Source organism: Panthera pardus, unplaced genomic scaffold, assembly GCF_024362965.1.
Source record: "Panthera pardus isolate Hobbes unplaced genomic scaffold, ASM2436296v1 HiC_scaffold_8, whole genome shotgun sequence".
Taxonomy (NCBI): Eukaryota; Metazoa; Chordata; class Mammalia; order Carnivora; family Felidae; genus Panthera; species Panthera pardus.
Genome location: NW_026527013.1, coordinates 118407938 through 118474017, shown reverse-complemented (window position 1 = coordinate 118474017; position 66080 = coordinate 118407938). Strand labels below are relative to the sequence as shown.

General features: G+C 54.9%; 7 protein-coding genes and 3 long non-coding RNA genes across 13 annotated transcripts; 7 read left to right on the top strand and 3 right to left on the bottom strand.

The window, feature by feature from the left end:
• The first annotated feature begins 5849 nt into the window (after positions 1–5849).
• HOXA13 (homeobox A13) lies at positions 5850–10234 on the top strand. Its single transcript, XM_019443153.2, has 2 exons — positions 5850–6821; positions 7541–10234. The coding sequence occupies exons 1-2, from the start codon at positions 5897–5899 to the stop codon at positions 7783–7785; spliced, it is 1170 nt and encodes a 389-aa protein (XP_019298698.2). The 5' UTR covers positions 5850–5896; the 3' UTR covers positions 7786–10234.
• A 7173-nt stretch (positions 10235–17407) lies between these two features.
• On the bottom strand, positions 17408–20925 carry LOC109263882 (uncharacterized). Of its 2 annotated transcripts, XR_002078440.2 has the most exons (3): positions 19625–20925; positions 19335–19526; positions 17408–17639 (listed from the first exon to the last, which is right to left on the bottom strand). It is a non-coding gene; the product is annotated as an uncharacterized LOC109263882 (long non-coding RNA). The 2 variants fall into 2 exon arrangements; XR_002078439.2 differs by having other exon boundaries at positions 19335–20925.
• A 111-nt stretch (positions 20926–21036) lies between these two features.
• HOXA11 (homeobox A11) lies at positions 21037–24745 on the top strand. Its single transcript, XM_019443674.2, has 2 exons — positions 21037–21784; positions 23243–24745. Exons 1-2 carry the CDS (start codon positions 21037–21039, stop codon positions 23473–23475), a joined length of 981 nt encoding a protein of 326 aa, XP_019299219.1. The 3' UTR covers positions 23476–24745.
• A 6737-nt stretch (positions 24746–31482) lies between these two features.
• HOXA10 (homeobox A10) lies at positions 31483–35929 on the top strand. Its single transcript, XM_019443672.2, has 2 exons — positions 31483–33141; positions 34344–35929. The coding sequence occupies exons 1-2, from the start codon at positions 32178–32180 to the stop codon at positions 34616–34618; spliced, it is 1239 nt and encodes a 412-aa protein (XP_019299217.2). The 5' UTR covers positions 31483–32177; the 3' UTR covers positions 34619–35929.
• On the bottom strand, positions 34584–36771 carry LOC109263880 (uncharacterized). Its single transcript, XR_008420279.1, has 2 exons — positions 36059–36771; positions 34584–35696 (listed from the first exon to the last, which is right to left on the bottom strand). It is a non-coding gene; the product is annotated as an uncharacterized LOC109263880 (long non-coding RNA).
• A 2098-nt stretch (positions 36772–38869) lies between these two features.
• HOXA9 (homeobox A9) lies at positions 38870–44293 on the top strand. Its single transcript, XM_053897250.1, has 2 exons — positions 38870–41754; positions 42873–44293. The coding sequence occupies exons 1-2, from the start codon at positions 41175–41177 to the stop codon at positions 43109–43111; spliced, it is 819 nt and encodes a 272-aa protein (XP_053753225.1). The 5' UTR covers positions 38870–41174; the 3' UTR covers positions 43112–44293.
• A 5780-nt stretch (positions 44294–50073) lies between these two features.
• Positions 50074–53150, top strand: HOXA7 (homeobox A7). The gene is made up of 2 exons (XM_019443671.2): positions 50074–50636; positions 51609–53150. Exons 1-2 carry the CDS (start codon positions 50258–50260, stop codon positions 51941–51943), a joined length of 714 nt encoding a protein of 237 aa, XP_019299216.1. The 5' UTR covers positions 50074–50257; the 3' UTR covers positions 51944–53150.
• Positions 53151–54108: 958 nt separating this feature from the next.
• On the bottom strand, positions 54109–55232 carry LOC128775640 (uncharacterized). The gene is made up of 2 exons (XR_008420513.1): positions 55129–55232; positions 54109–54542 (listed from the first exon to the last, which is right to left on the bottom strand). It is a non-coding gene; the product is annotated as an uncharacterized LOC128775640 (long non-coding RNA).
• A 765-nt stretch (positions 55233–55997) lies between these two features.
• Positions 55998–61241, top strand: HOXA6 (homeobox A6). Of its 3 annotated transcripts, none has more exons than XM_019443669.2 (3): positions 55998–56509; positions 59454–59568; positions 60982–61241. In XM_019443669.2, the coding sequence occupies exons 1-3, from the start codon at positions 56270–56272 to the stop codon at positions 61239–61241; spliced, it is 615 nt and encodes a 204-aa protein (XP_019299214.1). In that variant the 5' UTR covers positions 55998–56269. The 3 variants fall into 3 exon arrangements, with proteins under 3 accessions (XP_019299214.1, XP_019299211.1, XP_019299213.1); XM_019443666.2 differs by having other exon boundaries at positions 59307–59568; XM_019443668.2 differs by lacking the exon at positions 55998–56509 and having other exon boundaries at positions 56516–59568.
• A 3-nt stretch (positions 61242–61244) lies between these two features.
• Positions 61245–65855, top strand: HOXA5 (homeobox A5). The gene is made up of 2 exons (XM_019443660.2): positions 61245–63832; positions 64822–65855. The coding sequence occupies exons 1-2, from the start codon at positions 62938–62940 to the stop codon at positions 65070–65072; spliced, it is 1146 nt and encodes a 381-aa protein (XP_019299205.1). The 5' UTR covers positions 61245–62937; the 3' UTR covers positions 65073–65855.
• Positions 65856–66080: the final 225 nt, after the last annotated feature.

Sequence of the window (66080 nt, the reverse complement as noted above, 5' to 3'; positions counted from 1 at the left end):
ACGACGTTGGATGTCCTCCTTTACTGCGTGTGTGTGCGCATTTCGTGTGCGAATCTGCGTGCCTATGGAGGCGCACGCATCGTTATGATGATTGCGGCAGACAACGTGCCGTAAAAGTCTGCTCACACCTCGCATCCTCTGCTCTGTCCCCCCTGCTCGTGGCTGCGCTGGTGAGTTTCCTTCCCTCGCTTGCTCTGTGCGTTAAGAATGCGCAGCCCGGGTCGGGGACGCGGGAGTCTTCAGGGTTCTGAGCAGCGACGGACTCCCGCGGGCCCAGGCCGCGTGGCTGCCTGGCTGCCTGCACCGGTTTCTCCGCGAGAAAGCCGGCGCTGCGCGGGGCCTGGCTTACATCCCAAACCCCTGCTTCCTTCGACCGCACGAACGTCTTCACTGTATTTGTTGACCTAATGAATCCGCAGCCCCGCGCTGGTTTCCTGCTTTGTTGCGGGGCCCTGAGCATCCAGCTACGGTGGGGGTGGAGGTCGGCGGGTGGGACTGCTTTCGGGGGCAGTAGCAGGGGCAGACCGCGGCGGGGCCAGAGACCTCTCGCCCTTTTCACGTCGCAGCCGCCCAGAAGCCCTGGGGCTGCCCTGCGCTCCCCGAGTGACGGGGAGCTCACTCTCTGGGTGGCATGGGCCCCACAGTCCAGCGGGCCCGTACCCCCGCCGCCAGCTGAGGACTGCGAGAAGGCGTTTCCTCCTTCCGGCTGAACGCTTCTCTGAGTTCTCCCTGCTTCTAACGCGTGCTACCTCTTTTCAGCGAATGCTGAGCAGGTCCGGCCAAGGGCAGAGCCTCGGCACCCGCACCGTAGGGCCAGACTGCGTCCCCTTCACCACCACCACCACCACCGCTGGCGGAATCACCCCGACCTCCCCCAGGGCCAGGGCGGCACCGCGCCCTTCACTCCAAGTTTGCGCCAACCTGGGGAGTCTGGGCTCCCATGACAGGCACTGTGCGGAAGAAATTGCTCTTTCAGGGATCCTGGGACCTGGGGCTGGTGGTTCTGAAGGGGGAGGGAGGCCGTCCCCGCTCAGGGACTTTCTGGGGAAAACACTACAGGGCAGCGCTGGAACTGGGATGCTCCCTGGGCGTCCGCTCTTCCCAGGCGCTGTGCACCGGTGACCTTGAAGGCCTGGTACTGGAAGGAACCCACCAGGCAGCGGGAGAGCCGCTCCTCCAAGTTCCGTGGAGTGAGATCTTAAAGGCAAGGTGGGGTCTACGTAGCTTTTTCTGGAACTTGCTCTTCCTCCCATTTTCACCGTGTTAGCATTTGGTCAGCACAGTGCCAAGTGGCTTCCCACAGTCCAGAACTATCCCTACAGCCTTTTGCTGTAGGGTCTTTTGCTGCCTCATTAACGCTTCAAAATGCACAAAAATCTAGAGTGAGAGCTTGACCAAAAGTGACTCAGGATGCGCTATTTCTTTGCCTATTGGCCAGCTTCGGCCCAAGTTTCTTCAGAAGCTTCTTCTGCCCTGGTTGGGATGAGGGTAGGGAAGCCTCAAAGCCCGCGGTGAATAGAGCAGTGCCTCACTTCTCTCTTCCTAAATGGTCTGGTTGAGTGCAGACTCTGAGATGTTATCTGGGTGTTTTTCCTTTTCTTTCTCTTTCTCTCTTAGCTAGCCTCAGCTCCTCAGCCATCCCCCCCCCCCCACCCCCGCCTCTGGATCTTTCTTCCTTTGCCATTATCTCTGTGCCCCCCTACCCCTCCTGCGGTGGGAGAGAGAGGGTTAAGATGTTCTGCAAAGGCAGCTCGTAAAGCTGCTTGGATACATTAGAAACACATGAATATCCTGAAATACAAAGTGTCTTTAAACCAACTGAGGAATGTTTATCCTAATGCTGGATAGATGCAGAGAAACAGTGCCAAGGAGCAGTGCTGACAGCCTCCTCAAGTTAAAGTGAGAGCAGGTAAATTTCATTTGCTAGTGAAAATCAAACCCGATTAGAACCTGGTTTCCTTTTGTCCTTTTTTCTTCCAACCCTGAAATCCCAGGGCCCCGTGACCCAGGCTGGCAACAAATACCCCGCCTGCCCCCTCCCCCCAAAAAAACCCCAGCCAAGGTCTCTTTCTTCAGCAGGAGGTTCCAGGGCAGCCAAAGCCCCGCAGGGCACCTTGGCCTGCACTAGGAGGTAAGAAGCCATGCCTGCCAAGAATCTGGCAAGAGAAAGGGTCTGGCAGCCTCTGGAACAAAGGCCACGCCACTAAGCTGCCGCCTTCTAATCTTGCCCATGCTGCCCACTCAGGGCTCCTCCAGGGGGAAATCAAGGAGCACCAGACAGAGCCCACCTCGACCCCTGCTGCCCTCTTGCTAAAGGGCCACCGCTGCCTGCAGATCCCATTGGGTCCTCTGACTTCCCCAGCCTAGCCCACAAAGGGCCTGAGGGTAAAACTGTCATCTCCAGGATTCATGTTGATGGTGCCTCCCTGCAATCCCATAGGAATTCCTGAGCCTGGTAGACAAAAAAAAGCAAAGCAATGGCTCAGGGTCAGATGCAACTAGCTGGGCAGGCAAGTGAATCTTGATCTTGCCTTTAGGGAAAGAGGAAGAGTACTGGGAGAGCCTTTGCTTGCTTCCTAAGGCATCCTCCAGTTCTTCACTGTTCTCAATCCTTTCTTTTCCCACAAAAAGTCAGTTTGGTAGCTGCCTGGAGGGGTAAGAGGCTAAGAAATAGTACTAGGAACCATTAAAGAATCTCTTATGTCTTGGGGAAAAAAAAAAAAGAAGAAGAAGGTGGAGAGACCTTCCTGCTTCAAAGTTGAGTCGAAATTCTAGAAACTGAGACCCAAAATTATTCACAGAGCTCATTCAAATTCTAGAAACTATCCTCACTGGTTGGAGGTTGCAATTCAATATCTAATAGGACCTGCAGACTTAAAAAAAAAAATAAAAAACAGTGAAGGCACACCAGGATGCCACTGAGTTGCCTGGTTAAAAAAAAAAAAATCATTTCATATATATCGAGATCCAAGACAAAAAAAAAAAAAAAAGGGAACAAGCAGCCTGCCTCTTTCTAAGTAATGATGTCTTGAGAGTATTTAAAAGTTGATAGAAAGATATGGGGAACTCAGAAAATATCCAGATTACTTGATCACTAAAGATCCACCACAAAGCTCAATAAATAATTCAGGCTTGAAGCCCTTCCTTGGAGGAGCCGCCAAGTTTAGGAAGCAAAACCTAATCCGAGAGATGCAACCCAAGGTCTTCCCCCAGCGCCTTCCCTCCCAGACAAACCTGCTTGTGGCTTCTCTGCAGACAAGATGAAATCTTGTCTCACCATTTTTGGTGAGGAGGGACCCAGTCGACCTTGGCAGTCCGTGGAGCTGGGGCCCTTCCTCTGCATGCAGGGCTCGTTCTCCGGTGAAGTGGGGAGAGGGAGGGAGGAATGTGGAGCCGGCCTTGGCCGCTGTGTGCACCAGCAGCTGCGCCATGGCCAGAGGTGAGCTGGCACAGGCCCCGGCTGGTGGGGGCTCCCCGAGCTGTGTTTTCGTTTTTCTGGGTCTGGCTGGAAAACAGAAGAGGCTGGAAGCCCGGGCCAAGAGAGCAGGGTGGAGGCAGAGAAGAAGAGTCTGTAAACACCGCCCCAAAATCTCCACGAAGGCAGCAAAAAAAAAAAAAAAAAAGAAAGAAAGAAAAGAAAAGAAAAAGAAAAAGAAAAAAGAAAAAAAAATGCCGAGGAACCAAACAGAGCGAGAAAGAATCATTCCGAAGGAAAAAAAGAGTCAAGAGCGAGACAAGGGAGGTGAGCAGTGGGCTTATCGGCAGCTGCCTGGGTCTCCAGGCTTGCATAGCAGTTCTCACGCTGGCTAGACTGCAACTTTCAACTTGACCTTGGCCTCTAGCCGTGTCTGACCTGTATGTAAAACAGCCCTCAACCTCTCAGGAACTGGGGCCTCGAACCCTACCCTGTTTCTTTGTCACTGTGAGTTTTACAATGCCACTTGGAGGAAGAAAGGGGGGCGAACGGGCCGGAAAGTAACACAAAAATCGAGTCGCTCCAGAGGCTAGTTCCTCAGTCTGCAAACGGCCATTCAGGGAGGAGGTAAACTGGAGGCAAATCAATATTTACCCGGAGCTACTAAAAAGGCAGGAGGGAAAGGGCACACTGGGTATGTCTATGTTGGGAGGAGGGTGTCATAGAAGGTGTTATTGAACAACACTTACATTGGTCTGAGCAAACCTGGGGATCAAGGCAGATAAAAGTCAGAGCCCAGGGTCATTGGTCCGGACTCTGCAGGAAGACCAGGAGCTTTAAAGAGCAGATCAGAGCAGGGAACAGGGACTGGGGATATTTGCAGTGCCCTGAGCTGCTGGCTGAGTCTGCAAGCTAGGACCGGAGGACAGGTCCATGCTTGGATGCTCACCAATCCACCTGGTGTCAAAGGGAGTCCAACGCTCTCTCCAAACCTGATGTTCCCATAGAATACACCCACTTTCATTTTGAACGCATATTCCCCTTCTGGGCATCTGACACGCTCACAGCCTCCACAATTGGAAATGGAAGTATGTAACCCAAAAGCAACAGGACCTCCAGGATCCCTCACCAAAAAAAATGGCTGCTTGGCTCTTCCAGCACCGACACCCCACCTTGCTCTCAGGAAAGGGTCTGCATTTCCGACACAGAGGGAAGGTTTCTCCGGCTGGTTCTTGGACAGAGGAGGACTGGACACCCTCTGCAGGCTGGCGACAACGCTCTCCCCAATTCTACTTGAAGTGGCCCTACAGAGTCCCTTTCTTTCTCCTGTCGAAAAATGGAGTGAAACGGGGAGTGCCCAGGTGCCTGAAGAATGAGCTCCTGTCCAAGAGCTACGAAGTCTGAAGCCTCCTTGGGCGCCAGAAAGGGAGCGCCCAGCCAGCACTTGGGGCTGTTCCTTTTAAATTCCCAAGACAGGCCAGCCTGGCTGGAGAGGTGGGAGCACCAGAGAATAGTGCACACAGATTGCTCCAAAGTCTCTGGAGGAGGGAGAGTTGTCACTGGGGCAGACTGAGGAGCAGTCTCTATACCTAAATGTGAGGATGTGGACAGGGTACACTTGAGTGTGTGTGCCTGTGTCAGTGTGGGTGTGAGGGGGTCGTTCTGACCCTATGGGCCTAAGTGCGAGTGTATGAAATTGCCCACCAACACTGTGGACAGCAAAGGGGAGGGATCCCCTAAACACAGTCCGAACTTTCCAAAGTGGAACGTCCTGGGGGCCCATGAGCCAGGCGCATCCGCAAATGCCCCCGCCACTGTTCCTCTGGAAAGAGCCAAATCGTGACGCTGTCGGAGCCGAAAACGCTAGTGTCCACGCTGGGGTCCCACGGCAGGAAGACTTGCGGATACCTGGAAAGAAAACAGCGTCGGAGGCCCCAGGAAACACCCAGCCTGGGCTACGCCCCGTTTTCGCTACTATCCCATCCCCAACCTTCCGCAGATTTACCTGATCTATTCCCACCGCTTCAGGTCTCAACCCAACGGCGCGCCTCTGTCCCCTCCCCTCTTTACGCTACTCTGGGCCCCACTGGGTTAGGGGAAGAGAAGGGGAGCTGGAGGAGGCCGTCCTTCCTTCCCTACCCCACCCGCCCGGTCCTCCGCCCCCACCCGCCCGGGTCCCCCGCCTCTCTTCTGGGTGAATGGTGCGTGGCCGCGCGGCGGGCGCTGGCTCTGGCGCTGGGGACGGCGCGGGCGGCGGCGGGGACCGCGGGTGCACAGCGCAGAGCCCGGGTTGGAGCCGCCCGCTTTGCATACGCCGTGGGCGGAGCGGGGGGGGCGGGCCAATGGGCGGCCGCCTGGCGCGACCCCGCGGGGCGCGATCCGCCCCCCTCGCTCGGGCCCCGGCCCCGCGCCGCGCGCTCTTCACTTCTTGGGGGCTTTTTAAAACAGCGCCACTGGGGTCTTCTCCATGCGGCTCGGGCTATGACAGCCTCCGTGCTCCTCCACCCCCGCTGGATCGAGCCCACCGTCATGTTTCTCTACGACAACGGCGGTGGCTTGGTGGCCGACGAACTCAACAAGAACATGGAAGGGGCGGCGGCGGCGGCGGCGGCGGCGGCAGCGGCGGCGGCGGCCGGGGCCGGGGGCGGGGGCTTCCCCCACCCGGCCGCCGCGGCCGCGGGGGGCAACTTCTCGGTGGCGGCGGCGGCCGCAGCGGCCGCCGCGGCCGCAGCCAACCAGTGCCGCAACCTGATGGCGCATCCGGCGCCCCTGGCGCCCGGCGCCGCCGCTGCCTACAACAGCGCGCCCGGGGAGGCGCCCCCGTCGGCCGCCGCTGCCGCCGCCGCCGCCGCCGCCGCCGCCGCCGCGGCCGCGGCTGCGTCGTCCTCTGGAGGGCCCGGCCCGGCGGGCCCGGCGGGCGCCGAGGCCGCCAAGCAGTGCAGTCCCTGCTCGGCGGCGGCGCAGAGCTCGTCGGGGCCCGCGGCGCTGCCCTACGGCTATTTCGGCAGCGGCTACTACCCGTGTGCCCGCATGGGCCCGCACCCCAACGCCATCAAGTCGTGCGCGCAGCCAGCCTCGGCCGCCGCGGCTGCCGCCGCCTTCGCGGACAAGTACATGGATACGGCCGGCCCGGCGGCCGAGGAGTTCAGCTCCCGCGCCAAGGAGTTCGCCTTCTACCACCAGGGCTACGCGCCCGGGCCTTACCACCACCATCAGCCCGTGCCTGGCTACCTGGATATGCCGGTGGTGCCCGGCCTCGGGGGCCCCGGCGAGTCGCGCCACGAGCCCCTGGGTCTCCCCATGGAAAGCTACCAGCCCTGGGCGCTGCCCAACGGCTGGAACGGCCAAATGTACTGCCCCAAAGAGCAGGCGCAGCCTCCCCACCTCTGGAAGTCCACTCTGCCCGGTAAATGGCGCCCCCTTCTCAACCCCGGTCCTCCGGCTCTGCTCCAGCTTCTCTGCCGCTCGCTCCCGGGTCACCCTCCTGCCCCTCTGCTCTCTCCCTGGCCTGCACCTCTGGGAGCCCGACCCCGGCTAGCTGGCGCGGCCCGCGCTGCCCTTGAGTTGGGCCCACTCCTGGCTCTCTCTGGGTGAGGAGGGATGGCTGGGAAGAAGCTTGTGCGGACCCTGGCTGGCTCCCTTTCTCCCTCTGTGCCCCGCCCTCCTTAGCCCTTGACATCGACTTAAGGATGGAAAGTTGACCTGGAAACGGTTTACAAAATTACCCCTATTCGTTCTCTCAAAAAAGGGCTTCAGTGTAGAAGCATCAAGTGTTGGGGATTGGGGTATACAGAGAGGAGCCAGGCATAGAAGTGTTATCCCCTGCGTCTGGGGCTAAGGTGTGGGCCGCTGGGCCAGGCGGTCAAGCGAACCCAGCCTGCTGTGTGGACTGGATGGCTCGGCTGTGTGGCCAATGGAGCCATAGGCTATTTCATTTCAGTGCAGGGCTAATCACCCCCCACCCCCCACCCCACCGACCCTTCAGGTCTTAGCGGAAGGCTGGATTGTACCCACGCATGGCAAAAGGCAGCTGGGCGATGCAAGGCGGGTGGCTCAGATCGAGCTGTCGCCTGTCCTGGTCTGGGTCTGCTCCCTGTGTAACTTGCCTTCTTCCCTATCTTCCAGACGTGGTTTCTCATCCCTCAGACGCCAGCTCCTACAGGCGAGGGAGAAAGAAGCGGGTCCCTTACACCAAGGTGCAATTAAAAGAACTCGAACGGGAATATGCTACAAACAAATTCATTACCAAGGACAAACGGAGGAGGATATCAGCCACGACAAATCTCTCCGAGCGGCAGGTTACAATCTGGTTCCAGAACAGGAGGGTCAAAGAGAAAAAAGTCATCAACAAACTGAAGACCACTAGTTAATGGATTAAAAGTGGAGCGAGAGAGCAACTTGAAGAAATGCTTCAGAACTCGTTGCTTTGCCCAGATATAATGAACATAATGCTTAATAATAATAACTGAAGAATGGGAAAGAGAAAGAGAAAGACACTGGCATTTTGCTTTCCTAAGGGAGATCTCTTTCTCCTTGGTGGAATCTACAACTCTTTTAAAACTTTAAGAAAAAGGTAAAGACTTCCAGTTCTCCCGCCAACCCCACCAGACCGTTAAATGACAAACTCTAGAGTTGAACGTCAACCCCCAAATATGCAATTTCAGATAAGTTACGCATTTACTGAAATCTTGTAAGTATTTATGTGACCATAATATTTCAGGATACTGTGTTATATGGTAATAATCCAAAACTTGGTTACAAAAGTAAGAGGCTGTTGTAAACATCTGCTTGTCTTTGGGTCGCCATTGACATCTCCTTTGCATGTTAAGTGACTGCTCAGGTAAATCTCAGTGAAATGCCTACCATTGTTGTATATTCTGCAAAACATGTATAGATTGAGAAGGGGAGAGAGGAGAAGGTACTGAAATAATGATCTTGGGCTATTTACAATGAAGGAAGAAAGGGAGAGAAAGCTTTTCTGAGGATCATTTGTCTTGGTAGTAAATACAACCAGCTGAGCCTTTGAGGCTACAAGGGAACCCCAGGTTGGGAACGTCTTTCTGACAATAATTTTAAATTGCTCATAACAAGCATATTTTGTGGCATTTGGATTATATGCTCTGCCTGATACCATTTACTTTCCAAAGGATTTGATAACTTTTCAAAAAAAAAAAATTTCAAGCATCAGATGTTTCATAGAATTCACTTTATCAGCTATCCTGAGAGGTCCATCGGGACATAGTGGACTTTGGATTGAACAGGGTTCATGTTTCATTTAAACTGGTATTTCCCCCAGAATTTACTAAACATTTGCTGGAGAATAATTTTGCTTTTTAATTTTTTTAGAAAACTCAGAACGGAAATCCATTCCCCTGAAACATTTAGATGTTTACAATTCTATACTTTGATCTAGTAAGGGATTAGTATTTTTTCCTTGTTTATTGTGTTATAAGACTGCATTAGGAAGTTTAAGGATTCATTTTTACAGCACATTTTTAATCAAGCAGTTATTTCGACCAGCACATTCATTTTGTTCACATTCACTATAAAATGCTATCTTGTAAATAAAGACATTCAGCACACTGTGAAAATGTATTTGTGCACCTGCTTTTCAAACATTTCTACTAAAAATAAGAATTTAAAAACCTTAGACCTGTAGATAATGATATAGTGGTATTAATTATGGTAATAAAATAGTCATTGCCATTAAAATCTAAAGGAAATACTCGTTATTTTCCTATACTAAATGTGCACTGCACAGAAAGAAAAAAATGGAGCGGGTTTGTCCTATACAAACCAAGGACCATTCTTTTCTATTATTAATTCAGTCTTTTTTTTTTTTCACTACAAATTTTTTAAGCAAAAGGAGAACTCCCTCATAACTAAAATCCTGAAAATTTAGATAAGTGCTTCAAGAAAGTTAAAGCATTAGACATTCTGAGAAGGAGAAAAAAGAAAGGAGGAAGAGATAGTATAAATTCCCAGGCTCACTGTGGAAAATGAAAACCAGTTGTTTAGTATCAGTGATGCCCAGGCTATATCGTATTTTCAAATATACTGTTGGGTCTGCATGTGTCTGAAAGGGCAGGTTTTGATATTTGTTGAAATGACAGGACTAGGAAAGGCCTTAAACCTTGACCTTGACGAAAAAAGACAATTTGTGACCTTGACTTTTGACAGCTCATGAATTGGCCTCGGCTGGATTAGTAGATCAAGGGCGCCACCTCGCGTTGACAAGCTTCCTTGTAATTCTTCAGCTTCAAGGGAATCAAAAGGTCTTACCTCCTTGACTCCTTGTTTTAGAGATTTAGTACTCATTTCTTTGGCTCCAGATGGAACAAATTTGAATATATGTAAGTTATACATGTGCCTGTATATATGTGAATATATATTATTTGTGTGTATACATGTATACATTTGCATATCAGTGCTTGTGTGTGCTTGTATATATATATATATATATATATATATATATATATATATATTTGTAGAGTCTGTACAGATACAATATCACTAATTACTGATGACCCAAGATGTTGTAACTTAAGGTGATTTCTAGAGTTGAGGTACAAAATGTACTTTACATGATGAAGTTTTGCTCCTTTTCTTTAATGGCCAAGTTTGATTTGTCTTCCCAGTGCCCGCTCTGCCTCAGATTTCTGCAGATCTGCTTCAAAGCTGTACGTTTTTGTTACAGTCTAAAAGGTGTTCTTAAATAACCATTCTTTCCTGCCCTCACCCTCCAAGGTGGCCTACCATCCTAATTAGAACTATAGAGGAGTCTATATGGCAAATAAAAAGTTTCAGATGCCTCGCTAACTCTAGAGTTCTAGAGTTACATTTCAGAAATTCAAAGAAACCTCTTAGGAGGTCAGTATGGAGAGCTGAAAGATCTCATATCTACAAAATGACCATATTATGGATGCAGACGGAGAGTTATCCTGGATCTCTCAGAGCCGATTACTGCTCGTGGGTGGTGTGCAATCTTATACTGCTGTTTGCAAAAACTGCCATTTGATTTGTGGAAGAAATATACACAATTAATATTAACGATCACCATCAAAACAATAACAATAATACCAAGTATATCTACTACTTGTTGACCCCCCAACAACACATCAGGTGCTGTGTTTAGAGTCATAAATAACACGTATGTATGTTTTCTATTTAATATACACACAAGATAATGTGTTTTTGTCAAATCCGTGCCATATATATATATATATATATATTGAAATGTTGGTGGAACCAGGAGCCTTAGGATGTAGAATTTTGAGATGAGGTTAATTTTATCTTTATGTTAGAGGAAAGTCATTGCGAATTAAAAAACCATATTCATCGATTTATGGAAAACAACATTGGTTGCTGAGAAACCTGGCTGACGGAAACCTCTCCAACCTGGACTTAGAGCTTCTTTATAGACGGAGAATTCTAGAATCTTTCAAGCGGTCTCAGAAACAGCATGGTCTTGAAGCATACGTGTGGGCTGGTCTTGAGACGTGCAATCCAGTTTTGCTGCCCTGAACATGGATTTTAACTCCACTGGTGGAAACAAATGAAAATGATGGTCCAGTTCAAGCGCCCCACATTGTGTTCCACAGCTCTCCCTTTCTAAACAAGCTGCCATCAAGCCAAAGGAACAACTTTCTCCCCAAAATGTTTAAAGTGGTGGAAAATCCCTTCGAAGCTGGATCATACTGTGTGTTTACGAACAGCTCCAAAGGGGAGTCTTCTGTTGACGGGGGATATTTTTCTTTAGATGTGAGAAATATTCTGAGCCTCAGGCCTAGGAAGGAGGCCAACAGCCGCTCTGAAGCCCGAATACCGCCCCTTTCACAACCCATCGCAGGAACTCTGGGTAAAGTAGTAGTTTTCTTTCCCCCCACCCCCTTCAATTTTTGAAACTAATGACGGAAGATATTTCAGGTTTTTTCCCCCGTTCTAAATGGTTGGTGATAGTCAACCCTATCTAGCTCCCCTCTTATTTAAAATTCTTATGGATCTACCAGATAACCTAAAGCAAGCATGGATTATGATCCCTAATACCCAAATAGCAATTAGTCTAAACCTTTAGAAAAAAGACATCCAGAAGGACTCCAGCCACCATATAGCAATAATAACACCAGACACCAGGATAGTACAGCTGGATAGCTGATTCAAATGTGTTTTATTTTTCCCTAAAAGGGAAGCCTCTTCTGAACAAGAAATTGTAAATATGAAAACAGCTAGACAGTGTTTTCATCTATTAGCAAAGATTTTGAATCCTGTAATGGCCTGCCCTTTAAAAAACTGTAAATATGGGACTTTAAAAAAAAAAAACAAAACACTTTTTCCATATGCTCTTAATACTGTCAAATTTATTAAGGTATTTTAAGTGGATGATTGTAAAATGTCACTTTGCATTTAACTACTATTTATGCCTGATGCAGAACTGAAGCCATCCGTTTAAATTGTTAAGAGACACAGAGAGAGAGAGAAGCAATAATTTTTAAAGAAAGGGGAAAAGAAAATGATTCTTTTTTAAAACTCAACCTAATGGAAGTGCTTTCTGAAAAATTCACGAGTCAGTGAAATTCAGCGGAGGGTGATACGTATGCGTGCGGGTAATGACACAGATTTCACCGCGTAATGTCTGTGCAGATTACACCCTGCTGCGTGTGTTTGGAGGGTTTGGTGAAGATGCGGCTTCTCGCTTCCTCTCTACGGATTCCGGAGTTTCGGAGGGGAGACCGAGGCTGTCCAGCGCTGCTAAGCCCCCCGCCCGGGTGGGTTCAGAGGCGCCCTTCCGGATTTGCGGACCTCTACGGAGGAGACGCTAGGGGCTTCCTGATTTATGCGCGTTCCTTTAAAGTTGATCGAATGCGTGTCAGCAGCCCAAGACCTGGTGAATCAGAGAAATGTGCAGCGAGTAGCTCACATCCCAGTTTTCATAAACAACGATGTGGCGTTATCCGAGCGGCCCCGGGGAGATTTATGCGTAGGTTTTAGGAACCGCACACAACAATTAAGTTTTCATCGGCTAGGCCGCCGGGTAAATAGCAGCCGGCCTCATTCTTGACGAAAACACCCACTTTCTGATCGGCTGCTTCAATCCTCCAACCTCTACCTAGCGCCGCCGAATGCCTGAGAGGTGTCTGCTATTTTTAATTTGATTTCAAAAGGAAGGGGGGAAAAAAGAAAGGAAGGAAGGAAGACGCCGGCACGGAAAAATCCCTCCATGAAAGCAGCTACGGCCTTGTCACAGTTGATTCCATTTCTGCCCGGCTCCGTCGCGCAGCTGAAGAGCCGGGACCCCGGCAGAAAGCATGAGCACGGCCCCTTAGAGTCGCTGGAACGTTGGCGGGCGGCGGCGCGGCGGCGCGGGGCTCGGCCCAGGTGCGGGCGTGTGGACGAGCCGCAGAAGCGCCAGCCGCGGACTCAGAGCGCCGCCTGATGTCGCGCCCCCGGGGCAGAGGCGACGCTCCCAATCCTCCCTGCTTCCAAGCGAACCCTCTGCTCAAAATGGAGGCTCCGACCCTGCCAGAGCCGGCCTTGCCTGCAAGGCTTGTGTGTCGCAGGAGGCATGCAGCAGCACGTTTGGCCGAGGTCAGGGCGCTGGACCCCTGAGGCCCGCGCCTGGCGGGCTCCTCCGAGGGCCGGGCACCCGCGCCGGGGAGTCGCCCCGCAGCTGCAGGCTGACGTCACGGTCGCCCGAGAGCGGGGCCTTGGCGGGCCTCTCCAGGCGTGATTTGATGAGGACAAGCCGATTGAAACGAATGTTTTGTGCGGGTGCCCGCTTCTCCGCCCCGCCCCGCCCTCCCCAAGAGAATAATCGGGTATTTAATCTCTCCCGGTCTTAATTCTTGGCAGCGTGGAAGGTGGTTTGCACGGGAAATAAAACTTGACAGGAGCATTTTCTCTAAAAGGGGTTCTGAGGACGGACTGAAAAGAAACCGTGTTTTTTCTCTACCAAATACTTCCGCTTTCTGAGCCCCGGGCCGAGGGGTGGGGTGACATCCGAGGGAGCGGAGAGCGAGCTGGGCACGCGGGAGCACGCTGTGGACCCGAATCCGGGCCCTCCGGGCAGCCCCGGGTCTCCGCCTGGGCCTGGGCCTGGGCCTGGGCCGGGAAGCGGCCTCCGGCCTCGCTGCGCCCAGCGCCTCTGTGGCTCTGCTCGGCGGTAGGCCCGGCGCCGCCCGCAGCCCGAGGCCAGGACCCCTCTCCCGGGAAGATGGCACCGGCAGGGGCCCGGCAGGTTGGCACCCTCAGTAGTACCCTGGCATTGGCTGCGGGCGGCTGGGGTCCAGCGAGAGAAGAGGACGCTGGGGAGGGCCTTGGACCGCTTGGCTTTAGCTCTGAACCTTTTAGCCAAGGGGAGTTGGGGACAAGAGCTCGCAAAGGAGGTGGTGAGAGCACTGCTGGGGGCTTTGTTTCGGCCGCGGGTCTGCGGACACTGCACAAAATGGAGGGAGGATGGAGGTGAGCGGCGCTGCATGCGTGGGTTGTCCAGGCTGCTATTGGGTGGGAGAAGCTGGAGAAAGCAGAATCCCCCTCCCGGCAGCTCAGAGAGCGCCCTCCCCTCGCCGAGCCGCAAAGGTCAAGTCCTCCGCAGGATGGCCGCCTCCACGGTCAGGGCCGCGGCGGACTCAGGAAGGCCCGGGACCCACACTTGGCCGGCTGCAAGCGGGTTCTGATGGCCTGGACTCGCGGACTGGAGGCCAGGGTTCTTTCCTGGCTTCCCTACTGAAAAGGAGTTCCCGCAGCCAGAGGTGGCCCAGGCTATGTCCCCGTCGAGTCCTGGAAAAGCTGGTCCAGGACACTTCGGAGCCCGCGGAGGCCTAGCCCCGGCGAGAGGCAGCGCCTGCAAGCTCCGGAGAGCGAATGTGGCTGGATCAGAGGTCTGGGCTCCGGCAGAAACAGGGGACCCGCAGGGCCTGTGGGCCAGCAGAGCCAGGAATAGGATAGGGGAGCAAGGACCCTGCTGGGAACCTCTCTTAAGGTCCTCTAGTCCAGGTCTGCTCCTTGAAGTGCATGCTGATGCTTTGTGCACTTTGATGCTCTTCTTCTCCTGCCTAAAATCTGTGCCAAGAAGTGAGGTGCACTCTGCCAAAGGTAAAAATCCCTGACTCCCGGGGCCCCCAAACCCACTCACTGTGCTCTGGAGGGGTGGGAGCCTTGCCCTCTGCCCCGTAGCCTGCCTGCACAGGGTCACCCATCAGGCCCAGTGGTAAACAAATAGCTTAGGCAGAGTCAGCCCTGAGCTTAGGCTCCAGGTGAATCAAAGAGGCCCTGTAAAGGATTTCATCCCCCCCCCCCCCCCGCCCACCTCCACAGAGGACAGAATAGCTGGGCTTTATACCTAAAGCTGCATGGGTGAAGTAGGGCCTTTGAAGGGACACTAGCTGGAGGAATTGTCCATGAATAGGTATGGTCGCAGAACTGCCTGGAAGGGCATGTGGGAGAGACTCCTAGGGTAGCCATGGGCTGGGCATGGGCTTGCTCTTTTTAAGTCTGCAATGTGAACCACAGATTGCTGCCGGAGTAGACGTGAAGGAGCCTGGGGAATTGACCTAGGAGGCAGCTGGAGCTGGGGGCCTTGGAGGCTTCCTGTGAACCACAGCTGTAGGGACAAGACCCTGAGGGCCAGGGCTAGCCTTCTGGTTGGGCCGCCCTCTTTTGTCCACTTTATTGCAGATACCCTCTGCTGGAGAAACCCGTTTGGGCCGAAGTTTCAGGGAGAATAGAAAGCAGATGCTGAGAACCAGGGCTTTGTCCTTGAAAGTTTCCCCTACTCCATTTGTTCCCACTTGATAAGATGAGGGGGGTGATTTTTTTAAATAATGAATCCACAACAATAAAAGTAAAAATAGTTATTCTCAAAGGAAGTAACTCTCTCCCATCCATTTGGGACCCACTAAACTAAATATAACCAGATTGCTTGAGTGTCTGGGACCCTCAGCTGAGCCCTATGCCCCACTCTTTAGCAACCAGAGGAAGGATGTGGACTTCTTCAGATGTTTAGGGACCTTGGAAGATTGAACCTGTGAGTCAGATGAGAACCAACTGTAAGGTCAAGTTCAAGGCATTACCTGTTCTTGTGCTATAGGCAAGGGTAGAAGAGCTTGTGGACAGGCGGGTGCCTTGCCAAGGCAAGGAGAGAAGTTAACTGCTGCCTCCACCTACTAGTGATAGAGAGGGTCTCCAGATATTTCATGGCAGCCTCAGTGCCACCTCTGGACAACGCCTCGAAATGTGATATAGATTGGCCAAAATCTGCCGATAAACTGTTTCCTGAGAACAAATCCTGGGAGATCCCCTGGGCTTCCCCAGACAACCCATTATCCAGAATCACCATGGAGGACAACGCACCTCCAGACACCTCCCATTTAGAAGGAGACGGCCCTCAAATAAAAGCCTGGCCTCCAAACCCAGGAAGGGCTCAGTGGCTGTTTCTACACCGGGCCATCAGTTGGCTTTTGCACCTGTATGCAGTGTGGTCACTGGGGTTGAAATAGTCTTCTGTGTAGCTTTTCTAGAAATAAGTGTGACGTTTTAGGGACCGAGGTAGCTAGGGGCTCAGTACAACAAGAAAAGGCAAAAAATGTTGGTGCCCTAAGTGATCCATAGGTAAATGACTGTAGATCTTTGCGAGTGAGGTTTGGTCTGTCAAGTGGGCCGGACCCCTCCCAGGCTAGCTGCCATCCTGGAGCTAGGTCCCAAGAAGAGAAGGAAATATTGATGAGAGAAGGAAAGAAAAATAACACGGTAGAGCCTTGGAATGGAGTGTTCGGAAGAATGAGGTAAGAGATCTAGTTCAGATCCCTGGTGAAGTCCTAAACTTGGGTGGGGGGTGGTCAGGAACCTAACAGCCCCCTTTTCTGTGCTTGAGTGTTGGGTGCCCTCCCATGGCACCTCAGTTCTTGCTTAGCCTAGGAGGGGCATCAGAAAAGGCCGGAGGCTGGAGAAGGGGAGACTCCGCTGGAAAGAGGATGGGGAGACAGGCAAACAGGAGCTGCAGGGAGACAGGACCAGCTAGGGAGGGAATATGGTGAGCGAGCAGCCTGGTATTGGCATTCCCACTATTAGCTACTTGCCGAGGGGCTTGACTTGCCTGAAGGGGTTGCAAGTGCAGGCACTGGGGACTTCAGATCCTCAGATTTGGAGGTCAGTGAGCTGGCCTCAGTGCCCAAGCTAGCACTAAGGGGAAAAGAGGGCACCCTAGCAGCAGCGGCACTTGGGGTTGGGAACCCCAGTCTAGAGTTGCTCCCTGCCCACTGTTCTATTCTCCCTTTGAGTGAACAGGTGTTAAGCTGACTATCAAGTGACAGTCCTTTCGGCTCATGCCCCTCAAAGGGCTGTGCTGCAGACATCCCCAGCATGACAACCCCCCCCCCCCCCCAGTGAAAGAGCCTCACGTTGCCCTGGTGCGCACCGACTGCACCAAAGCTACCTGGCCCGGGCGCTGCCAGCAGGCACCCTTCGGCTGCAAAAAGAAGTGGAGGGAGGCGGCAGTGCTGGGCAGAGGCACCTGGACACAATTTATTCCAGTATCCTGCCTGGGGAGGTGGGTGGAGTGTAGGACGCAGGAATCATCCCCACCAAGATGCACTCAGCCCCAGCAGGAGGATCCGAGAGGTGCTGCAGAACCCCTCAACCCCCACCCCCCACCCCCCCATTTAAGGCCAAATCACACGGAGCCTTGCAAAGGCTCGGTCTGCTTTGCTGAGCAAATCGCCTCGTTAGCCGTTTCCGCCTGACCACGCTGACGCGGGGGCGCCAGCCTTCTCCTCTCCGGGTGGCCATCTCCAAACGCGGCTTGGGGAACGAAAGGGCCCGGCCCTGCGAGGGCTGCCTAGACCTTGAAGTTTGGAAAAACAACAAGAAGAGATTGAAACGGCTCCCTCCCTTCTCCGCAGACACACACGCACCGTCAGGCCGCCGCCACTTCCTGCCTTTGTTTTTCTTCCTCCAAAACATTTTTGGCCTTTTGCATTAGCTGCCGTGGGGCTCTGGGTTGAGGATAAAAGGAAATACATGCTGAAGATTGCTTTCTGGAGATGGCTCCGCTTTGTGGAGCTCCTGAGAAAGAACAGCTCGTGGGAAACCAGTCGGCAGGGGCCAATGTCACAGCCTCATCCACTCGATCTCTTTAAGAAATACAACTCGGACTTGGCATTCCAGGTGGCCTTAGCACCCGGCAGGTCTTCCCCTGAGCAGGGTGGGCTCAGTTCGGGTGTAGGGCCTCCTGCAAAGCGGAAGAGTCAGTTAGGCTCAAAGCAAAGTCAAAACCAAGTACCTGCAGCTGTGCCTCCCCTGCTTGCCCAGATTTGGTCTGATGCTCCAATCTTCGCCCACCCCCAACTATTCCCTCCCACCCCCGCAAACATTCACACTGCCAGTATATTCTGGGCAAGAGGGGCAGGAGCGGGCAAAGCTGGGAAAAGTCCGAAGCCTTGGGGATCTGAGCACCCCCTCCTGTCGCTGCTGGGGAAGTAAAAACATTCGCCACTCCAGGCATTTTCTCTTCTCCTGGCATCAAAAGCCTTTCCCCTCATCCATCTTTGCTGCAGCACCCCAACATATCCTCTTCCGGTCTGTGTGTCCCTCCCGGCACCCCGCATCGGTACAGCCTTCTTGAATTACCCTGCCAGCTGCTTTGGGAGAGCCTTCCTCCATCCCAGCCTCTTCTCGGAAATTTGCCTTTGTCTCCTACAGATACCCATGGGATCCAGACCTGCTGGCACCCTCTCGGCTTGGCTCTCAGGGGCACGGGAGGCGTTGATTACGCAGAACAGTGTATATCCCCATACTGACCTTTCTGCCGGTACCCCCTCTCCCTGGCACTAAGGGGAAAGCCGATCTAATTAGGAGAGGGGCTGCGTGCAGCTTGGGGGAGGTAGCCTGGCGTCCCCGGCTGGCGGGCCACCGCAGCCGGTCTGCTCAGGCACAAGCTGAAGTTGACTGCCAAAACTGCTATAAAACCCCAGGTCTGTCTAGAACTGTTTTCGGTTCTCCTAGACGCCCCCGGGTTCAATTATAGTCTTAAAAGCCCTAATACAAGTGCAAGAATTTGTTTGCCTTCACCCAGGGGCGGGGCAAGCCCTGAAATGGTGGCGCCTTTGTTACAGCAAAGTCACTGAAACCCCTCAAGCATTCCTTTTGTTCGAGGGTCGGGGTGGCGGGGGACTGGGTGGGCTACTGGGAGATAGTTTCAGAGAGCCAAAATCAAGTCCGGGAACGGCTCAAACACTACTGTTCGCAAACCTCTCCTTCTCCCTTTTATATTCTGTCTCCAAGAAAGAGATGCTGTGGAGAAATAAATATTTTGCCTTGTTGGTCACTGCTGGAAATCGAAGTTTTTTCGCTGCAGGGCAATCCCGTAACTGCGATTCCCAGCTTTAGGAGGTCTCAAGCTGCCTTTCCCCAATAACCTTCCTTCCCACCAGACCTCACTCACACCACTGCTGCCCTCTGCACAGTGGACAAGCCACAGTGGACAAATATGTCAAGCTGAAGATGCACAAATAATTTCAAGTTCAACTCTTAGGGATTCAAGGGGTATGAAAGTTCTTGCAGCAAATCCTGAATAAAGAGTTCATTAAACCAATGTGTCCGACTAGTTTGATTTGTGATAAGCAACCCTTGTAAAGGAAGGGGGTAGGAGCCACATAAACATTAATGCCAATAAATTAGTTTACTCCACTGCAGAGTAATTACTCGATATTATTGATATTTACAGCAGGTATTCAAATGCAACGGTGGGCCATCATTTGGAGAAAACACATAATGAGAATAGTTCTTTTCCAGTGCAATACATGATTAGATTTGTTATTGAGTCAGTTACAGTCAGCTCAGCAATAAATAAATAAATCGATGTTGACACTTAAATACCAAAGATCTTAGAGTTTATACTCTAAATCTCCCCGAGATATATAAATACCTTCAGCTATTTCCTGGATGGGGAAAGGGAAAAGGTTATCCTTTTTCATTTTTCAACTTTGCTTCAGCGACATCCAGCTCCTTCCAAGAAGATAGGTGTGGGGAGGCCCCAGGGCTGGGCCCCTCCCAGCTGCGGTCCTGCCTGGCAGCCCTGTGCCCTCTTTCACTTCTCCCAAACGTTGATAATTCAATCCTGCAGGATGGCAAGCATTTTTCACCATCTTAATATTTTTCTTTCTTTTTCCCAAGAAAGCTAAGACTCCTACTAGCAGCTATGGCCCCTGTCTCTACCTTGGGCTCAAATCTAGCCTTTCTGAGGCGTTCTTGTCACCCCCGGTCCCGCGAGTTTGGGAAGCAGCGCTCTTTCCTCTGGTATTGTGTTTCTTCTGTGGGATGAGTAGCAGAAAAGGCGCCGAGCCTTCTGAGTTTCTCCCTGCACATCACTGGCTCTCACGCTTCGCCAGGAAGGAGAGGAAGCATGTTACCCTTTTCTCAGCCACGGCTCCCTGTCCCTAGCCGTCTCCTCACTGCCCCCACTCAGCTCTGAAGCTCCGCTGGCAGCCTGCTGAGCCCGCGGAAGGTGCAGCATACCCAGGAAAACGCTCCTCGGCTGTCAGCGCCCCTAAAGCAGCCCAAGGCTCGCCTCAACCGCACGGCTTCCCGGGTCCTCAGCTCCATGAGACCAGGCAGGCGGGCGGACCCATGCACCGTGGCGCAGCCCCCACAGCCCCCGGCTCTGCCGGGCGACTCCGAACCCCGGCAGGCAGCGGGGGGGGGGGGGGGGGGGGGTTCTTCAAGGGCAGGGGGTGGAGTGAGGAGGCCGGCGGGGAGAATGAAGTGGAGGTGGATCCCGGGTAAGACGAAGGCCCTTCCGGGACCTGCAGATGCCTGACAAACCGCGGGGGAAGCCGCCCTGGTTGTTGGCGGTTTAGGGACGGAAGGCACTAAAGCGCTTCGGAAGTGACCATGAATGCGAGCGTGTAATCAAGTCACCGTGCAAATCGGGCAAGCCACGAGGCAGGCACATCCACGGCTGCGAACCCTGGCCCCGAAGGGGGTCCGGCCAGAGTCGGAGGCAGAGGTGGTTTCCAGAGCAAGCCTGTGGGAGGGGGATAGCGAAGAAGGAGGTGCGAACGCGAGCCTCCAGGAGAATAGATTCCAGGACCGCGCACGGGCCACGCAGCGACGAGCTCCCACCCGGCCACCCCCAGCCTGGGGCATCCCTCACCCGGGGAGTGATGGGTGGCAGGAGTTGAGCTCTCTCGCCGCCCTCGGCGCACTTGAGGGCCAGGACCGTGCAGCTGAGCACAAGCGAGTGGCATGGGACGCACCCCAGCCTCGCCGCGCGCCGGGAGGCCCCCCAGCCAACATGAGTTACACCGGCGATTACGTGCTTTCGGTGAGAACACCGAGTGACGATCTGTTGCTTCCCCTGAGGTGGCTACAAAGAAAGGAAGCCGGGGAGGGAGGGGAGGGGGGGAAAGGAAAGGGGAGAAAAAAAAAAAAAAAAGGCCCGGACCAGCTCGCAGCTTGTCAATTTCAACATCGGGTCACATGACCAGCACCTCCCTGCTAAGGATGGGGATAGATTTCCACGTCAGCTTACGTCTCCAAATTTCTACTTCACGGATCCGCTTCAAAGAGGCAGCTGCAGTGGAGAATCATGTTAAGCTCGGCTACTGCGGAGAGCCCAAGGTAGCCCAATGATGGATTTTGATGAGCGTGGTCCCTGCTCCTCTAACATGTATTTGCCAAGTTGTACTTACTACGTCTCGGGTCCAGATTTCTCCAGCCTCCCTTCTTTTCTGCCCCAGACCCCGTCTTCGCGCCCAATGACATACTCCTACTCTTCCAACCTGCCCCAGGTCCAACCCGTACGCGAAGTGACCTTCAGAGAGTACGCCATTGAGCCCGCCACTAAATGGCACCCCCGCGGCAATCTGGCTCACTGCTACTCCGCGGAGGAGCTCGTGCACAGAGACTGCCTGCAGGCGCCCAGCGCGGCCGGCGTGCCTGGCGACGTGCTGGCCAAGAGCTCGGCCAACGTCTACCACCACCCCACCCCCGCCGTCTCGTCCAATTTCTATAGCACCGTGGGCAGGAACGGCGTTCTGCCACAGGCTTTCGACCAGTTTTTCGAGACGGCCTACGGCACCCCGGAAAACCTCGCCTCCTCCGACTACCCCGGGGACAAGAGCGCCGAGAAAGGGCCCCCGGCGGCCGCAGCGACCTCCGCGGCGGCGGCGGCGGCGGCGGCGGCGGCGGCAGCGGCAGCGGCCACGGGCACCGGCACGCCGACAACTTCAAGTTCGGACGGCGGCGGCGGCGGCGGCGGCTGCCGGGAGGCGGCGGCGGCAGCGGCGGAGGAGAAGGAGCGGCGACGGCGCCCTGACAGCAGCAGCAGCCCCGAGTCGTCTTCCGGCCACACTGAGGACAAGGCCAGCGGCTCCAGTACGTATAAAGGCAAGCGCCCTGCGCTTTATGAAAGGGGAGTTGGAAATCTAGCGCAGCACCGCTGTTAAATTTTTATATGCTGTTTTATAAGCATATAAGGTTTATGAAGGGCCTTTAGGTTTCCCCCAACAAAACTTTGTTATAAAAGGCGGGATCACGTGGCGAGTGCTGAAATTGGCCGTGAAATACCCACCGGCCAAGGCATGCCTGCAAAAAAAAAAAAAAAAAAAAAAAAAAAACACAACACACACACACACACACACACACACACACACACACACACACAACTCCCTTTTCCCCTTTTTTCCCTTCTCAGTCCCAAGCCCGGCAGCTCGACCCCGCTCAGGGCCAGATCGGGCTGGGGAGCCGGAGGTGGGCGCCTGTAAATTCCCCCTGCAAAGGCTCCGGGAGCCTTTGATAGCGAGGTAATCCGGAGATTTTTATAAAAGCCATGTGTTGCGCCGGGACTCCAGTCCCAGCCGGGATTCAAAGGCATCCCTGTTTAACGACGGCGCTAGGAGCGTGTTTTACAGATAAAATAGCCCGCTGTAGCTCGAGCAACACATTAAAAGGAACAAATTAAGCCAAAGTTGGCCTTTTTATCCAAAAGGAAGCCATTTTCCTCTGGCGCGGTGGCAATTACGTGCCGCCTTCTGTCCAACTGCATGTTACTAACAATTGTTATTCAATCTGTCAAAAGCGGGTTTTTCCTTTCCTCTTGTGAAGTTTTATTGAAAAGGGGAGCAAGTGAAGCCTGCCGGCAGCTTTTGGGAAGCCCCTGTTCCCTCCACCCTATCTAAATCAGCACCCCTGCCCTGCTGGGGACCTGGGTGGCTCTGTGGCCTTGGTGCTCAGGGAAGGCCCAGGGTAGGGGGCTTCCGCTGCCACCCCCTCACCTCGTGGAAGCCAGGAGGCTGGTCCAGGAGGCAGGAGTTGGTGGCCAGAACGCAGGCTGACAAAGACCCGGCAGCTGACTCAGATGCTAACAAGGGCCGAGTCAGGGCCGCAGCCGGGAAAGACTGGGGCTGGGGCCGACTTTACTGCCTCAGGAACCAGCAGCCCAGGTGCTTGAAGGTGAAATGTCCGCGGGCGGCTGTTTGTTTAGTCTGGCGGGGCTGGAGGCAGCCGGCAACCCCCACTCGGCGGCTTTGAAAGCCGCCTCTGCGGCACAAACTAGCCTGTTGCTGTAAGGAACCCTCCTTTCTGCTCTGGGGGCAGCGTGAGCAGCTTCCCTGGGGGCCTATCTAGGAAGCTGGCTTTTATCTGGGGCTGAGTCTCCGCCTGCAGCCTGTCCCCAGCTGGCAGTAGGAGTCTGAAGGCAGGGGACTGAGGAGACCTTGATGGGGTTTGCACAGGGCCAGTCCCTTGGGCCAGCCCTTTTCCTCCACTCGGGGCTCAAGGACGGACTGCAGCCCCCACACCTGACTCACTCCCTGCTTCTTTCTCCCTCCACAGGTGGCCAACGCACCAGAAAAAAGCGCTGCCCCTATACCAAGTACCAGATCCGGGAGCTGGAGCGGGAATTCTTCTTCAGTGTGTACATCAACAAAGAGAAGCGCCTGCAGCTGTCTCGCATGCTCAACCTCACTGACCGTCAAGTCAAAATCTGGTTTCAGAACAGGAGAATGAAGGAAAAAAAAATTAACAGAGACCGTTTACAGTACTACTCGGCCAACCCGCTCCTCTAAGGCTCCAGCCTGCTGGAATTGGGTGGGGGGTTTCATACACGTGAGATTATATGCAGATTTTGCCCTTGACAAGGTCAAGGCACGTGGTGACTTTCGAAGAAAAGAGATGTGCAAAAGAGAGGAGGCCACACGGAGACAGCCTCTAAGGAGGCGGCCCGGGACTCTCTTGGGCATCTGTGGTTAAGATTCCTAACAAAAATTGGATTTGGAGAGTTGTGCATCAACTAGAATAAATGGTTTGGGACCCCTGGTGGTTCATTCTTGGAGACTGTGGAGCTTTGGGCTGGGTGTGGTCTCCATCAGGACTGGGCCCCCTGCCAAGCGCCCTGGAGAACGACCTGGGCCCAGGACCCTCCACATGGAGCCTGCCCACCCCCCAGGACCCCTGCGTCAAGAAGCTATTCTGTCTTTAAACCCAGTTCAGCTTGGGGACAGGAACAGGAGGAAGGGGGGAGGATTCCTAGATGTTCCGAGTGGGGCTGCTTTCCAAAGCCAATGTGAAAGACGGCGGCTGGACTAAAAGGTGACTGTGAGGTGGGAGAGGGCTGCTGATCCTGGAGGGGAAAAAAAAATCTATTCCAGGTGGCATTAGCAGCTCTCCACCCCTCCTAGCCACTCAATGCACTGTCTGAGGCCTGGGCTTCCAGCAGTTGTCTCCTGCAGCCCACCTAGTTTTTCCTACCGGTGAGGGTTTTCTTCCTGGCCTGCCACTCAGGCCTAAAGCCTGGTCACAGAGCAGACCTTTCCCGAGGTGGAAAACATCAAAAAGCTAAGAGGCTGCATCCAGGCCGCTGGCCCCAAGATCTCTGCAGGAAATGCCTGTGGAGTGCGGCAGCCTGGCAAAGTTTCCACCACACTTAATTGAGGCTTGGATTTGCTCAGCGACACAGTGGGCCGGGCCAGCGGTCCCCAGCTATGAGGGGCTTGAGTCCCCAAAATACCCAGTTCTGGCACCGCACTCTGCCCTTCGCCGCCCCAGAACTGAGCTTGGAAGCTTCCGGCGACCTTCCAAGAGCTCAAGGGAGTTTGGAATTATTTTAAAAAATAAATATTATATTATATATATATATATATATTTCCCTGCAGGAACCAAAGCGAATTTTAAAAGATGCAATGTAGAGGGGGAAAAAGATGATGAAGAGAATATTTAAAGGCTCTATCTGTTTACAGTGTTCCACAATTAAACTCACTCACTGCTAAAAATATTTGAATGTACGCTTCATACAGGGATGGTGTTCAAAAGACTTGTAAATAAAAGAACCATAACCTATTTTGTTTGAATACTTTTTAAATTTTGCCATTCGTTGACTTCCTTGGGGGATTGGAGGGGCGGGAAGGGTATTGGGAATGATCTTTTTGATTTCTTGGAATGTTCGGAAAGCATAGGGGTAAGCTCTAAGGTAGTCTGGCCCTACAGGCTCTGGGGACCTCAGCTGAGAAAGCCAGGTACCCTCCCATGGAATCTCCTCTGCCTCCCTGTTTTAAGAAGTGTCTGATGGCTCTGTTTGTAATGGGAGTGTTGGCCTGTCCTCCGTTCTCACCCACCACGTATGTCGCAGCATGTACACAGGCGACAGGGCACAAGGAAAATAAAGACTGTGGAAACTTGAGTATTGGGTCCTGGTGTGACAGTCCTCTTCCTGTTTGCCTTTTACTGCCAAATGTTTGCCCCCCCAACCCTCCCCCCCCCCAAAAAGGGGCAAGTTATCAGGCCCCTGCAGGGGTGGGGAGGTGACTTAGTCGGGATTTAACTCCACTGGAAGCCAGGCTTGGGAAGCCAAGGTGGCTGGCCAGGTCCTTTTGGGAAGGGTGGGGGGCGGGGTCCCAGGAATGGAGTATCTCAGGACCTGGAATTGGGGGTTTCATCCTTTCAGACTGGAGAGAGGCTTGGGAGAAAGCCCTGGGCTTTGAAGTGGCTGATTAGTTTGATCCCAAGCTGGGTTTGCTCACCTCAGGACTAGGAGGCCTGAAGTAGAAGCACTGTAGGGTGCCCTGGGGATCTCCTTAGGAAGACAGAGACTGGTCTGGGCACAAAGAGTAGACTCTCAGGAGCCTCTATGGGCACTTTGTCCCAAGCTCCCAGCTGAGGCTGCCTTTTCCCTTTGGGGAAAGAAAGATGCCGGTTTCCTCTTTGTTTCCTGCCTTTGAACTTCTGCCTTAAATTTGGACATCACCCATAACCTTGAGGGGCAGAGCGGAAAGGCCAGAGCCTTTTGTTGCCCACCCCCCCCCCACCTCTACCCCCACCCTCTCCCTAGCCACCCAGGCAGGGCCAGAACTGCAGAGAAGGTGGAATTTGGAGAGAGGCCACAGACCCCAGACCGCGCTTTGTTTATGTGTTTGTGTGTTTGTCTAACTGGCGCGGCTGGGGAAATCGAGCTCAAAAGGGAATGGGACAGACCCCCTAGATGAATGTCTAGGTTGATGAACAGACACACGGAGGTGAACAACGACTCTCTTGGGGGGCAGTGAGGGGTGGGCAGGGAAACCCAGGGTTTAAGGAAAGACTTCCTTTGGGACGGTTAAAGATTAACCAAAGTCTTGCAAGTTGCTAGAGAGAGTCTAGCCAGGAGGACTGTTCGCGGGCGGGCGGCGAGCGGGCGCGGGTTTGATTTCTGAGCCCTATAAAAGCCCATCCTCCGATGGCTGTGACAATGTGGTCGTAAACCCGTCCGGGGCCGGCCAATTTGCATATTTGGAATGCGCCGCTATAAACCCGGCTGGGGTTTTGCAGCAATTTCTTAGATGTAAAAATGAGATCTCTTTAGCAGCGGGCTGGGCACATTCTTTCCCTCAGTCTATGCCTGGAGCCTGCTTCCCTCTCCCGGGCTCCGGGCTGAAGTTCGGGCTAGGCCTAGTCACTCAGCCGCCACGAGATGGCGCACGTCCGATCAATGTCAAAGCCGCCGGGGAGCCGGGAACCCCAGCGCGATTCTCGGCCTTTGTTCGCTTCTGATACTAAGAGCAGCACGTTACATTATTTCACTTGTCCCGCTCCCCTTAGTATCAAAAAAAGGGGGGGTCACCTTCGAGAAGTAATTGGTGTAATTTAAAGCAACGCGCCTTCTTTAGGCCTCGCGGGCGTCGCGGCACGGAGAAGCCTGCTGTCCCTTGGCAGTGATTTCGGAAATGTGTCAAGGTAAGAGGCCACAAGTTTAGCAATTTCAATCTGGCTGAGGCGGGAGTGGGGAAGTGGCCGATGTCAGAGCAGGACTGGGAAAAGTGGCTGGGTTTGTGCGCTCTGGGTGACGCTATAGGCACTCAGCCCACCCCCCCCCTTTCTCCCATCGCTCACTAAGGTTGGAAAGCAGGGGGAGGCCTAAGTGGAAAAGTTGACGATTTAAGCTCCCTGCGCCATCAATTCACCCAAGGCGATCTTTCAGTTTTCTAGAAATGTTCAGAATGGGACGAGCCAAGGATGGGGGGCATCCAAGAGAAAGAGTTCTGCTTCTACTGGGATCGGGATTGTGGTGGCAACAAAAAGAGAGGGGGGGCAGAGAGAGGGGAAAAGAGAGAGAGGAAAAGAGAGAGAGAAAGGAGAGAGAGAGAGAGAGAGAGAGAGAGAGAGAGAGAGAGAGAGAGAGATGGCGGGGCTGGGAAAAATAAAGTTTCTACTCCAAACAATGAGGTGGTCAGCAACCGTGGCCGCTGGAGCTGGCTTATTCCCTGGGGCAGACATCCGGGAGGCTGCTGGTTTCCTACTAGGTGCCCCAGCAGCCTGGGGAAAACCTTTGTTCTGAAGAAGGCCAATTCAAAAAAGTCACATATGATTTTTGAAGCTTCCAGAGAAGTCTGTATTTGCTTATTCGGAATGTACCATTATAAACCGGGCTGGGGTTTTGTGGTGATTTCTTAGATGTAAAAATGATATCTTTTGCATATTTTGCAAAATATGCAAAAAGGGTATTGGTAAATACCTATACGTTTTCGAAAGCTCGCACTGAGAATCAACTCTGATCACAATCTGTCCATCAGCGTTGTCATAAAACAAGTTTTAAAATAATCGTTTGACTTAAGATTTCAGAGGCTGGATTCAAAGGTCCTCTTTTCTTATATTTAAGTTTTTATTCCGATGTTTTCATTAGTTTCTTGAAATGGTTTTTTTTTATTTTACAAATATACAGTGCATGGGTGAGTGGGGGCAGGAATCTCAGAAAACAGGCGCTGCCTGTGTGCCTGTGTGTGTGTTCGTAAATTTGTCTATCAAAAGTCACTAGTCTTTGTTGAGCTCGGGATTCCAAATTCTGTCAGAATAAGGCAGCCACAGGAACCACACCGAGTGGGCACCCGCACCATGCTGTCTGCAGCCTGAGCCTTCCCTAAAATCCCAGAACCACTTCCAGTTTCAAGGCCAGAAGCAGTTTATTACGGACAAAATTAAGGATACTGTAACTTAGGGAGCATGAGAAAAGGCCCCAACACTCCCCCATCAGGAGAGAAGGGCCAGTTTAATGGCTGGATTTAGAGAAAAGTTTAAAGTGCGTTGTTGAGGGATAGATTGCACCTGATTAATTCAAAGCAGACACAGCAAATATCCCTGGAAATGCTGACATTCTTAAAGATGAACGAGAAAAGAATGTCATCGCTTACAATAAAAAATATTTTAACTATACAGTAAAGGAGAGAATCAGAGAAGTCCATAATTTTTGTTAAAACAGATATGTGAAAGTAGCGTTTATTTTTCCTCTGTGATGCTACAGCCCAACTCCACAACGGGTCAGTTAATTCTGACCCCGGAAAGCCCTGAGAACAATTTACAGATACAGATTGTTTACTGGCTATCTCAATCTCAGTACCCAGTATTTTTAAAAAGAGGTGTTCTTTGGTAATAACAGTTTGTTATTTCTGGTCATTTGCGAGGGCCTACTCAGGAGGAGTAGGAAGCCGCTCTCTGGTGAAATGCATCGTAATCCTCACCAAAGGGCTTTTTCCACTGGCCTGGCGATTACTTCGGCTCCATGGCCACGGGGAGGGGAAGCGTTATTACCCAGGTAGAAACAGACGATATTTACTCCTAAATAAAACGTGGGCTTTAGGGGCTGCCATATAACCACTACACAGGCCTGGCTGAAGGAAGCAGGCACCGAGAGTTTTAGGTCAAAAGCATCCTGAGGGCGAGAGAGAGAAATTCAGCAGCTGGGAGGGAGGGAGAAGAGGAGAGAAGAAAAGAAGGCAAATGGGTTAGAGGGAAGAGAGTGTCCAGAAGCCTACACATGCTGCAACTAAATCACTTTTCTTAATCTCTCTCGGGAATGGAGAACCTTGGGAAAGCCCAGGCAATCGATAAACGGAATATTCTATTGAGAAAGTTAACACCTCAGTGTTACAGTCTGGGGAGTGAAGAGGCTTGGGGGCAGTCGGGGATGCTGGGAGCTCCAAGACCAGCTGAAAGGGCAGTAGCCTCTAACTTGAGTTTCTGCTGCGTGGATATCTTCTCGTCCGAACCAGCGGCAGCAGGCCAGTCGGCGCCCCGGCGCGTCGGCAGGCTGTCCATTCCGCTCGGCTTCAGGCTCGGCAAGCCCCAGTGGGGGTGGGGTGGCGGTCCTGGGCCAGAGAAGAACTCTCACATGGGCTTACACACTCCTCATCATCGTCATCCTTTTTTTTTTTTTTTTAAGCAAGAAACTCAACATCCCGTTTGGTTTATTGCAAGGGTAGAAAAGACACTGGAGAAAAACATCCAGCTCTCCCAAAGGTCAGTGAAGACCCAAGTGCCAATGCCATGGTCTGAGAGGCTGCAGCAAGCCTTCCACCTCCTCTGAGTCGGCAGCCAAGGGGACCTTCATATAGCAGATGCAGCACCAAGCTGACTTTTGTAACCTTGGTTGGCACCTGCATGCTCTTGGATCTTATCCAGCCTAGAAGCCCATTTGGTCACCCTACAGAGCCCTGACCAGACTAAGCCTGAACTGCCTAGGGCCGGGGCAACCGGCTTGTCTTACCAGTCAAACTGGCAGGGCTGCTGAATTCCGGAGGGTCCTGGAACATTCTGGAGGGCCCAAGGAGAAGACTGTGAGGAGTCTGTGAACTCCTTGAGAATGATGGGTCAAATTGTGGGAATGCCCAGATGTGCATTTTTCACAGGATAAGAATCAGAGCTTGGCCTTAGCTTTTCCAAAGGGGCCTTAACTTTCAAAGAGAAAGATAGGTTTAGATCATTGACTTTTCACTTTATTTTCTTAGCCTCTGCCATCTCAAGCATCCTCTCCCATGGCCACTGACCCTTTCCAATCTACAGCCTTGGGAAGTTGCTTTGTGCATTTAGTGGGGAGAGTAACCAAGTCCCGGCCCATTGGCCTGCTGGGACGTGTTCTTTTCAAGGAACCCTCTCCTGTTCTTGGGACCTACTTCACACTCTGCAGAGCTTTCTTGATTGGCATGAGCAGTGCTAAGAGGCAAAGCCCCTTCTCAAGCAGTCCTCAGTTTTGTGGCATTTCCCAGTAGCACTGCTGAGCGCCACAGTCCCAATGCGTTACACCCTCCTGGTGAGTGGGATAAGGACCAAGCCCATCCAGAGAAGGGTCCTAGGTTTCCGAGCTCTGAAGCTTTCCATATGTAAGTTTGTCCATCTCGTGGGCCTAGCCAGATTAGAAATTGCCTTGGCCTTGTTCGTGGGAAGGAGGTGGGCAGTGAAGGACAGCTCCTGATCTCTCCACACATACTTGATTCGGCTGCGGCTGCTACTTCGGCCTCAGGAGCTTGTGGACTGGAAAGAATTAGTTCTCAGACTCTCTCCCCTTCTCTCCCCCTCTCTCTTCTCTCCCTCTGGCCTTCTCTCCTTCTGTGTCTCTCTGTCTTTCCCTATCCCCCTCCTCTGTACCCCCGATGCCCAGTCTGCGGATCCGGTCACCGCCAGGCGCAGGCCAGTTGGGTGGAAGCGGCTAGAGCGCAGCGCAAACTGTGGCGCGGCCGCCCGCGCTGCGGGCGGGCGGAGAGCAGCCACAACAGGCAGATTCCGCAACTGCTAGCATCTCAGAAGCCAGCGTCAGGGCTCTTCCGCCAGCTCTCCCGTGCACCCTCTCTGGGTCTTCTCAGGCTCGGCTTCCTTCTCGGTCTGGGTTCACACCGGGAGGAACAAGGCCAAGTGCCTGGCAAATCACCCGGGATGCAAGGGTCTTTCCCCGCTGCAGGCAGAGGCCTGAGCGGTCTGCTTCCTGGGATCCCGGCGTTTAGCAGCCCCAGTCTAGGCCTCTGCAGGGGCTGGAGCTGGTGCGGCGGGCAGGCCTGGGGCATCCTGGAGAGCTGTAGCCCACCGGCAAGGGGCAAGGCAGAGACCTCCTGGATTCTACTGGATCCGGGCCGGAAAAGGTCGCATTTCCTGAGACATGTAAGAGGCCCACACAGGGGCTAGCGCCCTGGGACAGCAGTTTCCATTGACTGAGAGAGCGTTCCTACGGCCAGGGAAAAAGGAGGCCCCGGTGTCTGCTGAGCAAAGGGCCTGGCCTCCAAATGCTGCTATAACTGGGCCACGAGCCCAGCCCGGGCTTGCCGGGAACGGATTTCCTCACCGCGGGCCTCGTTAAAATGCGCACACCGCGGGAGTGAGGGCTGCCCCAGCCGCGGGTTTGGAGGGGAGGGGGGAAGAGGGGAGGGGACGAAGAGGCAGGAGTGTGGTGACACTGGTTCTAGTCATAACCTCCGAGAGCGTGCGAATGCCAAGGCTAAAGGGAGAGCTTGAGAATTGTACGGCAGAGGTGCTCATCCGCCGCCCCTTCTCCAAGTTTACCCCTCCAGGTCGTCGCCTCCAGTCAAACCCAAGACCCAGAAGAGCAATGTTTCTTTCACTTCCCTGAAACGGCGTTTGAGCTTGGAAGCTACCGGGGAAATGGGGCTATGGGGTGCCTGGACCTGGCTCTGACCTCGGAATAGGGGTAGGGGAGTCTTTCAGCCAAGGTTGCCAGTCGCTTCTACCATCCCCACATCCCCACCCCCCTTCTCGTTCCAGCTCACCAGGGTCCACCGACAGCAGCTTCAGAGAAAGCAAGCCAGGTGAGCATACCAGAGACAAAGATCCTAAGTGGATCAACGACTGGCTGGGGAGAGAGTGGGGGTTGAGAAGCCAGGGCAATACATTTGGGGGGAAATTACGTATGGGAATCAAGAAAGAAGTGGCAATAGCCGGCTTCCAGTGCGCTCTGGATCTCGGACACTCTGAGGTTCTTGGTGGCCTTACGGCCAGGTCGGCCACTTGTAGGAGACAGTTCCAGGTCCGGAGCCGAATGGGAAGAGTCTGAGGCCCTACAATAGGCCCGCTTAGTGTTTAGAGTATACGGAGGGCTAGTGGCTAATTCCGAAATAAGAGCGGGGAGCACCCAAGGCGGGCCGGGGTGCGCACCATAAACACCCCACTTGTTAACTGCGCGGGGGCCCAAGGGCCCTTGAAACAGACCCCGCAGGAGGGCTCACGTCCGAGCGTGGGCGGGGCTAGCCCGGGAACCAGGCCCCCCACTAGCCACGTTGGGGCAGCCCCCACAGCTCCTGGCCTTTGGGCTGAGGTATTGGGTGTGCGTCTCCTGGCCCATCAATACAGATTACATATTTATATCAATCGTGGGCTCAGAGGGCGCCCTCGGAGAGCGGCCCCGCGCCTACGAAACCAAACTGGGAGTGGTCGCGCGGAAACTCTGGCTCAGGATTGGCTGCGGGCGCCCGCCGCGGTGCGGGGGGATTGCTAATCGTATTCAGCATGTTTTGCACAAGAAATGTCAGCCAGAAAGGGCTATCTGCTCCCTTCGCCAAATTATCCCACAACAATGTCATGCTCGGAGAGCCCCGCCGCGAACTCTTTTTTGGTCGACTCGCTCATCAGCTCCGGCAGAGGCGAGGCTGGCGGCGGTGGCAGCGGCGCCGGGGGCGGCGGTGGCGGCGGCTACTACGCCCACGGCGGGGTCTACCTGCCACCGGCGGCCGACCTGCCCTACGGGCTGCAGAGCTGCGGGCTCTTCCCGGCTCTGGGAGGCAAGCGCAATGAGGCGGCGTCGCCGGGCGGCGGCGGCGGCAGCGGGGGCCTAGGTCCTGGGGCGCACAGCTACGCGCCCGCGCCTATAGACCTGTGGCTAGACGCGCCCCGGTCGTGCCGGATGGAGCAGCCCGAGGGGCCGCCGCCGCCGCCACCGCCCCAGCAACAGCCACCGCCCCCGCCGCAACCACCCCAACCCCCGCCGCAGGCCACCTCGTGCTCTTTCGCGCAGAACATCAAAGAGGAGAGCTCCTACTGCCTCTACGACTCGGCGGACAAATGCCCCAAAGGCTCCACCGCCGCAGCCGAGCTGGCTCCCTTCCCGCGAGGCCCGCCGCCCGACGGCTGCGCCCTGAGCACCTCCAGCGGGGTGCCAGTGCCCGGCTACTTCCGCCTCTCCCAGGCCTATGGCACGGCCAAGGGTTACGGCAGCAGCGGCGGCGCACAGCAGCTCGGCGCCGGCCCGTTCCCCGCTCAGCCCCCCGGGCGCGGCTTCGACCCGCCACCCGCACTCGCCTCCGGCTCAGCGGATGCAGCCCGGAAAGAGCGAGCCCTCGATTCACCGCCGCCCCCCACGCTGACTTGCGGTGGCGGCGGCGGGGGCTCGCAGGGCGACGAGGAGGCGCACGCGTCGTCCTCGGCCGCGGAGGAGCTCTCCCCAGCCCCTTCCGAAAGCAGCAAAGCCTCGCCCGAGAAGGACTCCCTGGGTAAGCAGGGCGCGCTGAAGGGGCGCAGTCAGGCGGGCAGACAGGCAAGCCGACCCAGAGAAGGGAAAGAGCAGAGAGCCAGGAGTCCGCGCAGCAGCCGGCCGGCCTTGGCCCAAGCTGCAGGCAGGCTGACCTTGTGAACTTGCTTTTTAATATTTGGGCGTGGGGACGCAGTAAAAATTCATGTCCGACTTAGAGCCCCACACCAAGACGTCCTCCGCGCTGGCCTCAGCTCACCCCAATTGGGGCCGAGGACAGGGACAAGCAGCCCCCCTCTCGTGCATGCCCTTCTCCGTGGCCCGGAGCACCCTAAGCCGTGGTCTGGGCCCAGTCTGCGAGGCGCGGCCCACGCGGGGGGAGGGGGAGGGAGGAAAGTGGCTCGCCCGCAGATAGCACGGATGTTTGTAAGGCATCCAAAATAAGCAGCCGCCAGCACCAATAAATAAGCCCATTAACCGGCGAAGTTCGAGTTTACGATCCCCCATGCTTTTTTCAAAGTTGCTGGAGGGGCGGGAATCCTCCTTGCGGGGAGAAGAAAAGGCAAATCCCGCCCGGACGCTGGGGCCCTGAGCTGAGAGTCCGAAAGGGACCATTTCACTTCCCCTGAAACTCGGAATCGCCCAGACTGCACGTCCCTGGCTCCTGGAAGGACGTGAGGGACGGCCCTTGACCCCGAATCAGTTTTTTTGTGCCTTCTCCAGGTCCCAACTGTGTCCTTGTCCCTCTCCTCATTGGGCCTTAGGCAATCAGGGGACTGGAGTGAGACACAAACGGCCCCCCTCCCTTCCAAGTAGGCACCCATGCCCCCTGCCTGGGGGCTGCAGGAAGTGCTTGTCTGCCTTGGGGCGAGAAGCAGAGAAAGGCGTTAAGTTCAAGCAGTACAGCCTGCCGTACAGCAGCAGGCTTTCCTTCTTTCGTTCTGGGAGCGCCTGGGCAGCTTTATGTTAAAACAGGTGTTTGGGGGAAAGTGGAGGGACATGTGAGCTGGGAGGGTAGGTGTAGATTGAAGGCCCTGTCCATTTTGCACATGCCTGTTGGAGGAATGCTCTTCTTGAGCAAGCTAAAGGGGGGGGGGGACGGCCGCAAAACTCCGTGTGACTTAGGGCATCCCTCTCATGGCAGAGAAGTCCCAAATTCACCCCTGCGCACAGCCTAGCCTGGCCCCGATTTAACCTTCCCCTCTTTATTCTCTTGAATGCCAGGCAATTCCAAAGGCGAAAACGCAGCCAACTGGCTCACAGCAAAGAGCGGCAGGAAGAAGCGCTGCCCTTACACCAAGCACCAGACGCTGGAGCTGGAGAAGGAGTTTCTGTTCAACATGTACCTTACTCGAGAGCGGCGCCTAGAGATCAGCCGCAGCGTCCACCTCACGGACAGACAAGTTAAAATCTGGTTTCAGAACCGCAGGATGAAACTGAAGAAAATGAACCGAGAAAACCGGATCCGGGAGCTCACAGCCAATTTTAATTTTTCCTGATGAAGCTCCAGGCAACGCCGTTTTTTTTTCCCCGCTGCCAGAGAGCCGTTCTCCTCCCTCTGTCTTCGGCCTCTGCCCAGGAACTCGCACCTGTGCCGGAGCCCCATTCCTCCCTCCCACACTCGCCATCTCGCTGGCCGTTACATCTGTGCAGGGCTGGTTTGTTCTGACTTTTTGTTCCTTTGTTTGCTTGGTGCTGGTTTACTTGTTTTCTGGGGGAAAAAGCCATATCGTGCTAAATTTCTAGAGAGAGAACTATTATCCTGAAGTGTCGAGCGGCGACTGGGCTGGTTTGCTGTCTCGGGGTTCCTCTGCTGGAAATGGCTCCGGTCCTCCCGGTGGAGCTGGTTTCCTGCGGGGGCGGGCAAACCTAGCCGGAAGGCCGAGGTCCCATTGTAGGCGCTGAGGTGTCTGGCCTGAGGTCAATGGTGCAAGGAGCCGCCACCGGGCTCGCCTGCCTGGAGTGCTGGGCTGTGTTTAATCAGGGGACACAGGCCCCTGGGTTTCTTTTTTCTTTCTTTCTTCCTTGGCAAAGAGAAGGGCTTACAGGCATGGACATGCAGGCTGGCAAAAGGGCTTGACTTTGGCTGATTAAAAAATTGAGAGTAAGAAAGATTAATCTTTCCTTCCTCTGTAAGATATCCCAGCTTTAAAAGGAAAAAAAAGAAAAAGAAAAAGAAAAAAAAAAAGAGCAACCAGGAGAAGGAAACTTCTCTTCCAGTTTGTGTTAGTCTTGCATTGTGGGACTAAATTATTTCACTTACCTCTGAATTTCCATATCCTTCTGCCTGTAGATAAATAACCTAAGGTAGTTTTGTTTATGCGTGTGGATTTAGTGGGGGTTTTTTTGTCATTAAGTAATTGTTACCACTGGTAACACACGACAAGCACACCGCAATTCTCCCTGTCTTGTGGAGAGTTTTCTTTCTCATTTTCTTTTTTCTTCTTCCTCTTTCTTTTTCCTTTCTAAAATTCATAGAACCCAAGGAGGGCTGGGGCAAGCGGAATAGACTAGAGAAGGGAGACTTTGTTTGGGTTTCCTTTATACTGTGAAGTTACATGCATAAAAGGGTCAAACCTGTAGGTGCAGAAAAAGAAAAATTATAAATACAAATCTGTATAAATGTCTATTATTATGAAAAATTGCCAATCTTGTTTTATGCAAATGCATTCTATCGTTATTATAAATGTTAGTTCTAGCTCTATTTACTTCTAATCTTAAATCAGAATAAATTAATATTGTAATGCTGCTGTGCGTGGAAAAAAGACGATGTTTATGTTCTTATAGAAGAATAAAAGCTGTGGAATGAAGCTTTTTAATTTTACCTCTTTTTTTGACTTCTTATCTTCACCTTCCACTTTATCCCGGCCACCACTTTTACAACAGGAGGACTAGCCCGCGCCCCCTGCAATTACTTTAGGCATCTATTTAAATATTACCTAGACGGTCGTAATTTGTCTGGGCCCTATAGCCCTGGTGCCGTAAGGTTTGTCGGCTTTTGTTCAGTTTTATGACTTGCTAGTATATCTGGATTGTGGCTGTCTTGGACCAGTGGTTTCAGTTGCGAGGGGAGCTGCATAGACAGAGGAAGCCAAACAGGATTTCTTTCGGGAGCCCCAGGGAGGCTCGCAGACGCCGGTTGTTTTGTGGGTCCCCTGGTCCCAGATGACCCCCAGCCTAAGAATCCGGGGAGCAGGCTGGGCCAAGAGCGCGTCACTAGCGTCCGCGGCAGCAGTTAGGTAGACTGCTGCTGGCTGCATGGCCCCCTCCCCCAGCATGGCCTCCCCCACCTGGTCGCCCTCCTCGGGGCCACGCGTTTCCTGCTCGCGGGAGGTGGGGGGGGGGGGCGCGACGGCAGGGGGAGGGGGCGCGGGAGCGCGCGCCCCGGCTGGCTGGCTGGCTGGGAGGGAGAGAGGGGGAGAGCGAGTGGCGGGGAGCGAGCCGCCGGAGGCCGAGACCAGACTGGGAGCCGGGCTGCGTGCCGACCCTGGCGCTTTCGAGTTGCTCGGGGCTGCCGCAGCTCGGCGCGTGCTCGCTGAGAAGCAAGATTTGGGAAACGAGCACGCACACTGCTCGCTCTCCTCTCTTCTCGCGTTCTCCTCTCCTTCCATTTTCCTCTCTCTCCTTTACCTTCCTTCCTTCCCTCTTCCAGGTTTACCTTACCGGGGCCGGTGGCTTCTCCCTCCCTGATGCCTTAGCGGTAGCGCCGCTCACACAGTGGCAGCGCAGGCGCAGGTTGGCAAGGGGTGGGGGGGGGGGGGGTTCGGCCGGCGCGATCGCAGGGTTCTCCCTTTGGCGGCGGCAGTGGCGGCGGCAGTGGCGGCGGCAGCGGCGGGCGAGGCAGCCCCGCGCGGGCAGCACCAGAACTGGTCGGTGATTTAGGTAGTTTCCTGTTGTTGGGATCCACCTTTCTCTCGACAGCACGACACTGCCTTCATTACTTCAGTTGAAATCGTCTCCAGGTACCTGTGCGCGCGGGGGCCGGGCCGGGCGGGGCATCCAGGCCCTGGTCGTGCCAGGCCTGCGGTGGCAACCTCGGCTTTTCCCCGTGCAGGAGCCGCGTCCCTGCCTCCTTCTCAGCGCTTTGTCAGGCTGCTGGCTTCACCTCCCACCCCGTGCCCACCTGGCCCCGAGCAGGTATGGTCAGGTTAGCTGCTCCTTGGCGGACGCCGGGGGCGTGGTAGGAATTCTGGGCCCTGAGCCATTCAAGGTCAGGGGCGCACGCTTCCATCCTGGGCCTCCCCCCACTCCAGGCCTGTGCCTGGCCAGGGATCCTGCCATTCTCCTGCAAGGCTGGGATACTACCAGTCCCAATCCAGGGTCGAGATCAGGAAAGATCCCTTTGAGAGAGACTCAGGCCAAACTAGGAGGGACAGGGCGGAAAGGGGCTGGGATCCTGGCCTTGTCACTTACCCTTCTTTCTGTAAGCTGCCCTCGGCTCCCAGGAGTCGCCTTTGACTCTTCCTTTTCTTCCTCGCTTCCTTCCTCTTTTTGCTTTTTTGTTTTTTCCCTTCCTTTACTTCTTCCGTCTTCCCTTGCCTTTATTTTTCTTTCATCTTCAGTCTCTCTGTGCCTACTTTTCTATCTCTACCACCTCGCCTCCCTAGCTCTAACTCCGGGAGGGACCCAGGGCTGGTTTGGGGAGAGTCTGGGGCTGGGGACTTATTTTTCTCTGCGCGCTCAAGTTGTGGTCGGAATCTGCCAAGGAAGGGCTTGCGTGGGACAGCTGTCCAGGGCTGTGGATCTGGGCCTGGTGTGCTGCTGCACAGACAAGGCCTCGGTTATGATCACGACCGGATGGCGGCGGCCTTGCGTTCTTACTCTGCGGATTGGCAACCGCAGCCTAAGAGATCCGATTAGAGGGCATTGGCGGCGTTTTTGTGTGCCCACACCAAGGGCAAGGAGGCTCTCCCTACCCTAACTGGGCACCTGAGGCTGGGACCTGTGCTGAGGCCCAGCCAAGCTATGTGGAGCCTGGCTACGCAGGGAATTCCGCCTGGAAGCTTCCTCGAGTCTCCTGGGCCTGCAGGTCCCAGCTCAGGCTTTAGCGGCGGTAAGGGAACCCTGGTAGGGCAAAGATTGGTTGCCTGTTTGCCAGTAGCTTCTGTCAGGTTCAGAGTCTGTTAGATATGGCATCCTTGTGCAGAAAGGTGCTGGAGTCAGGGACCCTTCCAGCTCTAGTCTGTTTCAAATAATAGCAGAAAGAAATCCTAAATTCCAGAACCATTGTAATACAAACTTGAGCCCTTGTTCCAAGTTGTAGTCCACCATTGGAAGCCAGTTGAATCCTTACGGAACTGAAAACAACTTTCGTCCCTCCCTGGCTCCCAAACACACACACACACACACACACACACACACACACACACACACACGCCATCAGACTCATGCCCACCAAGCTTTGATTCCCCACCCTGCTCCAGCTGCAGGAGCTGTTTCCATTGCTCTGCCTGCGGTCCTGTTATCTGAAAGGCCGGCACACTGCTTTCCCCTCAACTCCTCTGTGCTATTTTCTGGACCAGAGTATTGGATTTGTTTTGGAGGCCAAGGTTTTAGAACTCTCAGGCGAAAAGAGATGGTTTGTAATTATACCCATTTGTTATTTTTTTATACACACGCAGTCCCTTTCATTTCCAAAATAAAAGCTGACTCAAAAGCCTGAATATTTTCTCCCCAAATCTCTGGGCTGAAAGGGGATAACGTTAGGGTTTTTTTGTTTTTTTGTTTTTGTAATTTTTCTCACCGTCTAGGCACAAGTAAGTACTGATGAACATTCAGCGCCTGCTGATTATGTAGTAACTGCCCTATTCTGGGGGCTAAAGCCATTTAAAGGAAGAGCCTTTTTGTTTTAAAAAATATACTAGTAATAATTTGTGTCTTCTCTGGGCACAAAAAGTCGAAAAAACAACAAGGCGAGTCCAGCCTTTTCGCAGACAATTACAATTAGGAGCGAGGTTTCCTCTAGGGTTAATATTTCTTAATGAAAATCTTCATGAAAATCTCAGAGGCACCGCGAACCGCCCGATATTTGGGACACACCGGGCCGCGGTGGGGGTGGGGATAACGCGGAGGAATTTACAGGGAAAGGAAAATATTAGGGGGGAGGAGGCTGAGGCGACCAGGACCAGCCACGTCGTCGGAGTTCACTGTGTCGGCCACTTCCCTCTTCCGGCGCGGGCGGATAAAGGGGCACCCAGTTGGTCTCCGCCTGGCGTCTCGGCCTCGCCCCGAGGCAGAGCCTGGCATTTGAGGGTCCCGTTAGGGACAGGGATGTACAGGGTTTGGGGGAGGATTACTGGAACTGTTGGGGAGAATGAAGGCAGAAAAGGGGATGGAAGCGCCCTCGCCGCCTGCCCTCGCCGCCAGGGAAGTGGGTTAATGAGAAACACACTCTTGCAGGCACAGTGTTCACACGTGAATTTAATTACCCCGTTTTTAGGAGTCGCTGCTTTCCGTTCGGATTTGGGGGTGGGTATTTTCTTCCAACTAACAGAGGCAGAGGCCTTTTAATTTACCCCTTAAAGACTCTAAGGGGTGAGAAATACCTTCCTCAATTTGGCCAAGCTAAAGGATGGGATTAAAGTCAATGCCCCGTGCCCCTCCCCGTTTTAATTTCTAGCCCTGGACTTGAGCTGCCGTGGCCTAGCTTTGGGCCTTGTGACTCTGCAGAGTCGTCTGGCCTGGTGGAAACCGAGGGGGGAACACGGACAGTGGCCAGGAAGGAAGGAAGGAAGGAAGGAGCGAACCCTGAAGAATTCATACTGGGCCCCGAGGCCAGCCGCTCTGGTGCGGGCCTCCCAGCTACTGGAGCCGCGCGGTCTCATTGGAGGCACTACCTTCTCCAAAGCCGATCTCTCCTTCCACTGAGGCTGCCTCGTGTTTTTTTCGCAGCTCGGGTTTGGGGAGTGCGACAAAGCCTGAAGAACTCAGCGTGAGGGCCTTCGAGGTCGGGGCACAGTGTTGGGTCGCCTGCTGCGTCTGCCTGGGGATCCTGATTCCCGGCTGACAACAAGCAGAGAGTGGGGGCGCGGGGTTGGGAGCGAACCCCGCGGCACAACCAGGCCCTCCAACCGTTGGCCTCGGGGACAGCTGGCCGCTCCTCGGTGGGGCGCTCGCTGGAGGCGCAGCGGCAAATTTGGGAGCTGCCCGAGCGCCCGGAGATCCAATCGGGCAGATTTCAGGGCCCCACAATAGGCGGTGCCCCACTCAGAGGCCTGTCCCTGCCCAGCGCGCTCGGGCAGGGGCGGCGGTGGCTCGATTGGGACGGATACTGCGTTGAATTTGACTTTTCGCGGCCGGCCCGGGGTAAACTCGCATCTCCGGGGACTGCAGGAATTATTTACAGGGAGCTCGCCAACCAAACACAACAGTCTAATTTAACCTTTCCAAGTCCTCGTAAATTTTTACAGCTGGGAGCCACGGCGAAGCAAACGAATCTGTTGGTCGTTCCCAACTTCCCACCAGCCTGTGTGGCTTCTGAAACAATAACTCCTTATGAAATATCATAAATATAGATTTAAATACAGTAGAGCGAGAATGCGATTTGGCTGCTTTTTTATGGCTTCAATTATTGTCTAATTTTATGTGAGGGGCTCCACTGGCCGCACTCGCACGCGGGACCCGCGCCTTGCTGATGGCGTGATTAATTGTGATATAAAATAGTCCGCTTAAGAAGTGTGTGTCTGGTGGTGGCGGTGGGAGGGGAGGAGAGTACAGAGGCAAGGCCAGATTTGATCTTTTAATCTTCGTTGGCCACAATTAAAACAAACCCGATCGTGGAGCGCCGCGATCCCTTTGCATAAAAACATATGGCTTTTGCTATAAAAATTATGACTGCAAAACACCGGGCCATTAATAGCGTGCGGAGTGATTTACGCGTTATTGTTCTGCCGGGCGGGCACGTGACGCGCGCGGCCAATGGGGGCGCGGGCGCCGGCAACTTATTAGGTGACTGTACTTCCCCCCCCCTCCCCGGTGCCACCAAGTTGTTACATGAAATCTGCAGTTTCATAATTTCCGCGGGTCGGGCCGACCGGCCAGGCGCGGGGCACAGCGATGGCCACCACCGGGGCCCTGGGCAACTACTACGTGGACTCGTTCCTGCTGGGCGCCGACGCTGCGGACGAGCTGGGCGCTGGCCGCTACGCGCCCGGGGCCCTGGGTCAGCCTCCCCGGCAGGCCACCGCGCTGGCGGAGCACCCCGACTTCAGTCCGTGCAGCTTCCAGTCCAAGGCGGCGGTGTTCGGCGCCTCGTGGAACCCGGTGCACGCGGCGGGCGCCAACGCGGTGCCCGCTGCAGTGTATCACCACCACCACCACCACCCCTACGTGCACCCCCAGGCGCCCGTGGCGGCGGCGGCGCCGGACGGCAGGTACATGCGCTCCTGGCTGGAGCCCACGCCCGGCGCGCTCTCCTTCGCGGGCTTGCCCTCCAGCCGGCCTTACGGCATTAAACCTGAACCACTGTCCGCCAGAAGGGGTGACTGTCCCACGCTTGACACTCACACTTTGTCCCTGACTGACTATGCTTGTGGTTCTCCTCCAGTTGATAGAGAAAAACAGCCCAGTGAAGGCGCCTTCTCCGAAAACAATGCTGAGAATGAGAGCGGCGGAGACAAGCCCCCCATCGATCCCAGTAAGTGTCTCCTCCCTTCAGGCCGGCCGCCGCCTCCACGCCGGCCACCAGGATCTGCCAGCCCTTCAGCTTTCTCTTGAGCCTGCCTTCGCCTGCGCTGGGAGCCTCTTGAGCAGGGGCCGCGAACCAGAAGTTGCTGTTTAGGATGCCTCGGATGGGGCCCCAAGTCCAGGGAGCAATGACAAGCTGGTCGCCGGGTTTCGGGGGGGAGGGGAGGCGGCTGCCGCCGAGAGAGAGAGAGAGAGAGAGAGAGAGAGAGAGAGAGAGAGAGAGAGAGAGAGAGAGAGAGAGAGAGGGGCGGGCGCTGCTGGCCGAGCCAAGACCAGCAGCCCCTCTTCCTGGCTGCCCGGTACCAGGACAGCAATACTTTGGGCCGTTCTTCGAAAGCAGCTCGGCAGAGAGAATCTTTTGTGCGGCTAGATGTCCTGGAGCGGCGGCAGCAACTGCAGCCTAGACGCTGGAGAAGACGGGCCGATTCCTTCCACTTCTTGCCTTCAGCCAGTGGCGGCGTAAATCCTGCCCAAGATGAGGCTGTAGGAGACCGGGCCACGAGGGTCCCCGTGCAAGATTATTCAAATAAAGTGGAGAAGTGATCAACGCCCTCGGGGCGCCTAGGGGCGCCAGGCCGGCTGCCCAGCTCTCACGGCCTTCCAGAGAGGTCAAAGGAGTGGGAAAAGTAGAAGGAAAGGTGGGGAAGGCGAGAGAGAGCGCGCGCGCGCGTGTGTTAGTGAGAGGGAGAAGAGAATATTAATGCTGCACGAACACAGGGCAGGGTGGTTTCGCCCTGCCTGGCAAGAGGAAGATCTATTTCCAAATTTCACTCTTTGCCCTAAGTGCAGAGGGTGGGAAGGAGAGGAAAAGGACAGGAGGACAGAGGAAGAGAAAAGAGGGCCTCTGAAGGGAGGGGGAAGCTGAGGTTTTACTGCGTGCAATTGTAAGTGACCGTTCCTCTGTCTGTCTGCCACCGTTCCATTGTGTCGTAGGTCCGGCAGCCTTCCCTAACCAATTCAGCAGCGCCCTGCACTTTGGCGGGAGACCCTAGGAGGTTCCCTGGCCCCCAGCGGAGGGGGGTGGGTAGTGCTTCTCCTCCTCCTAAATCCCGTCTGTCTCCCTCGCAGGCAACCCGGCTGCCAACTGGCTCCACGCGCGCTCCACGCGCAAGAAGCGCTGTCCCTACACGAAACACCAAACGCTGGAACTGGAGAAAGAGTTTCTGTTCAACATGTACCTCACCAGGGACCGCAGGTACGAGGTGGCCCGACTGCTCAACCTCACCGAGAGGCAGGTCAAGATCTGGTTCCAGAACCGCAGGATGAAAATGAAGAAAATCAACAAGGACCGAGCAAAAGACGAGTGATTCGACTGGAGTTCATTTAGAAAAGAGAGCGCGAGCTAGAGAGAAAGAGAAAGGACTGCCCGTCGTCCCCTTCTCCCACCCCCATCCCACCCCAGCCTCCACCACCCCGCACAAAGCGGCTCTAAACTCCAAGCCTCATCTCCCCCTGGCAGACCCGGCTCAGGCTGGTTCCTCAGCCTGCTGCTTTCAAGGAGGAGGTATTGTAAGCTTTCCATTTTCTATAAGAGGAAAAAAAGGTGTGTGTGGGGGGGGAGAGCATTAGTGCTGATGGCTGTGTGTGCTAGCTTGTGTATATATTTTTAAAAATCTACCTGTTCCTGACTTCAAACAAACAAACAAACAAATAAACAAAAAAACTACCTTTTTGTAATGCACAACTGTTGATGGCGAGCTGTATAGTTTTTAGTCTGTGTAGTTAATTTAATTTGCTCTTTGTGCGGCAGAGTGATCTGCCCAGATACTTGAACACTGTGTTTTATTGTGGTAATTATGTTTTGTGACTCAAACTTCTGTGCTGGGTGATGCACCCGTTGTGATTGTGAAAGCTAGAAAATTCAATTTCAACTCAGGTTGTTGATGAGGGAGAAAAACAGTTGCATAGAGTATAGCTCTTGGTAGTGAAATATGTCTTCTGTATAACTAGGCTGTTAACCTTTGATTGTAAGCTAGCTGTAAGGATTTCCCAGTGAAATAAAATTTTAAAGGAAAGAAAGTGTTCTCCAGGATGCACAGATTCATGGGTTTTCTCCTCTTTTGAAATGAGGGCATTTTAGTCTCTACATACTCTATAGACCTGTCTTATCCATTGTATATATAATCCACATATTAAAGAAAAATTAATCAGACAAGCTTGCATATTGTTCTTGCACCGGATGAACATGGAGGAAATTCGGAGCTATACATATGTGCAGAAGGTTACTACCTATGGTTTACATTTAATTTTAGTCGGGGGGAAAATGAATGCTTATTGTAATGGAGTTAATTTTATTGATAATAAATTATACACTATGAAACCGCCATTGGGCTACTGTAGATTTGTATCCTTGATGAATCTGGGGTCTCCATCGGGCTCAACATACACTGTATATTTTGCAATAGTTACCTCAAGGCCTACTGACCAAATTGTTGTGTTGAGATATTTAACTTTTTGCCAAATAAAATATATTGATTCTTTTCTATTTATTGCGGGTCAGCTCGTTGCACCTTCTTCTCTGGGACAGGGGAGCGTGGGGGAGAGTCTCTGGGTGGGGGCCGGGCCGGACTGGGGAGGAGGAGGACAGAACCCCGGTTTTACCTCTGGCCGGCTTTTAGAGCGGGAACCTGCTGGGCTTCGCTCCCACTGGGGCCAGCTGCCTGGCGGCGCAAGCAACCGAGGAAGGCTAGGAAACAAGGGGAGGCGAGGCCCGGCTCCTGGTTTTGACCTGTCCCTTTTGCCGGGAGGCCCAGAGGCCTCTGAGGGGCCGGGCTGCAATCCCAGTATCTTTGTCCAGTAGCAGTGAAAGGCCACTCTTTGCTCCGGGCGCCCCGAGAAATTTCCGCAGCCGTGGTCCACTGAGACTCCCGGAGCCTTCCCCTGGCATTGTGGGGGGGGGGGGCGGGGGGGGGCAAGGAACAGGAGGGCAGGTCCGAGAGCTGAAGGGCCTGCCTCCTGAGGAGTCTCCGAGGAGAAACAGGAGCCCGACTGCCCCGACGCGGCCGCCAGGACAGACATTTGGGGGCTCTCAGGGGACCCAAGCCTTGCGCCCCCGCACCTCCGCGTCCTGTCAAGCTGGCCCAGGGGATTCTGGGACCTGCCCTACGCTCCCCTCCCAAGCACAAGTCCTGACAGAGGCAGGGCCTAGGCAGCCGACGAGCCTGAAGCGCCATAAAAGAAAATGAGGGCTGTTACCGTTTATGGGGTGTAAAAGGCTGCGGGGGGAATGGCTCCAACTTCGGAGGCCCAAGCACCTTATAGATGTGGCCAGAGGGTTCAGCCTAGTCTCCCCCCATTCTTTTCTCGCTCTCCCCGCCCTCCCCCCACCACCCCGAGACTTCTGGAAAGTTATCTGTGTCCTGATGCGTAAAGGGGGAACCAGGGCGCCGGAGGATGGGGCTTCCCCTCGCGCCCCCACCCCCACCCCGCCGCCAGGTTGGGACGCCCTCTGTTGTTGCAGACAGAAGGAACTTCAAAGAATGGGCAGTTAAGGGTGTGCCATAAAGGCCGGGTCTGCGAACTGTCTGGAATTCGGCCCTTAATGAGTTTACAACTGTCCAGCCCCAATTAAGATTTTCCACCAAAGCCCTTTCATTTGTTTGCTCTGTCTGCAGCCGATAAAGCGGCTGCGGAAACAGCTCTTTTATGGGCACTGCCCTCTCGGCAGCGTAGATTCCGGGCTCCATGCACACTCCCCAGGGACAGGGCCCTCGCCCAGCTTTGGGATAGGGTGCCCGGCCCGCGGCGCCAGCGGACGAAGTTCAGGCCGCGCTGCTGGGGCTGCAGTGCCCAGATTCGGCCAGCAGATGGCAGTATGGCTCCACGCAAGAGGAGCCCGCGCCGCCATCTCCCGCCGCCGCAACCCTGGGAAGTTCCTAAGATGTCGACTTGACGCTAGCCTTTCTCGAATGGGAGCCCCAGATTTGAATGAACTGCGGTCGTATATTTTCTGTGCTGCTCACGCCGGGCCGGAAACCTCGCTGGGAAACAAGCAAGCGGTGGGGCTCGCCGGACCTGCACCGTTCCCTCCCCTGTTTCTTTCCCGGATTCCGGAGGCCTGTCGCTGCGTGGCTGCAGCCGTCCCGCGGCTGCGGGGCTATCGCTCCAGGCGCGGGGGTGGTTCTAGGGTCATCGTCCCCAGCCCAGGACAAGCCTCGGGGCAGCGCAACGCTCGGAAAGCCCGGTTGACCAGCGGACAGACGCAAGGACTAAGGCCTACAGACCCGGGACTCGGTGACCCCCCCCACAGAGGGTGTGCACAGGGCGCATACCTTGGCCAAGGGCCCGGCGGCGGCCGGGGAGGCTCCCTAACGCTGCGCCCCGGTACAAAGCCCTGTGAGCCAGCACCCGCAGGAGAGCCAGGACCCCAGGACCCGGGCTGCATAAGTGACAATAAAATTTGGCGGCTGAATATGGGGAGGGGGGGAGGCATTCTGGTGACTTTCCAGTGTGGGTTTAGCGGTTAAGTTGCGCGGGATGGGGAATCCCTGGGAGCAGGCACACCGGGAACTGTTTTGATTGTTCTAAAATAAATGCAATATTTAAAATAATTATAACAACATATCCTAGCTCCAGAATGGGAGCTCACGTCGTGAAAGCTGCCCTTGGTTTCTCTCGCCACCGGATTTTTTTTTTTTTTTTTTTTTTTTTTTTTTGGCAGTGGAGCTGCTTAGGCTACTCCGGTTTCCCCTGCTCAGGAGGCGAGGAGGAGGGAGGGGACCCCAATCTAGGCCCAGCCTATCCCGGACCCTGGGCGGGGAACACGCCCCGGAACCTTCCAGGAGGCGGCCACGAGTTGCGGGTGCGAGGATCAGCCCCTGGTGCAGAATGCTTTCAGAGGGAACACGCAAAGCAAACAGAGAACAAACACTTCGAAGCACCCCGGAGCCCTGTGAACACGCCACGCGGTGTATTTATTTGGGTTGTAATAGTCTCTGCCAAGCCCACAAAATGTTTACAACCTGCATCTCCGCGCGGTACACGCTGTAAAACTGGCGACTGGATTTTGGCTGACAGATCTCCTGAGCGTTTCTCTCTCCTTCTCTCTCTTCCTCCCTTCCTCCCTCCCGGCCGTCCCTCTCCTCTCTTTTTCTCCATTTATATACACACGTTGGTATTGAAGACACACGCCCTCATTATCTTTCCTCCTATAATACGCAGTATTTCACAGCATCCGATTGTAAGAAGGGTTTTGTAGCTTCCCCGAGAGCCGCCCGTGGCCATGTAGCCAAGCTGCAGATACAAAGCTCGATTTATGTAACTACAAATAAATGGCGAAGGAGCAGATCGGTGGCCACCGCTTCTCTCCACCGAGTATGGAGGCCCCAGGTAGGTGCCGGCCGGTCGAGATCTCAGAGGCCTCCCGGACAGCCACGCGGGGCCTTTCTTGCCCTTGGCCGGCTGGTGGCTGGGAGGCGGCTCTCCCGCCCGGCTGCCTGGGAAGCGCTTCCCTGTTAGCCGCGCAAACAAAACCCCCCGCGTCAGCCCCAGCTCGTTTGCACTCGTCGGGGATGGATTTGTCCCCGCGCCGCGACCGGGGATTGCTCAGTGGATGAAGAACGGATGCGCAGCTCGCGCGAGGGGCGCGGGTGGAAACGTTCAGACACGCAAATCGCCAGTCACCAGACCTGAGACAGGCTCCCTTCGCAACCCCAGGGCTGGCCTTAACATTCTTAGCTGGATTTAAATATTGAGGACTGTTTGGGAACAAGAAGCAAGGGAAATACATTCTGTCTGGTAGGGAGGAACCCAGCTCCATGAGAGCGGTGAGGGGGGAAAAAATGCTTTTTTGTAAAGACAGCTCGGCTGATGAGAAACCCACCTACACGTGCCTGCTCCAGGCCGAGCGTCAACGAGTATTTCTGTGAATATTATCACATATAACCCAGTGCATTTGTGTCTTTTCAGCCAAATAAGTAGGAAACCAATGGCTGGAGAACACACGATTATAAGGGGCCCTTACTGAAAGCCTGACTTTGGCCTTTCCGTTTTAAAACCCTGCCCCAGAAGGCAGGAGGAGAGAGAGGAGCCCGGAAACGAAAGAAAAAATTCTGCACCCGCGGGACTCGGCCCAGTTGGCTGACTTGGGCCCAGAAAGGCCAAGGCCTTGCCGGCGGTATCTGGATTCTCCTTGGCCCCAGCCGAGGGGCAGCGCGTCCTGCCAGGACCGTTTGGACCTGCGCCGGACCTGCGCTGGGCAGGGATGAGCCTGTGGCGTGGGCTCTCAGCCCTCTTGCGTTCCTTCCCGCGCTCCCTGAAATCTCTCCCCACTCGGTCTGGGTCATCTCACTTCAGGGCAGGTTTTACTCTAAACGCCATCGCTGTCTGCCGCTCCAGCCGCCCGAGTCTAGACAGACGGCGGCGGCGGCGGCGGGGCCCGGTCTTTCTCTTTGCATCTTGCTCCGTGTCACCCGAGGAAAAATTTATTGGTCTAAAGCTGTCTAATTCCGCCTCTTTGATCTCCTAGCTTTCTTGCTTGCTTCGTCTTCCTTTAACTTTCTTATGTTTTTATTTCCTGCCAGAAAGCGATGCTATTTGGAATATTTGATGTTTCTTCCCTTCCCATGTTACATCCTCCGTTCTCCAATCCAGACACGTTATCATCCTGATGCTTCAAAAAGGGCATCCCCGGATATTGCCCCCCTCCCCACAGCCCTTGTACCCCCAGGGGAAACCAGCAGGCGCCCACCTGCCCGGACAGCCCCTGCCTCCCCACCCACTCCCCTGGGCAGTCCATTAGGGCAGGAGCTGGGACTCCGTTGCATCCGGGTCTGGACCCTCTGGTTGCCTTTTGTGCTCCTGGGACCCCCTGAGAGGGTGCAGTGAAGGGGGGGTGGCCTGGACTCTCTGAAAGTGATGGGAAGTGCTTTGTACACAAGGAACCAAACTCTATAATTTAGAGGAGAATTTCCGGGGCAATTCCATTGTGAGGTCGGGTTTATGGTGTGCAATCGAGCTGAGCAGTAAAAGGCATACTGACCTGCCGGCTGGGCTTCCAGCGAGGCCTGAGCAGTTTATGAGGCGTTTAGGGGAAGGGTTTGCCCCACCACACTCCACCGAGCGGTGGGCAGCAGAGACTTCGGCTGGTCCAACCCTGAGCAGGGGTTGGAGGCTTGGAAAGGTAAGCTCCATGCGTTGGGGACCTGACGGGAGGGAGGGAGACTATTGTGTGCTCCGCTCTCTGTGAGCCAGTCTTGCAAATGTGAAGACACCAGAGTCTGGGTGGCCATTCGAGAGGGGTCCTCTTATTTGTTTTGGTGGTCTCCAAAAGAAATGGAAATCCAGAGTGGGCTGAAGTCCCCAGGCACCTGGACCCCCTCTCTCCTTTCCAAACTGGCTCTACAGTATGTATTGCTTGTTCCCAGGCACTCAAGCCCTTGAGGAGCTGGCAGAGGCCCATGGGTGGCCCCTGTGACGTCTTCCAGAACAGTCCCAGCGCTAGGAGTACCTGGAAAGGTGTGGGGCCCAAGGTTCCTCCAACCTTGGGGAAAGAGACTTGGTTCCCCTTGAACCAGGGGGAACCAGAGGTTGCAGGGAGGACAAAAGAGTAACCAGCTGTTTCTTAAGCTGCCAGAGACCAGCCAGGTGCCCCGGAGCGAATGCACGTACCCTGCCAGGACAGCGGTGTCCAGAAGGAGGGAGGGGAACCCCATGTTAATAAATCTGTTGGCAAATGAGGCTCATCAATAGATAAATATTTCACTGCTTCCTTTAAGGCGGATAAACAGTGTGCTGCCGATTAAGGAAAGGAAGCTGGGAGACGTTGACTTTATTCGAACCACATGGTTCCAGCTTGCGGTGGCGTTCTCACTGCAGCTGGAAGCGACACTGCGCCGGCCCCATCTGGATCAGAGTCTAAGCCGGCCTATCGCCCAGTGGACCTGGGCGTGGGGGGCGGGTCGGGGGACGCGGGCAAAGAACCCATCTGCCCAGAGCTGAGACTTGCCCATGGGCTGCTGTAGGGCGGGCGGGTGCGCACTGCGCAGAGACCCTCCCTAGGCTGGGTCGGTGGACAGGACGGGGGTAGGGAGGGCCCGAAGGCTTGGTCCAGAGTTCAGTGATAGGCAAAAAGGAGGCTGTGCTGGGCCGACCCCGCGCGGCCTCTGCAGACTAGGCGTCCAGGTTGTGGTGGACTGAGCGCTCGCACGGAGCCTCGGGGTCCCTTTCCCGCGGGACGCGCCAGGCGGGCCAGGCGCGGGCAGATTCGTTGACCACATATTTGAGCCTCTTCCCCTTCCATTCTAGGCTGCCGCTGGCCCCGCGGAGCGAGACCACCTGTGAGGGCTGCTGAGATTGGCGGAGGCGGTCATGTGGGCGGTCACGTGCTGCGGCGAGCTCGGTCCAAAAGAAAATGGGGTTTGGTGTAAATCTGGGGGTGTAATGTTATCATATATCACGCTACCTCGTAAAACCGACACTGAAAGCTGCCGGACAACAAATCACAGGTCAAAATTATGAGTTCTTCGTATTATGTGAACGCGCTTTTTAGCAAATATACGGCGGGGGCTTCTCTGTTCCAAAATGCCGAGCCGACTTCTTGCTCCTTTGCGCCCAACTCGCAGAGAAGCGGCTACGGGGCCGGCGCCGGCGCCTTCGCTTCGACCGTACCGGGCTTGTACAATGTCAACAGCCCCCTCTATCAGAGCCCCTTCGCGTCCGGCTACGGCCTGGGCGCCGACGCCTACGGCAACCTGCCCTGCGCCTCCTACGACCAAAACATCCCCGGGCTCTGCAGTGACCTCGCCAAAGGCGCTTGCGACAAGGCGGACGAAGGCGCGCTGCACGGCCCGGCCGAGGCCAATTTCCGCATCTACCCCTGGATGCGGTCTTCAGGTAGGCGCAGCAGCTAGGCGGGCCGGGTGGGTGGGCGGACGGACAGGCAGAAGGGAGCGCGGGGCTGGGGAGCGCGGAGAGCCGAGAGAGGCGACTGGGAGCCGGCGGCCCCGTGACTCCTGGCGGCGCTGCCTTTCTGGTTTTAATTAGAGTCGAGGCGCCATAGCGTGGAGAGCCCGTAGCATTGTATGTAAATGAGGCTCATAAAACTTTTTATGACCCAATTAATGGGTTCGATCCTCGTAAATTTATTTAACTCCATTTGCCTTGGAATTTTAACATTTTGCTCGCTATTCTCTCTTTCTCTCTTTCTCTCTCCCTTTCTTCTCTCCCTCCCTCCTCTTTTTCCTTTCAGCCTGGCTTTTCTTTCTCAAAAGCAGGAAGAGCCAAACCCTTCATCTGGGCCCCTCTAACGCCCCAGTGCCAGGGGCCATTTAAAGGCGGGGTGGGGAACCAGAGCGGAGACAGGGGGTCGGAGTGCCCTAGGAAGTTCCGGGGATGGGGGGCGCGGTCTTCTAGGGAGGAAAGGCGCCCCTGGAGAGCGGACCGCCCGATGGTCACCCACTTGCCTAGCAAGAGGCGGGGGGGAAGCGGTCCAGCTCTCCTTTGAATGGCAAAAGCGCAGCGTCTCCCACTTGCCCACACTCTATATTTACAATTTCCCTTTGTCAGGGGGAAGCAGGACATTGTGGAAGCCTAGCCGGCTGGAAAGGGCGGTTGTAAAGTTGGGATTCTGCGCCTTGCCTCCTCACAGAGCTGCCTGCGCGTCTGGCACCGCAGTTGGGGTCTTCCGCTAACACTCCCGCTCCTCCCCCAGCTCCGTTCCGGGGCGCGGGCGGAGGGGGACGCGCGCCCGGGCTAGCGCTGGGAGAAAGGTGCAGGCTCTGGGATAGCGGTCTGGCTAATGCACTGTCTTGTGTCTGTGTTGGCTAAACTGTCCGTGTGTCCGTGTGTCCACATGTCTGCTTCCAGGGCCCGACAGGAAGCGGGGCCGCCAGACCTACACGCGCTACCAGACGCTGGAGCTGGAGAAGGAGTTCCACTTCAACCGCTACCTGACGCGGCGCCGCCGCATCGAGATCGCCCATGCGCTCTGCCTCACCGAGCGCCAGATCAAGATCTGGTTCCAGAACCGCCGCATGAAGTGGAAGAAAGAGCATAAAGATGAGGGTCCGGCCGCCGCAGCCCCCGAGGGCGCAGTGCCCGCCGCCGCCGCCGCCGCCGCCGCCACCACCGCCGCCGCCACGGACAAGGCCGACGATGAGGACGAAGACGACGAAGAGGAAGACGACGAGGAAGAGGAATGAGGGGCCGAGTAGGGGCCCTGGCTGCACCAGACAGTCGGGAAAGCGTCTTTAGAGACTCACTGAATTTATTTACAAAAGTGGAAAAAATAAAAAGAAAACGTGAAAAACAAAAACAAAAACAACAATCCCCAACCTGCACCCATCTACCCCATTACCTATCCCAGCTCCCACCTTTTCTGGACTAAGCAGCCGCCTAGACTGGGTCCCCTTGGGGATCCCTCTGCCCCAAGGACTCCCAGCAGACACTCTCCCTACCCCGGCCGCCCAGTTCTGCACTGGCACGGCTAAAATACTACCTAGCACAGGCCTCGGCCAGAGGCAACCCCAAACTACCTATGGGCCCAGTCCCCAGTAGGCCTCCACTCCCAGGAAGCCCAGACGCGTCCCAACACTGGCAGACACCCAGCACCTCCCCCATACCGACAAGGACCTGATTTTCTCAGTACTACCTACTCGCCCCAAACTACCTATTTTGTGCTCACTGGCTCGCCTGCTACCTAGTGCCGGCCCCTTCCCCGGGCCAGGCCCCTCTTGCTTCTGCCCAGCAGCCTTTGGGGTCCCTGAGGCTGCACTGAGAAGACGCTGGGGTCCGGGGACCAGGGTATTGGCTTCTATTTAAATTGAAAAATAATATATTTATTCCAAAGCATTCTAAGTGCTGCAACCTAGAATCCCTCCATCTCTGGTCTGGGCACCCCAAGTTCAGGCCCTTTACTCCCACTTCTGGAGGGGAGCACTCCCAAGCTAGCTGCAGACCTCTGGGTTAGCTTTGCTTAGTAGGACTGCAGAGATGCTCCCAGCCTCCTGCACCTCCCCTGGCCCCATGTCCTACTGTCCAGCCATGTTGAATATGTACACCCTGACTTTTCCTACAATAGCAAATATTGTATATTTGAACAAGTTTGTTTTTTTTTTTTGTCATTTATATAGTCTTGGAGGTCATTTGTAAGGCAATGTCTTGACTTGGGAAGGATGTGTTAATGGGGTGACTTTGTAGCATGGTGTGTTGTCTTGAGCTAACTTTATAGCTGGTGGGGAGGGCTAATGCCCTTCTCAATGCCCTTCATCTCTTGTGTTGTCCTGCGTCCCCCCTTGTCCCTTTAGGCTTTAGCTTGGGGTTCCAGGAATGGGAAGGCATGCTTCCTGTCTTGCCCAGCTAACCGTGTTTTATGTAACAGAAAAATAAAGATGCTTGGTGACAAAGAAACATGGACTGCTTTATCTAGGGGGGCCTGGGAAAGAGAGGTAACCATGGCTGGAGAGCAAGCCCTGGGTATGTCTGCATGCCCAAAGGGGTCTTGGGGAAGCAAAAATGGAAGGATGAATAACATCCACGTGTTGAGTGTCCATGGTTTGGTGTTTATGTGTGGCAGGTCCCTTTTTGTGTGGATTTGTATAGGTGCGTGTGTACCTCTTTTGTATGTGCATTTTTATGTATGTGTGTATTACTACAGGAATCCATAATTTTATGTATTTCTGTGTCCATAATTGAGTGTGTGTGTTTCTGTGTGCCTATAATTGTACATATGCATTTCTCTGGAGATTTTTGTCTTGGTTTTGTGTGTGTGCACAAACATCTCCCGGATCTCTAGAAAACGGAATCTTCGGTAGATACATTGTATTCTATGAATCTCTCTAAAAACCCATAAATTCCATGAGCAAATCCAAAATCCACCCTTTCCCCTACTGCTGTGGGGTGGGCTTGGGAAGGGGTATTACCCTGCCAATGATCCTGAATTTTCCATGAACCCAGCCCCATGCTAGGAGGTGGGATTCAGGCCCTTTGACGCAGCCCCCCTCCCACCCTGCATTCAGGCAAAGCAAGGGCGCCTGGGCACAGCACTGCAACTGAGGGGTAGAGGAAGAGGCAGGGACCGCAGACCCCCTGGCTGCGGAGCCTTGGCGGGGGCGTCCGGGTGCGGGGAAGGATGAGGGTCTGCGTAAGGGGCGAAGGGCGATGGGGACAGCGCAGAATAGCCTGAGCTCGGCGGGCGAAGACCTCGACTCCAGCCTCCTGCCTAGGTTGGGCCCGCTTCTTATTGCTCTTTTAATAAAACCCGGCCCAACTGGGTTTGTAAAACCTGCGTCCCCAAGTCGGGGCAGCCTCGGTGGTAAGATGGCGCCGGTGTAAGAGCTGCCTCCTCTTAGTGATGGGGAAAGGGTCATAAATCCGTTGTTGTTTATGAAAATTTACAACTTTGCAATACAACTTTATGAGTTGTTCGGCCCTTCCATTGGCCGCTGTCGGTCATGTGGATGGGAACCGTGAACATGAACTTTTTTATAATTTCCCTTGCGAGAATAGAGCCGCATTCTTTTGCTCCGCTCCGTCCTGCCTGCTTCGGAGCTCTGCCTTCCAGCCGGGCTTGGCTGCGCTTTGTCCGGCGATGGCGAGCGAGACGAGGCCCCGGCCCGGCCCGGCCCGGCCGCTCCCGCTGGAGGTGGGGCGCGTCCAGTTCCCGGCGCCGCGGCGGCCGCTTCGCAACTCGCAACCTGGCTAATTTCCTGCGTCCTCTGGCACCAGGAAGGAGGACAATTCGTCTCCCCGGCTGCCCAAGCGACAGCTGTCAGAGGGGCAGGAGCTTCTGGGAGCCGCCATCTGAAGGTGAGACATGTGGGGAGACAGGAGCAAAGGTGGTGAGATGGCAGCAGGCGCCGGCGGCGGTGGGAGAGGGCACTAGGGCGGCTTTGAAGAGGGGCATACTCACCCTCGCCCACACTCACCGTTCACACTTGCCCCCCTTCACACGTGCGCGCGCGCGCGCACACACACACACACACACACTCTCTCCCTCTCTCCTCTCTCTTGCTCACCATGGCAGTGAATGCCAGCCTCCTTTCAGTGGCACAGCGCCCTGGCATGGGGCAGGAGCACTGAGGTCTCTCCCCTCTTCCCCAGCGACCTTGCCGAGCCCAAAAAGAAGTGGCCCTGCCCTCCGCGTTCCTTGCCAGTCTCCCGGGTTTGGATTTTTTTTTTTTTTTCATTCATGACCCAGTTGGCTCGGTTGAATTTCCCAACAATTGAAGACAGTTCCCGACCTGGGGAGGTGGGAAGAGGTGAGGGCAAAGTGAATTAATCGACCTGCTTTTTATTAGTGTCAACACAGCACCTTCTATTCTGAGGGAATCGGTTTCTGGAGAGAAAGGTAGAATGAGGGGGAAAAAACAAACAAACAAAAACTTACTAATTCGGCCAGGTTCTTCTGCTGATTGCCTGCTTCCTTTCACGCGGTTTTCCGATGACAGATGTGTCTGAAGCGCGGGGAGAGGGACTAGGTGCGTGGGTGGAACTCTGTGTTGGAGGAGAGGATGGGGTTAATTGGCTGGGTGTTGCTTGGCGGGAAGTTTCGGTGCAGAGAATGTAGTGGTGTTATTGAGAGTGGCAGGGGCCCGCAGCTAAGGTTGAAAGAAGGACGCAAACCGCGTCTGGGCGATAGGGGGACCCCACCACCCCCACATCGGCGCAGCGGGCCGCCGACCGCGGGCCCCACTTTCCGCGAGCCGGGAGGGGACTGTGAAGCCGCCCGGGAGGCACGGAGGGTACCGTGGGCATTGACTTTATGTGGAGCGGTGGCACAGACCGTTGCTTGGCCTGGGTGCGCGTCGGCCAGATTTGCCCCGGGAGCTTCCTGGGACTGCGACCAGAAACGATCCTGAGGTTCTGGGCTCGAGTTCTTTTTGTTTGTTCTGTGGTTCTGGTCGTTGTTGTTGTTTTTCCACCTTAAGATAATACCTTGATGTGCATTCGAAAATTAAGAAGGGGCTGTAGATGTTTGGGACGTCCACCGGCGCTGTGGGTGCACTCAGGACGGATAAAGCTGCGCGTTTGCGTCGCAGGGCCGCGGGCTGCCTGACTGCGGCTGCCGCGGGCAGATTATTTATTGCGACCGCGCTGGGCGCTCGCTGCTGCCACGCTGTGGCCGTCGCTGGGACCGACGCCAGCCGCAGCCCCGCGTCGTGCAGCCTGGCGCGACTGCTGCGCGGGCCCCTCAGAGATTCCCAAGCAGGCCGAGCAGAGGGGGGCAAGGGAGGACCTGAGGGGCGGCCTCCCAGGGCCTGTCGGGAACCTCCCCCGCCTTGGCCACCCCTGATAGGAGCTGGAAGCCCGACTAGACTCGGGTCCTCCCCCTACCCCCAGCGCCATGGAGACTGGTTGCACAGGCGGCCTGGCACGTTATGGCTGCTTCTGTCCAAACTGCGCGTCCCAAGGCGTCCCCGGGGCGCACGCTGGTTCGGGGAAGGCGCCCGCTTTGGGATTTTCAAATCGGAGAGACCATTCCTGGCCCCGAGGCCTGCAGGCCTGGCTGGCCCTGAGGAGGATTGGCTATGGCAAGGAAGGCGGGCTTTGGCGTCAGGCGAGGGCCTGTGACAGGCAGAGGCCGCACCTGTATGCTATGGGCTCTGGCCTGGGCTACAGATCCAGGCGGCCCGGGTGGCCCTCAAGGTCCCCCCCACACACCGGCGGGCCGCCCTCCAAGCTGGCGGAGGTCGAGTGGGCAGCCCAGAGAAAGGGCGGACTGTGGGGCCCTGCTCACCATCCAGTCCCCCTTGAAGAGCAGCTGGAAGGTAAGTAGACGTTCTCTGTGGCTTTGACCTAGAAAAGAGTGTCCTGATAGCCATTCTCACTATCCCAGGAGAGGCTCCCTCCAGCGTCTGGGGCTCCTATTCTTGCCTGAGTGTGTGTGTGTCTGTCTCTCTCTCTCTCTCTCTCTCTCTCTCTCTATATATATATATATATGCACCTAAAGCTGGTTGGAGAAATAAATTGGGCCGTTGCCAACCTGATATGTACCAGCCTTGGCTAACACCTGGAGATTTCAATTTAATTTATTTTTTTCTGTCTCACTGCCTATAGAAGCTAGAAACACAATGGTTTTTGGCTCTTAGCTGAGAAATCAAATTCTGTCATTGTCTGGGGGTAATTATTAGATCAAGAATCTAAGTCAAACCATAACAAATAATAACAATAGTAGTCTACGTAGTCAACTGCCATCACTCCCAATGCTGTGTGAGACCTGGAGGTATGAAGCAGAAATTATAAATGTAAACATTTCTCAACATCTCCCAACAGTTATTTTTGTCTTATATAATAATAATTTGCTTGACGTCACTGTCATCTGATGGTCTTGTTTAGGAAACAATAACTCAAACATGATTTTCTTTGGACATAGCCTTAAAAAAATAGTTCCCTTTAAAATTGTTTACTTGAGTTTTCATTTTCCCCTATCGGGTCCATTCCCTGAAGAAATTCCAGGGAAATGTTACATTCTCTCTTCTCCTGCCAGGCCCTTTTTACATATGCAAAGGAGAAACTTTCCCAGCGTGGATTGATTGGGGCACAGGGAGAAGGCTTCTGGGTGTAGACCCCATCGTATGGGCAACAGCCACTTTCTAGGGTGCTTGCTAGGTTCTGTGGAGGCCACCCTTAGCCCAGTCCTTTCCCAGTTTTCTCCCTTTGAGGGAAGTGAGGGCAGGGGCAAAAAAAAAAATCAAAAAGCAAGGAGGAGATTAAGGAAGTCGTTGTCAGATTCCAGGAGGGCATTGCCACCCCCAAGTCCTGAACCCCATCAGCCTGCATTCATCAGAGTTTTACAGATCTTAGAAACATCCTCCGGAAATTCAACCAAATTGTATAAATAGTCTTTCTTCAGCCTCCACAGAATTGAGGATTTTAAAGCTAATTCAAGGGTTTTACAAGCCCAACAAATACAGTTGTAAAAATGCCATTGGAAAGATATCACGTTTTACAAAATGAGATTGATCCATGTGCTGTAAAAGTCAACTATCTCCAAGGCACACCTATCAAGCAAGGGCAGCCAGGGACACGCTTTTCACCTCCTGTCTGGGAAAGGCCAGGCCTGTGACAACGGCAAAAGCAATGCAGACGATTCCTGGAGCCCGTGAGGCAACTGTTCCCGGCACTGGGGCAACTGCAACCGGCAGGCCCCCAGCAGTCCCAGGAAAGGCAGGGGAGAGGGTACACCCCAGGAAAGTGCGGGCTGTCGGGCACCCCAGAAACCAAGCACATCAATTATCCCACAGCCTTTGGGACATCCCAGCTGCCCTCTATGCCTGGCTCGGCAGGGACCTTGGGATGCCGTGCCTCCAGAAAGAGGACAGATATTCCACATCTGGATCTGTCTCAGCTCTGAGCACTTCGGGTGTTGAGAGGACGAGTCCCAAGGGCTGGGTGAGGGGAACAGGTTCCCCCGTTTTACTTCGAAGCTCAGTCTCCAGGCCACTCCCCTGTAGGTCCCTTTCTTGTTGAAACCAGTGGTTTCTGGCCTCTGGATTCCTGGGTTCAAAGGTGGTACGGGGACGCACAGCTTGTGGGGTGCTTTGAGGCCAGGCGGTCGCTGGCCATTGGAGGGGAGCCCGTCTGGACTCAAAGGAGACGTGTTGTATGTGGGCGGATGGGGCTGCCAGGGGAAGACGTTTAGCCGTGTCCTGGTCAGCTCGAGGTGAGCCTTCGGCTCCAGGCGGTAGCGAGGCCCAGGCCCTTGGTGGGAGTGGGAAGGAAAGAGGGAAGGGATGCACGGATTCCTAAGACGCAGGAGTGAGGAGCTGGGCGTGAAGGCCTGGTTTCTCAGGCCCCCTTCTTCAGTCCCGGAACCCGCACCCACGGGCGGGGGCGTGCAGAGGGAGGGGCACTGCTCAGGGCCCTGCGGGGCGGGCAAGCCGGCCGGGAGCTAAGCCGTCGTGGTCACCGCCCCTCCCGGCGCGGGGCTGTCAGGTTTCCTGTTTGGAAAGAAAAACCAGCAAAATCCGAAAAGGCAAGAAGGGGAGGAGGAGGGAGCGGGCCTGGCGGGGCCTTTGCGGCGGCCCGGACTCTAGTGCCCCTACCTCGGCCTGATTCGCACGCCCCTGCCCGGGCCGTGCCCGCCGCTGGCGTTCGGAAAGAGAGCCGGGCCGGCTGGCTGTGCGCGCCCATTAATCTGCCGGGCGGGCGGCGGGCGGGCGGGCTGGGGGCTGTTTGTAACTTTGCTGCCTCGGTCGCCGCGGTCCCCGGGGAGCGGGCTCCAGCGCTCGCTCCCATTGGCCGCCGCCGCGTCAGCTGGTGCGATTTGCTGCTGTCGCTTTTGGCGTTCGGCCATCCAGAAACAAACCAGTTCGATGACTACTAATAGTTATAGCCAGATGTACTAATACACAACAAATCACAGTCCTGCAGAGGGGCGCGCAAATGAGTTCCTATTTTGTGAATCCCACTTTCCCCGGGAGCCTGCCCAGCGGCCAGGACTCCTTCTTGGGCCAGCTGCCCCTCTACCCGGCTGGCTATGACGCGCTGAGGCCCTTCCCGGCCTCGTACGGGGCGTCGAGCCTCCCGGACAAGACGTACACCTCACCTTGTTTCTACCAACAGTCCAACTCGGTCCTGGCCTGCAACCGGGCGTCCTACGAGTACGGGGCCTCGTGTTTCTATTCTGATAAGGACCTCAGTGGCGCCTCGCCCTCAGGCAGTGGCAAGCAGAGGGGCCCCGGGGACTACCTGCACTTTTCTCCCGAGCAGCAGTACAAACCCGACAGCAGCAGCGTGCCGGGCAAAGCCCTCCATGACGAAGGCACCGACCGGAAGTACACGAGCCCTGTTTACCCCTGGATGCAGCGGATGAACTCCTGCGCGGGTAAGGCATTTCCCTGCAGCCCCCCCAAGAGAGTGGAGGGAGAGGGGGAAGGGGGCAGGGAAAGAAGGAAGGAAGGAGGAGACGGAAATTAGAAAGAGGAAATGGAGAGAAAGGAGGAAAGAATGAACAAAGTTTCTTTGGCTTTTTTAAGAGATTAAAGAAAAAGAAAGAAAAAAGAAAACTAACCCATTCCCACTGAGGCAATCAAGCTGTGGCAGAGTGAAGGCACGGCACTGGTGTCCATGTAAGGTGACACCCTAGGGGATCGAGAGGGGTCACTGCCACCCTACGTGAGACCCTGTGACAGGGGCAACCTGAACAGAGAGTGAGGCTGGAGGGGAGGGAGTGCCTGCCCACACTTCCCCCTGGAAACACCCTGCACAGATCCCCAAGTAGAAGATGGCCTTCTGCACCCATCACTGATCATTCCCCTTCACCCCCCAATCCCTCTCCTTTCTGCCCTTCAAAACCCCATGTAGTTAGAGGCTCTCACTTGGCCTCTTCCAGTGTCTCCCCAAAGCCTTGGAGGGCCACATCCCCAGCCTCAGGATTTTTTTTCCTCTTTCTCCTCCCTTCCCTCCTCCCCCTTCCACTCAACTGCTCACTCTTAGCCAACTTCTGCCTCCTTTTGAGGCCCTGCCTGAGTCTCACACACCCAGCCTGGGGGGAGCCCCCCAACCTTGGGTTCCTTTGGCACCAGAACAGATAGCCCATCACAGTCCTACATTTCCAGAAACCCCAGATGGCCCATAGCTCCATCCCTTTGCCTCTGGTTTCCAAAAACTCAACAGAGAATCCTAGGACAGAACCCAGTGCAGATTTTTAAGCTTCTAGTGTTTTGCTTTAAAAGCCTTGTGTTGTTTTGTTTTGTTTTGTTCCAAGGGAGCTCTGCACTTCGCAGAAGGGCCATACAATTTGGGGGCGTTTGCAAAGATTTGAGAGGGCTGACCAGTTTTCATTTTCCAAAAAAAACATGTTGAGTCCTGACATGTCTGGCCACAGTAACACCTTCACAGAGATTCGTGTGTGAGTTCCGAGTGTCTACCCTACTCACAGGGCTCCACACCCATCACTTCCAGACACAAGCTCTGCACTCCCACAAAAACACGACCCAGGTACCCTGAATTAAGAATGCTCATTCTATTCCTTTTGCCTGTAATGGTTTTCTTGCAGAGCAGATTTTTCAAAAACAATAAGTTCTCACTTCAGGTTGTCTTAGGTGGAAAACATCTCGCTTGGTATGAAATAATCTTCTCCCATCCTTCCCGCTTTCGGCCTTAGACACAGCGAAAGAGGCTGGAGTGGAGAGGGGTGGTTTCCAGCTTAGAGGCCAGGGGCGCGGGGCGCGGGTCTGACTGGTTCGGCGGCCGGGATCCTCCTGGCTCACTGGCGCCCGGCCATTTCTGCCCGCAGGTGCCGTGTATGGAAGTCACGGGCGCCGAGGCCGCCAGACCTACACGCGCTACCAGACGCTGGAGCTGGAGAAGGAGTTCCACTTCAACCGCTACCTGACGCGGCGCCGCCGCATTGAGATCGCCAACGCGCTCTGCCTCACCGAGCGCCAGATCAAGATCTGGTTCCAGAACCGCCGCATGAAGTGGAAAAAGGAAAATAAACTCATCAATTCCACACAGCCCAGCGGGGAGGACGCTGAGGCAAAGGCGGGCGAGTAGACGCCTGGGCAGGGACCAGGCCAGCACCGCAACCTCCCTCGGCTTTGCCCCCTTGCCTTCGCCTGCTCCCCAACTTTTCTCCCCCGCCTGCCCCCATCCGGGGGGCTTCTGCAGCTTCAGGGGAGCCGGGAGCTTTGCAAACGCCTGAGCATTTATTTCTCACACACACACAAAATCCCACACACAGCCAATCTCAGCGGTGGAGCGGGGCGCACTGCACACACAGTCCCGCTCTCCAAGGCTGCCCTAGCCGGCTTCGGATCCCAGGGCGCGCCCCGAATTCTTCCCCGGCTCTTGTGCTAGCGCCTTTGCGCGCCCCTGAGCTTGGGACGCGGGGTTGCTGGAGAGGAAAGAACCTGGGCCGAGCCCCTTTTGGTGCCTGGGCGTTTTCGCCTCGGTCCCTCGCCACCAAGTCCCGGAGGGCACCACCAAATCGACTCCGGCCACTGGAAAGAGGGGGCATAAAGGCTGGGGCCCCAGCACTTTGGTGGCATCCCAGGCCGCCCCTAGACAGGAAGAAGCGTGAGGAACAAAGGGGGCCCTGAGACAGCCTTGTCTCTCGGCCCCGCGCGCGACCGTCCGTGGAACAGAAGCAGCCTCAGCTGAGCCGACCCAACCTGAGCGCGGGTGGAACTTTACAGCCCCGGGAGAGACTGGGCTCCCGAAGTCTCCAGCTCCGGATCCCGGATCCCCGCCTCCGACAGTGCCTGCGCAGCCACCAGAGAGTAGCTTTCAGGACCTAAGGAGGGGGCCCAGGGCCATGGGAACGGCAAGAGTCCTGGTTTCCAAATGTGCCAGGGGTGCCTGCGACTCTCAGCCTCCAGCGGGAAGTACCCTCCATGCCTTTCGGCTACATTCGTGATTCACTTTCGTCTTTCAGGACCCAGGAAAATAACTACGAAGATCCTAGGCACTAACACGAAATGCTTCCATTAGCACCCTCATTTTACTCCTGGAGATCTAAGCAAGACCCTAATAACTCGGCCCACGGATTCCCAGCCCCCAAACAGCTTCTGTGGCTGCGGGGAGCCTGGGCCCACTCGCTGGGTTCACCGAGAACCCTCCGAATTGGGGCCCGGCTGGCTCGAGGAAAGGGACCTGGTGGTGAAGATTCTCCAGGCTGGATACTTAAAGCAAATCAAATAGCGAACTAATGACACGAAAACCATATTTGCACGAAAGAAAAATCGACTCCGGTTATAAAAGTGTATGGAATTTGACCTCGCCTCGGAGAAACACTACACAAAAGCTATCTTTAATAGACGCCTGTCATTTAAGAGCGGCAGGGACACTGTCCCTCATGCACTCACAAAAAAAAAACAGAGCCGTAATTGTAGCTGCTGCTGCGGGCAGGATTTATTTCTCCAATTGGCTAAATGGCCTCCCCCCTTCCCCGAAGGTGATATCTGTATTTTCAAATTTCAGAGCTGCCGGCACGACGGGCAAAACCGACCCCAACCTCAACACAAAAATAAGAGGGGCTGCACAGCGGGGAAATAAAGTTGTTGTAAATAAAATCCAAGTCACCGTCTCCCCCCAATCCTCTGCATCCTCGCCGGGCGCGCGATCGGCAGCTGACGGCCTCACAATTGGTACATCCTAATGGAACTGCGAGGGAAATGCAATAATTTTGCCATAATGGGCTGTAACCTCAATTCGACCCCGGCCCTTGCAGCCCTCGGTCGGAAGCGGAGCGATGCGCCCTGCCTCCAGCGGGTGGCGCTCGAGTCCGACTGAACGGCGGCGGCGGGTGGCGGGCACGCGCCTGGGGCGCGCGCGCCACCCCTCTTGCCTCCACCCAACTCCCCCATTAGTGCACGAGTTTACCTCTAGAGGTCATCAGGCAGGATTTACGACTGGACAACAAAAGCACGTGATTCGAAGTCGTACCCCATATTTGGGTGCCTACGTAGGAGGGAACCAAGTACATGTCCCAGTCATTTCCATAATTCATCATAAATTGTGCAAGGGTGCTATAGACGCACAAACGACCGCGAGCCACAAATCAAGCACACATATCAAAAAACAAATGAGCTCTTATTTTGTAAACTCATTTTGCGGTCGCTATCCAAATGGCCCGGACTACCAGTTGCATAATTATGGAGATCATAGTTCCGTGAGCGAGCAATTCAGGGACTCGGCGAGCATGCACTCCGGCAGGTACGGCTACGGCTACAATGGCATGGATCTCAGCGTCGGCCGCTCCGGCTCCGGCCACTTTGGCTCCGGGGAGCGCGCCCGCAGCTACGCGGCCGGCGCCAGCGCGGCGCCTGCCGAGCCCAGGTACAGCCAGCCGGCCACGTCCACGCACTCGCCTCCGCCCGACCCGCTGCCCTGCTCCGCCGTGGCCCCCTCGCCCGGCAGCGACAGCCACCACGGCGGGAAAAACTCCCTGGGCAACTCCAGCGGCGCCTCGGCCAACGCCGGCAGCACCCACATCAGCAGCAGAGAGGGGGTTGGCACGGCGTCCGGAGCCGAGGAGGACGCCCCCGCCAGCAGCGAGCAGGCGAGCGCGCAGAGCGAGCCGAGCCCGGCGCCGCCCGCCCAACCCCAGATCTACCCCTGGATGCGCAAGCTGCACATAAGTCATGGTAAAGCCAGCCTTTTTCTAAATCCACGCGGCCGCGGGGGCGCGGCTTTCGGTCCCCCCTCTCTCCTTTACCGCCCTCTCTCCCCATCTCTCTCCTGGTCTCGCCTCTCCCAGCCCTGTGGAGTCTCTCCCCGCCGTTCTCCTTCCCCTGCTTCCCTCCTTTCACCTTCTCTTCTCTGCAGCGCCCAGCGCTCGCAAATGGGGAGGGGGGTGGTGGAGAAGGGCCGCTGGCCAAGCAAGTTTAGACGGTGCAACGGGGGGGGGGGGAAAGGAAAAATGCCATATCGAACCCCAGCGCCTCGGATCGCGCTCCCGGGTCAAGCCAGCCGAGCAGGGCGCAGAGAGGTAGAGGATGGCAGTAGGGGCCGTGAATCGGGCTTGTCAGGACGGATAATTTATGAGGAGGGCTACGCTGGGGAAACAGCGTTACTAATTAGAGTCCCCGAAAAGGGGCTTGGGGGGGAATAATCGAGGCGAGAGCCGGCGGGATTCTGAAGTTTGGGAGCAGAAGGGACAGCAGGAAAGGGAAGAAAAAGAAAGCAGGCGCCCCAAGCGTGCAGGCTGGAACAGAAGGCGGCTCGCGGGGCTGGAACTTTAAGGGAGGGTGACCTGGAGGCCACTTGGACGCTCAGGAAAGGGCCTGGCTTCCGTGGGTTTCTGAGAGGTGGGCTGCCTGGGAGGGCTGTTCCCCGCCTCGGGGTGCCAGGGGCAGGGCCAGAGGGCAGGAGAGGGGTGAAGGCAAGCCGGGCGATCCTTCGGGACGCGGCTCCAGCCTCAGATGGGCCGATTGTTCCCAGAGTCCAAATTGTATTGTTTTCTCTCTAGAAAGGAAGAGGGAAGGAAATTCGGGAGGGGTGGGCGGGTGAGGAGAGAGGACTTGTTGAGCTTTTTCTCCCCTGTTCCTTGCTCAGGAACCCTGGCTCGTCCAGCTGACTTGGGTAACCAGGGGCTGCGGAGTTGGTGGCTAAATCGCTGACTTTTCTGTTGCAGACAACATAGGCGGCCCGGAAGGCAAAAGGGCCCGGACGGCCTACACGCGCTACCAGACCCTGGAGCTGGAGAAGGAGTTCCACTTCAACCGCTACCTGACCCGCCGAAGAAGGATTGAAATAGCACATGCTCTTTGCCTCTCCGAGAGACAAATTAAAATCTGGTTCCAAAACCGGAGAATGAAGTGGAAAAAAGATAATAAGCTGAAAAGCATGAGCATGGCGGCGGCGGGAGGGGCCTTCCGCCCCTGAGTATTTGAGCGTTTAAAGTACTGAGCAGTATTAGCGGATCCCGCGTAGTGTCAGTACTAAGGTGACTTTCTGAAACTCCCTTGTGTTCCTTCTGTGAAGAAGCCCTGTTCTTGTTGCCCTAATTCATCTTTTAATCATGAGCCTGTTTATTGCCATTATAGCGCCTGTATAAGTAGATCTGCTTTCTGTTCATCTCTTTGTCCTGAATGGCTTTGTCTTGAAAAAAAAAATAGATGTTTTAACTTATTTATATGAAGCAAGCTGTGTTACTTGAAGTAACTATAACAAAAAAAAAAGAGGAAAAAAAACACACAAAAAAGTCCCCCTTCAACCTCGTTTAGTGCCAATGTTGTGTTGCACTCCAGTTGTTTAACTGTGCATGTGAGTGGAAGTGTTCCTGTCTCAATAGCTCCAAGCTGTTAAAGATATTTTTATTCAAACTACCTATATTCCTTGTGTAATTAATGCTGTTGTAGAGGTGACTTGATGAGACACAACTTAACTTGTTTGACGTGTAGTGACTAGTGACTCTGTGACGAAAACTGTGACTCCAAGCGGTGTGTCCCTGCGTGCCTTTGTAGGACCCTTTGCACGAACTCTGGAAGTGGCTCTTATAAGCGCAGCTTCAGTGATGTATGTTTTTGTGAACAAAGTTACAAATATTGTCCGAGTCTGGCTGTTTAAGCAAACTGTGATCAGCTTTTTTTTTTTTTTTTTTTGTATTTGTTTTTAAGGAAAAAATACTGACTGGAAACAAAAAAATAAACTTTCTATTGTAAGTTCTCCTGGTCTGGTTTGTGCCAAATAGCAAGCGGCTCTTTCTGTTCTTCCGTCTGTCTGTCCAGTGCTGGAAGGCAGGGAGTCTGAGGCTACCTGAGCAGCCTGCCTGTGAAGGAGACCTCAGACCAACACCCTGACCCACGACCTCCCTAACTGTGACCCATCAGAGTTCAGGGCAGAAGGTGGAGACGCGGTAGGTGGTTCTCAAGCCTGAGTCCGACCTGCCCA

Excerpts from the sequence above, each read along its gene's own strand:
- HOXA13 (XM_019443153.2), top strand. The coding sequence starts at position 5,897 with ATGACAGCCTCCGTGCTCCTCCACCCCCGCTGGATCGAGCCCACCGTC. Across the intron at positions 6,822-7,540 it reads CTGGAAGTCCACTCTGCCCG|ACGTGGTTTCTCATCCCTCA; the intron begins GTAAATGGCGCC and ends CCTATCTTCCAG.
- HOXA11 (XM_019443674.2), top strand. The coding sequence starts at position 21,037 with ATGATGGATTTTGATGAGCGTGGTCCCTGCTCCTCTAACATGTATTTG. Across the intron at positions 21,785-23,242 it reads GGACAAGGCCAGCGGCTCCA|GTGGCCAACGCACCAGAAAA; the intron begins GTACGTATAAAG and ends CTCCCTCCACAG.
- HOXA10 (XM_019443672.2), top strand. The coding sequence starts at position 32,178 with ATGTCAGCCAGAAAGGGCTATCTGCTCCCTTCGCCAAATTATCCCACA. Across the intron at positions 33,142-34,343 it reads GCCCGAGAAGGACTCCCTGG|GCAATTCCAAAGGCGAAAAC; the intron begins GTAAGCAGGGCG and ends CTTGAATGCCAG.
- HOXA9 (XM_053897250.1), top strand. The coding sequence starts at position 41,175 with ATGGCCACCACCGGGGCCCTGGGCAACTACTACGTGGACTCGTTCCTG. Across the intron at positions 41,755-42,872 it reads CAAGCCCCCCATCGATCCCA|GCAACCCGGCTGCCAACTGG; the intron begins GTAAGTGTCTCC and ends TCTCCCTCGCAG.
- HOXA7 (XM_019443671.2), top strand. The coding sequence starts at position 50,258 with ATGAGTTCTTCGTATTATGTGAACGCGCTTTTTAGCAAATATACGGCG. Across the intron at positions 50,637-51,608 it reads CCCCTGGATGCGGTCTTCAG|GGCCCGACAGGAAGCGGGGC; the intron begins GTAGGCGCAGCA and ends GTCTGCTTCCAG.
- HOXA6 (XM_019443666.2), top strand. The coding sequence starts at position 56,270 with ATGGCAAGGAAGGCGGGCTTTGGCGTCAGGCGAGGGCCTGTGACAGGC. Across the intron at positions 56,510-59,306 it reads CCTTGAAGAGCAGCTGGAAG|TCCAACTCGGTCCTGGCCTG; the intron begins GTAAGTAGACGT and ends TTCTACCAACAG. Across the intron at positions 59,569-60,981 it reads GCGGATGAACTCCTGCGCGG|GTGCCGTGTATGGAAGTCAC; the intron begins GTAAGGCATTTC and ends TTCTGCCCGCAG.
- HOXA5 (XM_019443660.2), top strand. The coding sequence starts at position 62,938 with ATGCGCCCTGCCTCCAGCGGGTGGCGCTCGAGTCCGACTGAACGGCGG. Across the intron at positions 63,833-64,821 it reads CAAGCTGCACATAAGTCATG|ACAACATAGGCGGCCCGGAA; the intron begins GTAAAGCCAGCC and ends TTTCTGTTGCAG.